General features: G+C 37.8%; 3 protein-coding genes across 4 annotated transcripts; 1 reads left to right on the plus strand and 2 right to left on the minus strand.

Annotated features, from left to right (window-relative positions):
* The first annotated feature begins 8,702 nt into the window (after positions 1–8,702).
* LOC107799592 (F-box protein At5g67140) lies at positions 8,703–11,175 on the plus strand. The gene is made up of 5 exons (XM_016622729.2): positions 8,703–8,988; positions 9,096–9,242; positions 10,179–10,314; positions 10,600–10,698; positions 10,822–11,175. Exons 1-5 carry the CDS (start codon positions 8,873–8,875, stop codon positions 11,014–11,016), a joined length of 693 nt encoding a protein of 230 aa, XP_016478215.1. The 5' UTR covers positions 8,703–8,872; the 3' UTR covers positions 11,017–11,175.
* Positions 11,176–11,614: 439 nt separating this feature from the next.
* On the minus strand, positions 11,615–16,136 carry LOC107799589 (PI-PLC X domain-containing protein At5g67130). The gene is made up of 9 exons (XM_075249743.1): positions 15,878–16,136; positions 15,566–15,688; positions 15,323–15,460; positions 15,120–15,218; positions 14,724–15,027; positions 14,415–14,638; positions 14,239–14,325; positions 12,902–13,339; positions 11,615–11,896 (listed from the first exon to the last, which is right to left on the minus strand). Exons 1-8 carry the CDS (start codon positions 15,962–15,964, stop codon positions 13,157–13,159), a joined length of 1,245 nt encoding a protein of 414 aa, XP_075105844.1. The 5' UTR covers positions 15,965–16,136; the 3' UTR covers positions 11,615–11,896; positions 12,902–13,156.
* Positions 16,137–19,418: 3,282 nt separating this feature from the next.
* Positions 19,419–30,819, minus strand: LOC107799590 (histone-lysine N-methyltransferase CLF-like). 2 transcript variants are annotated; one of them, XM_016622728.2, is made up of 17 exons: positions 30,522–30,819; positions 28,957–29,058; positions 28,513–28,838; positions 27,494–27,655; positions 26,631–26,715; positions 26,335–26,478; positions 26,139–26,186; positions 25,970–26,041; positions 25,087–25,805; positions 23,966–24,119; positions 23,382–23,602; positions 23,038–23,169; positions 21,858–21,948; positions 20,427–20,474; positions 20,214–20,342; positions 20,036–20,113; positions 19,419–19,952 (listed from the first exon to the last, which is right to left on the minus strand). In XM_016622728.2, exons 1-17 carry the CDS (start codon positions 30,582–30,584, stop codon positions 19,761–19,763), a joined length of 2,766 nt encoding a protein of 921 aa, XP_016478214.1. In that variant the 5' UTR covers positions 30,585–30,819; the 3' UTR covers positions 19,419–19,760. The 2 variants fall into 2 exon arrangements, with proteins under 2 accessions (XP_016478214.1, XP_075105845.1); XM_075249744.1 differs by having other exon boundaries at positions 26,335–26,541.
* Between the last annotated feature and the right edge of the window lie 41,270 nt (positions 30,820–72,089).

Here is a 72,089-nt window from a genome sequence, read left to right on the forward strand (position 1 = left end):
AGGCTCTTATCCTTTCTACATTGAATTGCGCTTCAAATATGTCAAGCCTACGGATTCTATAAAATTAATGGCCTTTTTATTTCTGCTTAAAACTGGCAGAACTAAACCTATTCAAACAATTGCCCCTTCAAACCAAACAAATCCCCTTTTTAAACAAACGAGCTGCCTGAACCAAACCTTAATACCTAATTCACACAATTAGTCCAAATTTATGCCTTAACTAAGTTTATCAGCAGGTTCATGATTATCTTGTTATTTCAGACTGATGCCGGCTCCAATTAGGATTACCTAAACTTGTTTAATTCCAACAACTCAATACTTAATTCGAAATGAAATAGAATTCTAACTAACATACACTGGAAAACTATTAATAGTTTACAAATTACAGTTTATAATCAAAAGAAAATAGTTATAGCCAAATATAAATTCCATCATCCATATTCTTAATTTGAATTACAAAGATAGATTATACAGCTACCTATCATTTGGCTATTAAACATGCAAATACAAATTAAATATTTGACTACTTGATTATTTCTTTTCACTACAACAGCCGCATCACAATGATTCGAAAGTGTACCTGATAGTAGAAACAGAAGAATAGAGTGAAGACCAGTAGACCAGTAGCTAACAACAGCGACAATCAGCACCAACAGAATGACAACCAACAGAAACAAACCCAACAATCAAACAGTCCAGAAATCCAATGAAGTAATGAAATGGGAACAGAAAACTAATCACAGACAGATGCAAGGAAACAATAGTTTTCTGTTTTGTCAATCACTCAAAGAAAGCAGCCTAAAACTCTTGAGCTTGAGAACTCCAACTCTTAATGCAAAGCTCTGTATTATTTCCCATTCTATGTCTCTTATTCTCTCTCTGCCTGATTTTTCCCCCAGTATTTTCCGATCTCTTTTCTTTTTTTTTTCAGTCTACTTCAGATTTTTTCTCTCTTTTTCAGTCTGCTTTCTCCTTTTTATTTTATTTTTATTTTTCAGTCTTTCCCCCTCTTTATACAATCTGCCCGGCCTTTTTCCCTTTCAAAAAATCAGAATTCCCCACTAAAAATCTGCTCTTTTTACTTTAAATCCCACAAAGGAAGCCTTTTCCCTGATTTTCAGCCCTCCATTACCTTTTGTTCCCCATTAATGTATTAATTAATACCCCCATTAACAAAGTACTAACACTAAAATATAAACCTAACTGTTTCAATCCTAAATCACCCCTGAAACCAATGTGTTTTACTGTCCTAGCCCAACCCTTTGTACTTTATCAGCTATAACTAATTTCCTTAGTCAAAACAAAACAGCAATTCAAACCTCATAGATTAGACCAAACAACAAACTATAACAGCTATAATCAATCCATCCTACCAAATTTTAATAACTAAATGACTAAGGCTGAATTCTAACTGGAAACAACAGACTCAACTTGAATCCAAACCGTATTAACACCACACAGGACTTAACAGAACCAATCATTAAAAACTGAAACTGGAAATTGAAATCAAAATCAATATCAGGTAGGATCATTGTCAGCATATTGACAAGCTTTGAAGCTAATTGTCTAAAGATCAACACATACAACACTCGACCTTAAACCATTTGACGAAACTACTAATAAAACTTGAATTAATCGATGATAACTATTTATACAATTGCCTACAACACTTACAACAATCAATCAGAAATGGACAATTAGGCAATTCAAACAGCATTTGACAAAAACAAAGGTTTGTAATAAAACTTAACTAATCGATGAAACTTATTTGAATCGATTACACACATTGTAACTCATAATAATTACAGCAAACAAAAACAATGCCGGAATTGGATCAAACAAACAGGTCTACTGGAGATGAGCAGATGAATTGAAAAGCAGTGGAAATTAATAAAACTAACTAAGCAGAATACATAGATAGAAAGATCATAAATAGAGGAAAATATAAATACCTCAGAACTTCAGAATTATACGAACCCAGGCTCGAACTCAGACCTAAGCACTTTGAGGTTGAACAGACTTTAATCGAAGTGTTCTCAACTGAGAACACCTTGATTAAGGTCTATTAGACCCCAACCCTTCAATTAATTTGGACAGATTCCATGATTTGAAATTTTAGGGTTCCGTTTTGGGGTTTGAACCTTTCTGGTCATATTCGAACCAAACTAAGTTTGGTTTGGTTACGAGTGAGGTCAGGAGAGTGACTGGTGTGATTTTAGGGTACATTAGGGTAGTTTTAGGTTTTGCTCGGATCTTCGAATGTTCGAGCAGTTCTAGGAAGATTCGACCATGCTACTACCGGATCCATGACGAGGATGGTTAGGGGGTGTTGTGGTGTCAATTAGGGACTGGTTGGTTTGGATCTGAGTTTGGCTCGAGTCTTCAAATGAAGATTCGAGAAGCTCGATGAAGATTCGAGCTAAACGATTACCATATTTGGATTGAGGGTGGTCAGGTGGTCTTAGGGTGTTGGTTTGGTGACCGGCAGCGTAGTGGCCGTCGGGTTTCAGGCGCGGGGGAGTTAGGGAGGCTAGGGTTTGGGGGAAGGGCATCGTCTTAGGGACGATGATGAACAGGAAGACGAGGGGGGGTTTAGTTAGGGGGCTGGGTTGGGAGATTGAGTTTATATAGGGGAGGGGTGTTTTGATCTTGGCCGTTGGATCCATCATGATCCACGGCCAGGATTAATTCACTTAAAGGGGACGACGCCGTTTTATTTAAGTTGGGGGATGGGTTGGCCCGGGGTGAAGTGGATCGGGTTGTGGTGAGGCCTTGAGGCCGTTGGATCAAAGAAAATGGATGGCTCAGATTGAACATTTGAAACGGTGTCGTTTCAACTATGTAGGGACTGAACTGGGTCGTTCGATCCAGTTTGATCAACGGTTCAGACTTGAGGTGCCAATACGGCGTCGTTTGAACTGGTTGCAGGTGGACTAGATTTTGGCCGGGTTTGGGCTGGTTTTGGGCAGGTTTAGGGTATATTTCGTTTGGGCCTTGAAGCTTTTGGCCCAAATCCGGATATTCTAATTTTGAACTCTTTTCCTTTTTCTTCTTTAATTCCTAATTTTACATAAGTCCTAATTAAATTGTAAAATCAAAAATACAACTAACCAAATATTAATTAACACTTGACAATAAATATCACACAAGTTAAACATTTAATTAAAAATAAAATCACACAAAGGCATACTTAAATGACAAAATTACAACAATTACATATTTTTGTGATTTTCCCTGTTTTAAAACCAACTATGGTTTATTTAATTCCTAAATATATTTTTATTTTATTTTATCCTTTTATATAAACCAATGATTAATTAATTATGAAAATGCAACATTAATTCCTAAATGCACATGTACCTATATTACTATTTTTTCTGTATTTTTCTTTAATTAGAATAAAATAAACATGCACAGATAAAATGCCACGAAAAATTCAAAATCGTATATAAAGAAAAATTATCTATGATTTCTTTTGGAGTAGTTCTTGTGAGGCAAAAATCACGTGCTCACAGTTATCAGCACGAGACTCTGCCTTGAGCACTTACTTGGAAAGATGTATTACTGTAGTTATCCTCATCTAAAGGCATCGGTTCTCACTGTAAGTAAGACCAAATTGTTGTATTTATGGATTTCTTCCCTTTTTATAGTAGGTTGAATGATTGATATTTCTTAAGCGTCACTATTTCATTTTCATATTTGCAAAGTAAGCAGGGAAATTATTCCATGTTTTGGCTTAAAGGTTTTCCTATATCACTGTCTTTATGAACGACAAATTATTTTCTGTTGTTGCTTTGCCATCTTGAAGTAGGTTTGTAGCAAAGGACTTGTGACATTAATTTTTGCACTTTCATATATTGCTTAACACTAACTATTCGTTGAGTTAAGTTAGCAAAAGTTTATCGCTATAAATCATATACAATTGCCATCATTAAGAATTCTACTCAAAAGATTAATACTTCCTTCATATCAGATATTCATGTTTTTTTTGCTCCTAATAATATAATTTTTGTTCATTGGTCCTAAGGAGCCTAATCGGTTCACTTGGCAGTTCATGCCATAAATGTGTTCCTGAAGAATAATATTACGGGAAGAGACCATGATTTATTATTTTTAACTTTATCGATGGCTACGCATGGGAGTTTGCAAGAAATATATAGCCACCAATAGTGGCAATATTTTCTAAGTCTTGTTATGGCTTAATTTTATAGTTCTTGAACTCTAGCAAAGTACGACCACCGGAAGTGAAAATATTTTGTATATCTCATTATAACAAAATTTTATTAACCACCAGAAGTGGTATATGCCTATGACCACCAGAAGTGATAATTTAGGCTTGTTATGATTACAATTGAAGATAAATTAGAAAAAAAATCTCCATATTACCTCCATGTTTCGATTTGCTCCTGAAGTAGCAAATATCTTAAAAGGAGGTTCGAAGCATCACAGTGTGATGTGGTTAATGCACGTTCAGATAATTATATTTTATTCCCCTAAGGATGAGAATTTTTGATAAATATTGATTCAGCCCCATAAGTGAATGTGACAATATTAATAAATCGTGTAAATATGAACACACTCTTGATATGAATATATTATAACTCACCTCCAAAAGAGGTAATATGATATACTCAATATTTTATATTTTTAATTTGCTCCTAAAGTAGTAAGCAATTAAAATTTCTTCCCGAAGCAGGAAAACATTATGTAGTGGTTGAAATATTAAATTTCTTAATTTTCGTCATTTAATAAATTTAGAATTGTCTTTATATTGTTAATTTGATTATGATTTTCTCTCATGATACCAGAAGTGTCTGAGCAATATTTGGTAGTACAAAATTTACTAAAAGCTCCTGAAAAGCTAACTGTTTGTTTAGAAGACACATGACACAAGTAGTGTCTGAATAATATTTGATTGTGGAAAATAAATTGAAGGCTCCCAAAGAGCTTATATGAAAATATATCATTTATATCGTATGATTGTGGTCAAGACATATATTGCAATAAACCAGAAGTCCACAATCCTAGGGGTAAAAAAATATGTATGTGAGAAGTTACCCGCCTTATTCTTCAATTTGTACCACATTATGTATCACGGTAAATCAGAAGTTTACTAATGCAAAAGCAGTCACAGTAAATCAGAAGTTTTACTAAGGCAAAAGTAGCTACAGTAAATCAGAAATTTGCTAATTCAAAAGCAGCCACAGTAAATCAGAAGTTTACTAATGCAAAAGTTTATATCATAGTAACCTAGAAGTTTGCTAAATGATAGCACATGCCGTGATAAACTTGAAGTTTTCATTTGACATTTTTAAATAAGCTATTTGAGAATTCGGATAAACATATACTGAAGAACTAGAAGATTCTTCAAGAATTCTCCTGTGTTGCTTGTTCTTATAATAAAATTGATTATACCAGCTAAAGTTGAGACTAAGACCTCTGATTCTGAAATATATATAAAAGGTGAATACGGGCTCATTCACCTATCATGTAAACCACTTATAAATGCATATATAAGATGGCTACATGTATGTTTATTGTGAACATGCAGTTTGGCATTTGAAATTATTTTTTTCACTTAAGAGCATGATTTTCAGATTATAAAATCAAGACAGTTCATCTTGATAATATTGTTTTATATCCAAAATGGTTTAGCATTGAATACCTCCTATTAATGGCTAAATCATTGCTTATGAGAACAAAACTTCATGTGTTGGTCTAAGATTTTCTAAATTGCATAGAGTAACACTTGTATGCATCAGACCAACAATATATGAAAAGTCATCCCCTCACAATTGGTTTAGGATCAGAAATCAAATATTTTTACTATCTTTTGATGTGTGGTATATGATTAATTTCTCTACCACAATACACAAATATATGTTTCCCAAAGAAAATTGAGGATATATGTTAGTTTTTCTAACATTTGGGGGATGGAAGAAACAACTGAAAAATATGCTATATGATCAAATTATCATTAATATGATCCTCACTTAGAAGATAATTCAAGTCAAATGCTAGAAATATTTGTTGATCCAAAATTAAATATCATATTTCAGCTACAAATGCTCCTATTAAAATTAAATTCCTTGAAGGATAGAGTTTATTGTACGCATGAAGCGTGGTAGACCAATCGGTTCCAAAGGTAACAATCCTTAAAAAATGATAGGAGCTAATGATCATATTGAGGAGGAAATGAGCTCTAAAAGAGCCCACGGCATAACATTTTATGAAACTGCATAAGAAGTTCAGGTACATGAAAATAAAGAAAGTGATGAGATCTCAACAAATTATGTCGCTTAGGAACCGATACAAAATGATCATCGACGATATATTTGATATAATATAGTGCACAATATTATAAAAGATTGTGAGGATCAGACATGTTGTCCAGACACCTGAAGATGTCATGCCATTTAAATGCAAATCATAACTTATACGACTTATTTGATTAATTCTATATGAAAATCCTCGAAGGATTTAAAATGCCTAAAGCATATAGTTCAAAGTCTTCGAGAAATGTATTCAATCATATTACAAAGATCTTTGTACGGCTTAAAGTAATCTGGGTGCATGTGGTATAATTGCCTTAGTAAATATTTGCTGAAAAAAGGTTACATAAATAATGTTTTTTGTCCATGTATTTTTATAAAGAAAACGACATCAGAATTTGTTATACTTGATGTTTATGTTGATGATATAAATCTTGTTGAAACTCTAGAAGAGCTTTAAAAGGAGATTGAATATCTTAAGAAATAATTTGAGATGAAAGATCTTGGAAAGACAAAACTTTGTCTTGGTCTGCAAATTGAATATTTAGCAGACGGGATCTTTATCCATCATTCTACCTATATAGAAAGGGTCTTAAAACGATTTTACATGGACAAAGCGCACCCATTGAGTATACCAATGATTGTTCGATCACTTGAAGTGAATAAGGACCCGTTCCGACCTCTAGAAGAGGATGAGGAACTCCTTGGTCCTGAAACACCATATCTTAGTGCAATTGGTGCACTTATGTATCTTGCTAATGCTACAAGGCTTGACATAGCATTTTCTGTTAATTTACTAGCAAGATATAGCTCTTCTCCTACAAGGAGACATTGGAATGGGATTAAGCATATATTGTGATATTTAAAGGAAACTTTTGATATGAGTTTGTTTTATGGTAACAAAGGTAGTGCAGATCTTGTTGGTTATGCAGATGCAGGTTATTTATCTTATCCCCATAAAGCTCGATCTCAAATCGGAGATAATAGCTATTCATGAAGCAAGTAGGGAATGCGTATGGTTGAGATTAGTGATTCATTTCATTCGAGAAAAATATGATTTGGAATATGATAAAAGATCCACAATTTTATACGAAGACAATGCTGCATGCATAGCCCAATTAAAGGGAAGATCTATAAAACGAGATAGAATGAAGCACATTTCACCAATATTATTCTTCACACATGATCTTCAGAAAAATGGTGACATTGATGTGCAACAAATCCGTTCAAGTGACAATCCGACAGATTTGTTCACTAAATCTTTGCCAACTTCAACTTTTGAGAAGATACAAGATTGGAATGCGGAGATCAATGTTTTCATCAGGGGGAGTTGTACTCTTTTTTCCTTACTAAGGTTTTTTCCCATAAGGTTTTTCTTGTAAGGTTTTTAATGAGGCAGTTAAATGCGTATTACTAAATATGTGTACTCTTTTTCCTTCACTAGGATTTTTCCAACTAGGTTTTTCCTAGTAAGGTTTTAACGAGGCACAATATCTTTTAATGAACATCCAAGGGGGAGTGTTATGAAAATAATTATATTGTGAATGTTCATTTAATACTCCGCTATAGATAATCTTCCTGAAGAAGATTATCCCTTTAGTACTTCATTGAAGTTTATCTACAAGCAATTGATGCAGGCAGGTTGCAAGCAACTTAATGAAATGATTTGCAGCAACTTTTTATTAAACAGACAGGTTGCAAGCAACTCATGCAGACAGCTTACAAGCAGCTCAAGAAAAATCTTGTAGCTGCTTTCTGAAAAGCCTCGCAGCTGCTTTCTTTCTTCTATAAATAAAAGAATTTTCAGTTGATTATATATATCAGTTTGAAAGTTGAATAATATATCAGTTTCTCCCCCTACTTGTCTTTGGTTTATTTACTTTACCATCGTTATTTTACAACACAACAGTAAATGTGACAACATCCGAAGGGAAAAGGTAGAAAATAAATAAAAGGGGAAAAGGCGAGTTCCTTGCAAAGAGGAAGAGCAACGAGAAACCCACGTGTCGTGCCCAAAATCAATGAATACACGCAAGCTAAACGTAACGTCATCAACGAACTAGTAATAATAATATATAAAATCAAATTCAAAGCTGCCCTTCTGAGTTATGATTACGCAAAGACGCAAACTCCACAACTTCTTTATATATATAAGTACATCTAAAATACGTAAAGAGTATATACAACTTTGTATCTATCTAAAAAGTCAAAATTTTTAGGTTAGTCGGGTAAAACTTTTAAATTGATTAATTTCACCATGATGGTCTATCATTAAAAATGTTCTCATATTTGGGCTAAAATGAGGAGCTAGTTTATACTAGTAAATTCAACTACCTGATTCAGTGAATGAAGATTCTAAAAGCTACTGCATCTAGAAGGAAAAGAACATGGATGTACTAACGTTAAAAGGTGAATGACATGACGAAAAGATGACCACACTTTACTTTCTCTCTCCTACTTGTCAGATTTTTATTATTTCTCTGTTCCAAAACTTGCATAACTTCGACTCCTTCTTTCTTCTTCTTCTTGAATTTTCTGTGTGTGTGTGTTGAATTTTGAAGCCCTTTGTTATTTCTGTAATTTTCTTTTAATTTGGTTTGATGAAGCGAAAGGGGGTTGGAGAAGTAGATGATCAAGAAACGCCAATTGATAGACTGCCCTTTGACCTCTTGGCTCATATTTTTGCTCTGCTTACTTGTTTCAAGGATTTGGCTCAGTTAATTTGCCTATTCTTTTTCCTCTACTTTTTCTTCTTAATTCCCTGTATTTACCCCTTTGTTTCTGTTTCGTCTTGTGTTTATTTGGCTGCTGCTTGTTTTGTAGGACGAGCGCTGTGAGCAGGAAATGGAGAGAGGGGGTGAAAGAATCCTTAGCTAGAAGAGAATTTTTGAGTTTTTCTGGCTGGAAAGTGAATGATGATTCTACTACTCGCCTCCTTCTTCATGCTTACAGTCTCAAGGAACTCGATATGTATGACTTTTTAAGTTTCTTATTTTCTACTCTAATTAAGTAAATTTATTTCCTCTCATCTCATACTCTTTTAGATAATCAAGTATAATACATTTGTCAATTTATGATAAAACACATGTTCTGTCATCTACATTAGGCTTTTTGATATCATTCTCTTTAAATGATTGATTCAAAAAGGTTTTTGATAATATCAGAAATTAGAATGCTTATATTAGTGACAAAAAGTTGTCTGAAGAAGTAGTGAATTTCTTGTACTAGTTTCACTTAGACTCATTGAATCTTCTATATCGCCACTTAGACCGATCCCTGTTTTCTTCTCAACTAGAGCAATCGTTTTCTCTTTTTATCTGTGTCAAGTAGGATAGAGCAAAACCATAAAGCCTTGCTCTTCAATATTTGGAAATCCGGCTAGGTCTCGACTATGTGGCATTAACAGATCCACCAAATCATTATACCTGCAGCTGCTCGCTCTTTGATCAGTGATACTGATACAGCAGCCACTAGACTGATAAAGCCATCTAATCATGCAGCTTGAGTTGCTGGTATTAAAGACCAAGCCATCTCGGCCCGACAGCATATATTTGGAGCTCAATATGAGATCCTATTTTCTGCAAGATTCAATTGAGTGATGGCTATTCTTATTAGTCTTTACATATCTATATATGAATCCCGTTCTTTCTTAATCAGCTTGAAGCATAATAGGGCATCTAATCAAACTTAGAGGTATTTTGCATTTTGCTATGTTTGGAATCAATTTAAGATACTAGTAACAAATGACAAGGTAAAGTGTGCCGAGTAATGGTCAGTGCACAAATGTCTGCAAACCTTTTTGGTTGTTTCAACTTTGGATAATGTCACTGATGACATGAATGTGGCTAGTGATGAAAAGGAAGACACTTCTTTATTGTACTGTTCTGAGTTGTTTGCTTTCTTCAGCTCAAGGAGCCGTTGGGGTTGTCAAATAACGGATCGCGGGCTGTACCAATTGTCCACTGCTAGATGTATTAGCAATCTGTCATCACTATCTTTATGGGGCACTACCGGGATCACAGATACAGGTGTTGTTCAGCTGGTATGTTATCCTGTGCACTTCATTTGTGGATCTTATGGGAGTCCCAGAAACATAATGGACATCTTTCTATCACATATATATATTACATAAATACAAAATGAAACTTTAGAATATTTGTAAATTATACTCAGATCTGGCTCTAGAAAGCCATCCTTTTTCAAACAATGCACTTGAAGCACAATGCATTGCAATTTGTAACAATGAGGTTTTTCCTGCCCTATACTTTTGGGTGAAATAAGCTGCTTATGAAAAGTTTGCCTCATTTAGTTTTGGTCTTTTGGTTAGATCTCCAGAGCTTCTTCTCTACAGCATCTGAATATCGGTGGTACATTTATAACAGACATATCCTTGTTTGCTATTGCTGGTAGCTGCCCACACTTGAAGGTAAATTCCACACCTTAAGGTTGCAACTTGTACAAAATGATCAATTCACTGGCAGTTTCTTACTTCTGTATTTACCTTCACTCGGTTTTGTTTTTAAAGAATACTACGTAATATCTTTTGCAGACTATTGTGTTGTGGGGCTGTCGTCATGTAACTGAGAATGGACTTCTGGCTTTGGTAAATAAATGCCGCAAACTAGAGTCTATTAATGCATGGGGCATGAGGGTTACTGTGGACTGCTTTATTGGCCTACTCACTATTAGCCCAGCTCTACAGATACAACCTAAAGGAATGCTGCCTAATATTGCTGTCTTCTGAGGAGCCTTCTAAGTTCCTATGTGATTGCAACTAGTATATATCTTGCTTGCCAATTGTTGGATGAACAATAATGCTTTGTACAGATTCTTTTTGTGATTCTCCTTTGTATTAATTTGGACAATTAATTGCCTGCAGTAAGAAGACATCCTTTACATTTAATGGCCATTTTTCTGCTTGTCAGATGATTCATTAGAGTTCCTTACAACTTCTGTAGTGTTCATTTCAAAGTCTGCTCCTGCACCGAAATATTAATTCTTGACTACTTAAACATCCATGTTCTTACAAGTGAAATAAATCAATTCTTGGCAGTCAAATGCCCCAAGAGTCGAGTGGTTGGAATTTGGGAAGGGTGAGAAGAATGGTGAGATTTAGGTTTAAGCTCAATTAATGTTTATCAGACACATTTACCAAATAATTACTTTACAATTCAGCTGATTTTATCAATAATTGCATCATCCATCCATACAACTTGAACTTTTCTTTTTTAACTCGAGGGTCGAGAGAGGCAGACACAACAAATCTGCATGTCTCTTATTAGTCCTTAGTTACTACTACCATTGAAATATCATCTTCAACATTTAGGATTTGTATAATGCTTTAAACAAACAATGATTCCACTAATGGGGCATAATAATGTCACATGAGAGAAACCTTATTGTAGTATTTATTATAGTGGTCTAATCTAACATGTGAGTACATTATATTCTAGTTCAATTCTCAAAGCTGGAAAGTGGCACTACTGCATAATTGTGATAGTGATTACACCGCAGGCAGAAACTCTGAAGAGAAAGAAAAAGATTGCATGATTGACACTATCATTCGTTGAACACAACTAATACATTCCGCTAGTTTCTACACCTGAACTGCCCTGAATAATAACCTGAAGAGAAGACAACGAAGAAATTGGGCGTCAGAGAAAAGTTCTCTAATACATAAAAAGTTTTAACTTATATCCTATGACTATAAAATCCAAGCATGTTAACACTTTAGGTAGTAAATATTAGGAACATGATATGCCTTGAGAAGAGTACAAACTAGTCCACCAAAGAAGCACCATAACAATTTGTAAGCTCCACTTGGTGTTAGATACTTAACCAGAAAGTGATTTGAATATATCATTAATCGCGAAATCATTCGTTAGTGCTTGAAGATTCTTAAACTGTGTTGAATAAGTACTTCTTAAAGAAGAAATATCTGAGAACAAATAAGGAAAACCCCTCACATCATTTAAGTATGTAAATCACTTTTTAGTAGAGTTTTTACTCACATTACTCTCACTCCTGCTCCACAGACTTTATACTAGACACTAGCCTTTATTTTCACTTTCTGCCAACCATCAGTAAATACCATTCTATATGCTCCATGTTATCCCCCTCTACTATTACATGCCAGCAATCTTTTGTCTCAAAGCATAAGGTAGATAATAATTTAGAAATGGTATCTCTTCTGAAACTTTCCATAGAGCCATAGTGTCAACCCCACAAATGACTAAACAAATTCTCCCCAAGGACAAACCACATATTGAAACCAGGCAAAAATGTTGGAACCACTCCAGGCTTGGTCTGGTAAAAAGATCACTGTCACATTGTTAAAAGCAGTAACCACCCAACTGCAAATCAAATGAAAATAGCTGAATTGCCTTAGAATTTTCAGTTACCACCTCCTCCAAATCAAGCATCTTCAATAATCAAACTAATTCAAGAAACTCAGAGCGGAAGCATAGCGTTTCACAACTCACAAAGTCACTTATTAATATGACTAGAGAAAGTCACATTTTCATACCGGAAACTAACAAAAATCCACTTGAAAAATAGACCACCATTGTAAACATATCAAAGGAAAAGAACTGGCAGCTAGAAGATGACCTGGGATGTGATAAAATTACCTGGTACATGTTGAATATTCTTCTGCAACCCAATGCCTACTTCTATGTCAAACTCCTCCATAAAATTACAAGTTCTTTTTGACTAGGAGAACAAACTTCAAGCTGAATGTTCCTTGTTCTAACATGCCGAAGTGGGACTCTAGTGTATACTGTACCTATTCCGACTCCAAAAATCTACAGAGGAAAATATAGTAGAAATCGAGCATCCGTGGATGAAACTGATGGAAACGTCTGCCTGAAACTCTTTTCTTCTTCTCAAAATAGATACAAAAGGATTACAGAAGACAATGAAAATAGGTATATGATTCTAGAAAAATGGATTGCTGAAGCATGGCCTGTTAATTGCACAGACCCAGAAAAACTTCCAGCAGCGTTGGTTGCTGTTGGAGCTGCATTCGCTGCAGTAATATTCCTACAAACTCCAAAACGTTCTCCTGCCTGCAAAAAGAAAGTCCATTTAATGCATAAGTTGAAAAGTAAACTTATGCTCTCATGTATGCCTCCAATAAACATAAACAATAAGCTTAAATCTATCTCTAATAGATCCCTCAGGATGTTTGCAATATCCATGACGGCAAAAGCTTTTTTATCAAAATAACCATTTAGAAGCAATGTAACCAGGTCAATGTTAGAGATTTTCATGGTTCATGCAAATATCCTTCCACAAATGAAATTATATTAACATAAGTATAAACTGATCACACCACTAATCAACTCATTTTAAGGTCATGAGTTGTATTCTCATAAAACCTTGCAAGTTTTTATTTTGAGAGACAGGTTAAAGGAGGAAGACAACATCCTTAAAAAGAGCTTTTTGGCCACCATATAGAAGCAAAACGGTGTTAGTTAACTATCCTACTAATTTGTAAAAAAAGAAATCCGTTGATGCAAGTGGAATGTTAAAATGTCATGGGCTAGACCAACTACTTATCCATTGAGTAACTTTTGCCCATACAGTGAATACTATGCCAAATTTGTTTAGATTCACAGGAACAGAAGTTGCAATTGATGTTTCAAGCAACTGTTATCTGATTATAATCACTTAAGTAGTAATGCTATTTCTCGTCTTGAAGCTTTCTTCAGAAGCTATTTCTTATTTTGGACTTCTCAACTTTTTATTCTAGACAGAAGTAGATTACTTTCTCTACTGTCGAATTGAAGATATGTATCACTTACAGGCCACATAATTCAAACACAGGATCTGCTAATAAAGAGAAGTTCAATCATGGTTCTTCCTCCTAAGTCTCTTCATACAGTGAGCCTATGCTGCATAGACATGTGTTTACAGTTCTAAAACAACTATCCAAATATCAATATTTGAGAAAAGATGGATAAACCTGGCATGCCGTGACCGTCGGGCAACCACATAGTGTCTGACCGTTCATTCGATCTAAAACATCAAAAACTCCTCCTCCATCACTTCTCTGCAGGAATATTCTTTTTTCATAGTCAATGTTGAAAATTTATACTAGTAATTTGAATTAGCATCATTAACCAGTAAATTTTTTAATACCATGTAAAAGTTTACTGCCACATAATTGGGCATCAGGTTGCCTGCTGCTTTGAAACAGGCACCAACCGTATCAACTAGTTGAGTTGAATGCTCTTTGCAGGCCCCGTTTTGTACGGCAACTGTGGGAAAGTAATTCATTAGAAACAGAGAGGCGCTTCTGGAATTAAGTGGCTTTGATTCCTTGCGGCTAGAGCATGCGCCAGGCACCACTCCAGGGTCTCCAGCTGAAACATTTATCATATATGATTACTAAAGAACCAACCCACAAACCAGAATCACCCCAGAAGTGCACATTAATTTAGTACTTACGCTCATTTTCGACCATGTATCTCCACTGATAAGCAATTCCTTCAGCAGCTTCCTTTGAAGAATCAGAAGTAAAAACCAACAAACGATGATTCTTTTTAACCATATCATTCACGGTGGGCCAATCGTCACCCTTTTTGGGCATTTTTGAAACAGGAAACCGATACTTGTCCAACCCAGCATCAGTAAATACCCTTGTTAAACCCTTTGGGGTATGTACATAATCCTCAATTATGATGGTGACTATTTCTGTAGGATTTGCACTCAAAAATGCTTCCACCTCTTTCAAAGTGTTGATTGCAGGTTCCTAAAGAAAGCACATTTTACGTGTTAACATCGGAAGAGCTACTCAAAAAGCAATCTCAGTGCAAAAGAAGAGAGGGAACTGTATAGCATTACAAAGGCAGTGAAGTTGTAACATTGGCCACGAAACGAGTGACAGAGCCATATATCATTCTCGAAATCGTACATATCCAGCATCAATCCCCTCACTCCATTCTAAAAAGATACATGAAATAAACATAAGAACTAGAAACAAAATACAAGGAACATGTCTATAAATGTTGAAAAATATAGTTGGACAAGAATAAGGAACCACATACTCTCAATTGGTTAGTAACAGTATCTTCTTGATTATAGAATGTAATTCTCTGAGGGCCAGTCAATAAAGGTGCATTTACAATTGAAAAGGCATTATGAGTCACCAGCCACGAGTATTTGTTGAAGGGCAATCCACTGATCTGCCCATCGCCAAGTCCAAAAGCAAATACACGTCACTCTCATTCAAAAAATAGAAATTTCAGAGCACAGTAAATAAAGAAACAAAAAAGAAGCAAATAGCTTACAACAGAAGTGGGTTCAGTAGCTTGTCCTCTAATGCAAAAGGGCTGATTCTTTCCCAATTCAGGGCAGTTACCACAGTATAAACCAGCTCCACAGTCGGTAGCCGAAGCACATGAATTCTGAAGCTGTAATATTCATCAAATTTCAGCTGAAACCCAGAAAAGAAAATTGAAAAACAAAAATGCACGGATCTGCGGATGGGGTTCACGAATTCATACAATACAAACCGCAAACATACTAAAAAAACAGCAATGTCCATTTTTATACTTTCTTGTAAAATAAGGAATAATAAAATCAAGAAAGAGAAGGAAAACCTGGGAATTGGCACAGTGGACAACTAAGTGACAGAGTAACAAAATAAGGTAACCATTGGAAGTTCTGCTGTGTCTTCTTCTCCACATACTGTGCTCCTTAGACAGCACGGGAGTTGTTGAAGAGAAAGCAGTAACTAGTCTTTGATTAAACAAAACGCAGTCGCATGTATAAAAGGGAAAAGAAGAAGATAGAGGCCAAAAAAGTCTTTAGAGAGGGTGGGATTTATTTATAATAGAGACGACAAGGAAGATGCCAATTTTTGTGCATCAACCCAACTTTAGTTATTGTTTTACTTGAGGCAAGGGCAATTAGCTAAAGCCTATTAATGGGATGCTAAAATTGACTGTTTTACTAATAATATATCTATCTACACGGAGAAAATTTCACATTAGACCAACTATGCTTTATACTTTTCAATTTTATAGCCCATATTACAATTTACAACCAACTAGCCCAAAAATAATAGGTTAAGATTTAACATCCAACTCCAATAGGTTCTCAAAATTACTATTTAATTTTTAAAAAAGATTCCTCAAGCTTTTAAATTAATTTTCGAATCAGTAACTGTGACTCAGATATTAATTCAACAAATCAAATTTATTTGGGTAGTGAAAATTAGATTTTTAACAAGCTTAAATATGTGAGTTTAAATTTCGAATTTGATTTTGTAAGAATTGGAGTGGGTGTTATTTAGACTTGTTAGAAATAGTATAAGGAGGTTGTATATAAAATTTGAAGTCATTTAATGGAGATTTGGACTGGTTTTGAACAAGAATTGCAACTGAAAATCGTGGAAGAAGTTCGTTTACAGATGCTTGTATAAAGGTGTATAAAAGTGTATAAGGTATGTTTCTACACTCATATACACTGTTATACAAGATTATACATAATTATACAAAAAACTGACTTCGTCTTCTTCCTTGCGTCTTTTCTGAAATTTAACTCAAATCTACTCCAAATTACTTCAAATTTAAACTTTGAATTCCTTTTGATATTTTCAATCAAGTAGAACAACACCCAATCCAAACAACTAATAAATTCAAAAAAACCCCATTTTCAAAAGCAAAGCTTTGAATGGTCTTCAATGGTAGACTTCTACTTTTCAATTTTCTTACATTGCAAGCAGGTGACACAAGAGGAGAAGCAGAAAATATACGGCCCCTTGAAGCATATGTAGCAAGATATGAGAAGAAGAGAGAGTGAAAGAAATGATTGTGAGAACAAAGAATTAACTCCATAGTTTTTAGAAGCAGTGGTTGTAAGAACACAAATTTTGAATTTGCAAGTGCTTTCAAAATATGTACAATGTGGGTTAGGTAGGGTAAAACTCAAAAACATGAGCCATTTTTTGTTATGGTGTGAAGTCAAGTGTATTTTCTTGTAATTCTTTCTATTAAAATCACGAAGGCCCTTAGCAAAATGTCGTTCGTCTTTTTTACCCTTTAAGAATATATTTTATATTGGACAAAGTTGTAATTTTAGTTATTTTCCTTATATGCAGGAATATTCATTAATTATTTTTCTAATATTAGGGACAAACATTTAATTAATAGCCTAATATCTAGGACTTTGATATGAAAAATCATATAATTATCTTTTTGTTGTGAAATTTATTGTTTAAGAGTCATTGACGTGCTCTATTTCTTTTTATTTTTTTATAAAAAAGTTTTAGGTTTAGTGTTGTTTGTTTTCTTTTTCTTTTTAAGAACACCTTTTCTTCGTATAAGTTATGTAATTTGATTATACAATGAGTTACAATAATTTATTCACTTTCTAATATTTTTAAAATAATTCATATAGTATTTATTATTAATTAAAAAATTAAATCAGTTGCATTTTATTTTTGAAAAAAAATTATTATTTTCTATCAATTTGTTAATCCTGTTTGAGTCTTCTAAAATGAATTAGGGAATAACTTTTCAAAAATAAATCCAAAAAATTCTTAAATTTTCAAGGATTATATGTGATTGCTGAAATTGAAAAAGAAGCATGATAACTTATGAACTTAAAATGATTGAATTAAAAAATTAAAATAAATTTTTAGTTAAATATATTGACTAATGATTGAGAACTTGTATGAAGATTCATTATTTTAGGAAAAATTAACTTTTATTTTATCACTCAAACATAATATTTTAATATATTATTTATATAGTATTTTATAGTTCTTTCTTATTGAGATAGTGTACACGCGCAAAGCGCGTATCATAAGATTAGTATAAATTAAAAGTACTCCCTCCCTCCGTTCACTTTTACTTAGCATGTATACTAAAAATAGATTTCATTTTTAATTGTCACTTTACGCATATCAAGAGAAGACAAAAAAAAAATCATGTTATATCCACAGTATTTATTACTCATTTCAAATCATTTTCTCAAATCCAATAAAATATGCATCAATTAATATGGGTATTATGGTAAATTATGCACTTCATTTATTATTTCTTAAGGGGTATAAAAAATTAAAACGTGTCACGTAAAAGTGAACGGAGAGAGTAACAAATATATAAATAACTATTCATGTATTGGAAAACTGATAAAATTTGTCAAATCCACGCGTAAGGCAAATTTCCTTCTTCCTTTTTTTCTTTTTTTTCTTTTAACGCACGTTTGCAAAATAGTTTTAGGTTTCAACTATCATCAGCTGTTATAAAATGAGCGGACCAATTTCTTATTTTGTTGCATAAAAGCTCTAATCCTTCAGTTCATAGTTTTCGTTCTCTTGTTTTTTCTTTTTTCTTTTACAGTTTGGGTGGTAATTTTTTCGGAATCAAGATGTTAAAATTTTGAAAAATCTCAATAATTCAGTTGATTGTCTTTTTAAACTTTTACCTTTTTAATGAGGGTTGGATTCCCCACCTTGTATTCCTCCATTTTCCCTTCTCTACCCCTATGTAATACTAATTTTTTAGAAAAAGTCATAATTTTAGTTAGTAAAATTGAGTCCCTAATTAAAGTCGGCACTTGAATCGTGCTAGTGCTACCCAATAATATTGGCACCTCTTTATAGGAGTAAGTTCTAGTGGGGTTTTCTTTTCACGTGGTGGTGGGACACAGCTTAGTTTTGTTGGCTTAATTAAAATTAAAATGGGCAATTATTTTTCGTCAGTGTTTTAAATGAAACGGCGCCCTCTTTCTGTACAACGAATAGTTCGGTAAACCTATATAAACAGCTAAGAAAGTCAATGCTTAAAATCACCCGATTGCATACACGAAATTGAGCCTAGTCACGCTTCAAACACAGAACAGCATTTGACAATTCACTCAGGCAAACACGTAGAAGCTGTTAGGCCACCGGTGAGACATGAGGCGAGCATCGAGTTCAACAAAGTTCACGAGTTTGACCAAAACCAAAATCAGCTATCATTAAAAAAAATGCTTATTCACCTCTGATATTTAAACCAAATTATATTAACTTATCATTAGATAATAGAATAAGGTGAGAAAGTATATTAGTCGACTATGGTTTACGCACAAAATTTTAAGTGCACACACACACTATGCATGGAGTGCGAGTAAAATGCTATGGCAGCAGAAATATCAGCAAGAAATTCATGTCACGACCTCTATTTGCTCCCAGAAATGAGTTCCACTCAGATTTGGGCATACAAATAAACATCTACAACTTTGTGTTGTTTTACATGAAAACCATGAAATTGAGATCAGTAAGCCTGTAATCATATTCCCGCTCAAAGATTACACTCGGCGCTGAAAGCAGCCTAGCCAAAGATTAAAAAAAACAGAATCTGATTAATAATCCTGGAGATGGCAATAGGTCTCCAGTCTACGCCAATGAAACGATCGCAAGTCAATCAAATAGTCAATGTAGATGATATTATGTTGCAAAAAGAATGAACCAATCAATAAGTAAATCAATACTCATTATGTATGCTTCTTAGCGCGGCCGCTTGAAGGAGCAGCATACTCTTTCTTAGAACCAGATGCCTCGGGCTTTCTTGCCCAGGCAGGTGCTCTATCATGCGCATAATGATAATCATAGAAGAGTTCCTCTCCTGCGGACATTCTTTCTTTGGCAAATATACCAACTCTGTGATCCCCAGCCACCATAATGACCTGTCAAAGAGTTATCTGAGCATTATTGCGTTTACCATAGGCAAACCTGTCCTGGAAATGCCTATGCAAATTTCAGCAATTACCTTGGCATAGCAATTTGGATCAGGAGAATGGTTAGCAAACTTCAACTTATCGCCTTTCCGATGAGCATCAAGCACAAACTGCATATGAACAAGCCAAGTGATTCACGTAAGACCCAGTTGGGGCCCTAACCCTAAGGAATAACTTAACGAGGTACAGAGGGCAAGTCATTTCTCATGCCTGATTATTCAAATTGAAGAGAAACGAAGAATTTTCACGATCATAGATCTTTCCACGCTTATCAGCTTCATGGTGTGAGATTATTTCACCAGTATACTCCCCTAGGTATTCGTGCTTTCCAACACTATTCTGTTAATGCTAAACATGAGCACAAAAACAACAAGGATCTGCAGATATACAGAGAAAAATCATAACACTGTTCTTAGATATTACCTTCAAGAAAGCTCCCCAGCCAGACACATCAGATCTTCCAAGAAGAACCTGCAGATTAATGTGAGGTTTTAGGATTAGCCAACAGCTGGAATTTGACTACCTTCATTCTTAACTAGACCAGTTCTAAAGCAAATACATACATGGAAAGGGTGAAAAAAGAAAAAGGGAGGAGCACCTTTTTTAAACCTCACAAGACCCTCAAGTGAGATTATAAACAACTAAATTATTTACAACTATATCTTTTTCAACTTTATTCATTACAATGTCTCACAATGAAATCCACAATTAAGATACTGCCAAAAGCATGAAAAATGTACTAAACTTATAAGCAAATCTTCACATTAAGTTTGATCCATAAAAGTGATCTTATCTCCATCTTTCTCTTTGCTAAAATGTCCTACATTGATTAAGGGTTTAGGTGGTCTCATTGGTGTTGGACAATCTTCACCTCATGAGCTAACTTTCGACATTGAGTTAGGTTCTAAGGTTCATTTTCTTCACATGGTAGCCGAGCCAAACTCATCCTGTCATCCATATTCTTGGTTTACCTAATGTTGGGCTATCATATTATGGTGTCTATGCTCCAAATGTCTAGTCCTGGATATGACAATAATAATCAAATTGCAATTAAAATAACTAATTCAACATCTTATATACAATAATGCCGATATCAATCCAGCTCTTCCAAGTTGAAATTCAAAGAATCAAATGCTTGTGGGATCACTTAGCATGTCATTGTTTGAAGACACACTTCTTTGAAGCGCATGGCTCCATCCATGATGCGCTAACCTCTTGCATCGCATCTCTTTATCACTTTATGCGACGAAGTAATGGCTTTTAATAACACTGGGTGAGTTCATGAACTAACTTTTGGGGTTGAATTAGTTCTAAGGTCCATTTTCTTCACTGATCTTCATAATTTTTACATGAAATTTGTGATCACACTGACAGCTTTAAAGTATCAGCAGGATAAGATCAACTATAGTAAACATGGGGGCAATTCAGCAAATTACCAAATTGCAATAGACTTGAACATTATAGAAAGGTACTACGAGAACAAGTAAAAAAATGGCATATGAACTGAGAACGAGACAGTAAGTATCCTACAAAGAAGACATGACTCAACAATCTAACCAAAACAATGATGAAAACAAAAATAGCGAGACAACTTTCTTATAATTTAAGAACACATTAGAGTTAAACATAATCTGTGACATGAAGTAAAGGTATCCACTGAAAAGATTGGTCAATACCCAAAACCTAGAACTGGTAATGCCAAATTCAAAATTTCTCCCTCTAATTAAACTTGGAGAACAGAAAAAGGAGGAACAAATAACAATCACTTGGCTTCGTGGCAACCGCCAACTTCAACGAGAACTAACAACTATCCCTCACAAAAAAGTAAATGTATAAATAAATAGAGATACTTACACTTTGTTGTTGTTTGAGAAGAAGCTTCATGTTCTTGCATTCATAATTGTCACCTCTTTGTGAAGGAATACCTAGAGACCCATCACCACAACTGCAAGAGCCAATTTGCGACAGAAGATGAAGGATATTAAAATGAATAAATTAGCTCATTATGAAAGATAAATTGATGCTGATGTTCATTCAAGCCTGGAAGGGCTGTTCGTCAGTTGTCACTTGCTCAGCAATTAATAATTATCAATAAAGTTGTTCATTTACCTTGTCAAAAAAAACATTGTCCAATTTAGGGAGAGAAAAAGCTACACAGTTGTTACATAGACGGTTTGGTTAAGTATGGTAGAATAATAAAGATGCACAGTGATTTTGTAGTAATAGCTTAAACTTTTAGGGGTCAGTTGGTTGGTCGCACGATGGAAAATAATCCTGGCATAAAATTTGGCATGATTAATACAATGTTTGATTTGCAACACAAAAGTAGGATTACTAATGTAACATCTGAAATTCAATATAAATTTTGTTTACTGGTATAAAATGCTGCATAACCAATGCAGCCTCTGGTTTTAGGTATTAAACTCTCCAAGAATCCACGTATTATTTTATATCAGGATAGACTTTAGAATAGTCTAAAACGAGCTTAAATGGAGCAGTATGGTAAGCGAGGATTCATATTGCCAAATCCAACTTGCTTGGATAGAGGACTTCTAAAGAATTTAGAATAAGACCACATATATTAACTGCAAGTTAATAAGAGTATACATTGATAAAATACCCTTAAAATAGATAATCCTTGCATAACAAGCTAACAATAATCCATATTGTTATTCACAGCATAACAGTCCCTTCATAATTATGCACCACATATCAAGCGCTTCATAATGATTCACCACATGATAATCCATATATTATAATCTCTGGATAACTAGTCTGTCAACCAAACAAACACTCTAAGTGGCTTAAGTGGACACATGCAAACTGAAAAAATAAGATTAGGCTTTGGAATTTGGATAAAGATGATTGAGAATTTGGAGGGACGATACGAGAACTTAAAAGCACTACATGTGCGGAAATTAGCAACTTCCAGTAACACGAGATACAACAATAACATGGGCAGTGGGCACTAGAAATACTTCTGTAAAACTAGAGAAAAACAGAAAATAATTCCATAGCACTACCAGGAGCTCACCTGATCCAACAATTTCGACAAACATCAGGATCGCATTCCCTGTCTGCAGCAAAGCAAGGGCATTGCCTGCTTCTACACTGACTTTTGGCACAATGACAACCACGGAATTTATTCTTGCAACTCTTTTGGCATCTAGAACATAAGATTGACAAAGTGTCAAAACAGAACTAATTAATAGGCACAAAATCTGCAATCAAAAAGATGTTCAAGAGACGGCAAAAGAAAATAGCAAACCACAGAAGGCAATAAAATTGGTAAAGCATTGTGCACTGTAAAAGGACACTAATAGTCCAGGTCCTACAGTATTCTCTCACTGAAGTTTGTAGAGAAGAATGCTGGCTTACCCACAGTATTTTTCACAGCAGGTTCCATTTACGATGCAGGGGCACTCCTTTCCACACGGTGCTTGACAATTACATGGATTATACTGCCGACAAGGCTTATCTTTCCTCTCAGAGATCCATTTCCTAGTTGCATGATATCCAGCTGACTTCCACGTGTATTTTGAGCGACGAACTTTACCTCTTCTACGCAAAAATCTGGATCTTCTCCGTGCTTGATTACCCTGAAGTTGAATTCGGAATAGGATCAACCAAAGTGGAGATAATAATATTATTACTCCCTCCGGTCCACAGTAAGTAACCATTTTACTTTTGGCACACCCATTAAGGAAATACGAACTCCTAGAGAAAAAAGATGTATTCACTAAATTAACCTTAATTAATTGCTACCTTAACACACTGAAATATGAAAATAAGGGCAAATTTTGAAAAAAATAAAATTAATTCCTTCTTGATTATGTAAATAGACACTTATTTTGAACCAAAATAAAAAAGTAAAATGGTCACTTATTGTGGACCTGAGGGAGTACTATTCATCAAGAAGAACACAAAGCAACATGCTGATGAACAATGTCAAATATACTGACCATGATTGTATGGCCATCACCCTTGGAAGAGCCTTCAAGAATTCCATTCATCCCATCACCTAATCCTGATAGCTTATTCCTGAAATTGTTCATGTACTGGAACACCTCCCAACAAGTTTTCAAACCATTCATCATATTTCGAGCAATCATACAGCTGTATGACAAATAACATGCTCAGGTCAGGTTAAGAATCACTAAAGTGAAGGGAGAAAAAGGAGAACGAACTTTCAATATGCAATATTAGACATTACAAATTAAAAGACTAAGAAGGAAGAGGGGTTCATACAGTAGGTTGCTGCATTAGATGAATAACTTAGAGTGGCTTCTCCTAGTCCCCTATGCTCTTATATTTGACTCAATTCGTGTCATGAAAACTAGACCAATCAGCTTAAACTAGGGTTAACTCTCAGCCAGTGAAGTTGCCACTTTATGGGTCGTTATGAATACAAATCCAAGATAAAAAGCAAAATACTAGTTGTAAGTGAGGCGAGGTTAAAGCAAGAATAATGACACATTCAATAGTATCCTAGCAGAGATGTCTTCTTTCCTGCACAGATCCAACTCTAGAATGTGTACTTATTTCTTCATTTAAGGCATGAAAAATACTATAGGAAGGCAATAACTTTATCTGCAGTGATTCGATATCCTAATAAACAACTAAACTTAGGCACCCACAAAATGGTCAAGATAGTGAATTGACAAGAAATCAAGTAGACCGGGTGAACTTGCATGCTCAGTGAACGCAGAGTGCAAATGGTTTTTGTATTAACTATCGAAGAACCAATCTATCGCATTAAGCAAACAAAAGTCTAGCATATTCACTCGTCTGGGAGGAGTATTGACAAGTGAAGCAAGAATTGAAAGCACACGACCAGATCAAATGAGAAAAGTACACTTGATATTTTCATTATGCAGGTTCTAGTTTGCTTAGCATGAAGGCATTTGATTAAAAAGCTAGCACAAGAGTTTCTTCATAGACAAACGTTAGGCAGCATTCAAGAGAATAATTTAAGAAGATATTACACAACAGACAATGTTGAGAAACGAAGTATTTGCAAGCCAAAGAACTGACAAGAACATGAGTAGCCATGATTGAGAAGAGTAACTTGAAGTTAACTGACCTGCTCCTGCCAAACATTTCCAGACCTTTCTCAAAGAGAGCCTTTTCAAGTGGTCTCCAAGATATATCACCATCTATTTCTTGTTTGCAGTTATTCTCATCCACAAACTCACTTTTCCTCAATGTGTCGTCACAATTCATCCCACGATCTTCGCTGGTAGCGTCTTTATATTGGCAACTGAAACCCTCACCTTGCAAAGAATTTTTACTACCCAATACTGGAGAGTCTTTACTTCTAGACCTTCTACCACTATGAGATGGTACTTTTTGTGAAGATAAACTAACATCTTCGACATCCTTACCGGAATTAGAGCTGGGATTCATGTCTTTAGACGCTAGACTTCCAGAAGCTACAGAGCCAGACTCCACAGCTATCATTTTCTTCTGTCGCTTCTTAATGGCAACTACAGCATGTTTAGCTATTCTCTTGTTGTTCCTTTTGTTGCTCCCCACTTTACTATCAGATTTTTTGTTAGATGGAGAAGCAGAATGCTGAACAGAAGAGATGTTACTTGACGGCTTAATCTCTGAATCACTGCTTTCAGAGATGTTCTTTGCATTTGATGAAGCACTTTCGCTTTGGCAAGACTTTGATCTCCTTGACAGATGCTTTCTACCTGGCACATGAATATTAGCAACTTCAGATGATCGGACAGGGTTTTCTCCATGATTAGCAAGCTGAGAGGAGGTAAATCCAGCTTTTCTTTCCTTCTTCATGGCCTGAGATGAATAAAAGAGCTCACAAGGTTAGTAGGTACTGTTGCCACATCAGGATCAGAAACAAGCACAGACCACATTAAGAAATGATACTTGTTCATCAACAAAAAAATTCACGTCAGGCCAAAAATTGATATCAGAAATTATATAAAAGAAGATCCAGATACCAGGTGACAGCAATTTGGGCCACAGGGCTCCATATCCATGTCGAGAGAGTACCATGGTAATTGTTTTTCAGCCTAATGAATTAAGGAGTAAAAGACACTATAAGCATCCGTGTCTACTGCGCAAAGTTCTAAGCTATGAAAATAATTGGTTAAATGACCATTCACGTACTGCAAAAATCAGATCCTGTGAACATCCATGTAATCTACAATCAAAAACCTGCAAGTGAGGGCAAAACAAGACAAAAGTAAGTGAACTGTATTCAGAAGGAATTAGTATGAAGCAGAAAATCAGGCAGACAAACAAACAATATGAAATACTAAATGGAAGACAAGAAGTCAAGGAGGAACCACCGATAGATACATACAAGGCACCGACGACAAAACAGATTGTCAAAAGAATCCAGAGCAACATCAAGAGCTTTGTCAAGAAATAAATGTAGAGTGCCTTCGATGTTCTCATTCCTTGAAGTGCAAGCATTTTCTTCCTTCACAAGATCTTCATATCTTGCCTGTGTAAGATGTTTTATGGTGGATAATCTCAGCAAAGCGAGCAAAAACCAAATGGGAAACAGCTGGACAAGAGTTCGCACTATCACCAGCTTTTATTAGATAATGAATGCTTAAAAACAAAGTCTAATAATTCTCTAAACCAAGGGCGTACTTTGACTTCACTGAGTTTTCTAGATAAGCACTGTCCTAGCAAATCTAACACTCTGTCAGACAAGCCGACTTTTTTGATAGCCATACTGCAAATAAGCAAACAAAGATACATCATGTTAGCCACATAATTGGAGTAGATAGCACAAATATAAAGTGCCAGAAAAAGTTCTACATTAGCAAATAGTCTAGCCACAAATAGCAGACCATAGTGAAAATCTTATAAGCCATGCTCCAACCTCAATACCTTGGAAGCCAGGTTTCCGTATTACTTTCTACACCCTTGATATTTAAAATTTAAACATCTTTCATATGTCTGCAAGTAGAGACCTCCTGGAATGAGTTTCAAAGGGGATCTTTGTGAAAGAAATTCAGTTTTTAAGAAACTGCTTCATCATATTAAGTGATCAAGAAGATGAATGGCAAAGTAGTTAAGAAAAAGGATTAACAGAAGAGATCCGTATTCAACATCAACAGAACAATAATCTATACTACGGTTAGATAGTGTAAGATCTGAAAAGTGGCAGTGAACTCATAGTTGTATGCAAATAATAAGGCAGGACTACTATTAAAGAAAGACAAGAATAACATATATACAACATATTACGACATTTCAGGGCATATTCTCTATCCAAATACCGAACTAGACCCCAAGAAAATATTGATCTGGTAATGTCATGTGGTAATGTGCTTATGATCCAGCAATGGACCAAAAGTTTTGCTGCTCTACGAAACATGACCCCATAGCTTCGGTGTGGAAAGAACATTCTCTGAGATGACTTTCCTAAATTCTACTACAACAGAAAATGAAATATTACAGGAGGAGACAATTGAATCCAGTATTTCTTGTAGGTTAATTATACCAACCGCAGCATAAAATCTTCAGATTCCACAAACTCCCTTTTTTCTTCTTCATCGTCAAGTAGTTCTTCCTCGCTGTCACTGCAAATTAGAGCTTCTCCACCATTTTGGTCATAATAAATTCTTCTACGACCAACCACTGATTGATCCTCAGTCATCCTCTGATTTCTGCACCACTCAAAGTATGATCAGAACAGTTTTAAAATAGCAAGACCACCAGCTTATAGTCTAAGTGATATCAGTGGGCATATTCCACGAAATAGGTGTGGGTTTGATTCTCACTACCTTCTTTCCTTTCCCTATCTCCCTATGTAATGGAAAAAAATTAAAGTAATAATAGAAGAAAAAAATAATCATGAAGAAGAATGAATAAATCTCGGACTGTTACAAGTATTAGAATCATGCTGTTACACGTTGTTGGAAACTTAAAGTCAAAAGAAAATAACATGATCAAAGTCATTCCCACCCAGGAGGAAAACCATTTGATACGAAAACCACTTAAATGTCATTGTCTTACTGATCAAGTAGATCAATCCCATCTCCTTATGAGAACAGGCATCAAATGAAATGGCATAATGCGGAAAAAAATACTAATAATAATAATAATAAAAATAAAATAAAAATCGAGAGCCTATAGGATCATTAACTGTACAGAAGAAAGTCTAGAAGCAGATGGCAGTAAAGTTCAATGGTAATAAATACAAGACGTTAAGAACTAAGCCTTTATAAAGGGTGAGGATAGGTGGTTCAATGTTGCTGTCAATGCATCCATTGTATCATTGGATGCAACTGTTAACACCTAATACTGTTGTTTGAAAAAGGAAACAAGTGACCAATTGCAATTTGAAGATGATCAAGGAAACAAGTGGTTAGACATTTATGAGGTCCCACGGCATGCCATACACAAAGTGATGGAAGAACCTTATGTATATGAAGCAAGCTAAAAATGGGTAGATAAGGAAAAGAAGAGGCACAATTCAAACATGAATACCATACGATTTATCTACTAAGGCAATTTAACACACCTATCCAAAAATATCCATGTAGTAAATGGAGGTAGTCTTTTCACTTCAGGAAGTTGTATGGGATGCATGGCATCTTTGACAGCAATACTAGATCCTAGAAGAATTGCAGAAGAGGCATATCCATCATCTTCAGAACCATTGCTATCACTATCCCCCGTGTTGGTTTGAATCCCATTTTGCATATATATTGCATCCTGCTTCCTCTTAGATAAAAGATCAACACTTATATCCGCACCATGAACTATAAGATTTCTTCTCTCTGTTGACAACTTAAAAAGATTTTTTGTCACATCATCCAACTTTTGTGCATTTTCTTCTGCCCTTTTCTGAAAGGAGAACGGTACAGCTCCATTGGTTGTTAAAACATTGTATAAGTACTTTGATCGAGATACACAACCAAGCAATGGGGAAAGTGGGAGCAAAAGTACAATAGAGAAAACACACCTTAACATAATCAGCACGTCTAGAAGCAGCTCTTTTTTTCAAAGATTCAATAACTGATAATACTTCATCAGTTTCTACAGGTGTTCCTTCTGGTGCATCATTCTGTCCAGAGCAGTATAGCATTTAATGATACAATGAGTCACAAATGGAAATATGACTATATAACTAAGCGTGGCTAGAAAATGACAAACATGGAAGAAAAAGATTAAGATAAATAGTTTTCCTGTCCAGAAGTCAAAACTGCACGCCACCGGCATAATTGATAAGCAAAAGGATTTGAGAACAAGAAAATAATTTTAAGAAGACCTTGTGGAATCAGAAGAAATAACCTTATGAAATTTAAAAATAGTATGAACATCTAACTATGGTTTTACACATAAATTGTCAACGGATGTGGTCTTAAATCATAATATGTGAAACCCCAAAGACCAAGAGACCAAGAATCTACACCACACCCAACTTCCAACACTGTCACCTCTTTTATAGCGGTGGTGTCTTGTGGACACCTCAACTGTTCCAACACCATCATTAAGACAACTCAAACGACAATTTTTAAACACCATCTCGTAATTTGGAGCAAAGGGTCATTCCAATAAAAATGGGTCCAATTAAGAGATGGGATAGATCATCATACTCAATGGAATCAAAAAAATGAAAGACCAACTAGAAAGAGAAGAAGAAGAAGATCTTCTTTCAAAAGGAGAACAAGAAGATAGTCGCACTTAGACAAAAGAGTACCATGCTTCCCTTGATGACCATTCAGCACATTGAAAATCCTGAGTTAACTACCACAATCCTACTATCTGTTCCAATGTAATTTAACATATTATCCTACAAGTCAATTGGAAACAACTCAAATTAGTCAGGTTAATAAGGGAATATCAGTCCACAGTTAGTTTTCCAATGTTAGTCACTCCTTCCATAGTGGTTAGTTGATTAGGAGGTTAGGGATTCCCTTCTCCATTTTAATCTGGTGCCGTGACTGGATTCTCATTCAAGGAAGTAATGGTGCCTGCTCAATGATTATTCTTCATTTGATCCCTTAAGTTCTGCAAAATTTCCCATTTTTACTTTAAATTTGTTACTGTTTGCTGCACTGAGGTCAATCATCAACTGGCTGGTTTAATCATAAAGCCCCAAGGCTGTTGCAGTCCCTGTCTGGGAAGATGCAAACCATCCCTTACACTTGAGTCAATGTGCCATCAACCAAACGACAAAAACACAAATTAGACGTGAAATCCATAATGTATCACCATATACTGTAGTATACCCAAAACTGATGCGAATGATAAAGGGCACAGCTGGAAAATCTTTACAAAGAAACCTACAGCATAGTTTTATACCGTAATCTCACAAAATGCGTTAACCCTCGGCCTTGAATAAGCTCCAAGAAAAACAATGAAGCTGATCACTCGCTCCATAAAAGCAATAAAATCAATACTCAAAGCTCCAACCTCATCCCCAATATAATTTTGAATAAAACAAAGAATCATCAATCCAATTCCCAATTCAATTAAAACGCAATTGAGTAAACAGTAGAGCAATAATGGGAATAAGAACTTTACCGGAAGATCACTGGAAATTTGAGATTGGGGAGTTGAAGGAGAGCCATTGGACAATGCTGACATTACAATTGGCGAAGATCCGAAGCTTAAGATGCAGATAAGCTCAATTCGCCGATGCAGCTCCAAATAAAGATGGGAATCATACAAAACCAGAGAGACTGAGAGGAATCAATGTGGGGAGAAATTGATTGGATGGGCCGTAATTGAAACCCTAGGATTTGGGATTTTTGAAGCCGCTCTGAGGAGAATTTATTTTGAGATTACACTCTCTATTCTGGTTTGGCGTGAAATGAGTTGCGGCCTGCGGAGAAGGAACATGGTGTATTTATATTAAAATTTGGTGGGAACTTACTCCATAGGCTTGTCGTTTTGAATTTTAGCAACGTGTCAACTATTTGGGAAACTAGTATTGTTCTTCTTCTTTCTTTAAAAATAAAAAATAAAAAATTACTATTGACTATTGTCCTTGCTGATTCTTTGTACGTTGAACACGAGCAAATGACTGAAGGAGTGTACTCGTTATACTTACGCTGTATTAAAAGGAAAATTTTCTTTCACCGATTATATGCATCAAACCAAATATATACATCGGATATCTACATCTGAATATTTACTGTATATTCTTTCTTTAATACTGTACTAGATCATATGTGTACATTGTACATTGTATATTTATATTTTAATACCATAAATCAAATAATTTGGTATTTAATGTTGGCATTTAGGTCTATCAAACTCTATTTGAACAAAATAGATGGATTCAAAAGAGGAATGATCGAGGATTAAACATCGAATGATCAAGTCGAGCATTACAACTCAAATTGATATAGCACCAAACTTCACTTTGTACCTAACTACTTAATTTGAAGAAGTAGCTCTCGCTCTTAATTTATCATTTCCTTTCGTGTATTTAGAAATATGCTAAAGTATTGACCACGATCAAAAAGTTGTTAAAGATCAAAAGACGCCAAAGTATAAGATTGAGAGTTTCATCATGAGCAACCCACCTCTTAGAAGATAGTTGTTTACTCCTAAAATTGGATAACGATTAAACTTATAATGTGATTTTAAGGACACGTAATTTCACCTAATACCAATTGATAAATATGAACATTGCTGATAGAAATTGACAACAAAGTAAAGCAAACCAGTATTGAAACGGAGTTCAACCCTCGAGTTAGAATACCCTCGAACTGATTGATACCGGAACAAGCAAAAATAAGACAAGCTGATGAACAAGAGGGTATAAGCTAAAAAGAGTATTATATTGCCTTGATATGTGAGAATCCAAGTCCCTTACAAATGATTGGAACTCCCCTTTATATAGTAGAGGAATTCTAATTATGGTATAACTCTAATTACAAAAGAAAATCCCATGACTAGCTAATTAACCGTTCTTGATTTGATCAGTTCCAAGATTCCCGCCATGATCTTCGATCAGTCACGGATATCTCGCTTTTCTGTTATTATGCTATCTTTGATCTTGCTCGATGTCTGTCTCATTTAGTCTCGATCATTACTGGCCTCGATCTCGACAGGTACCTCGAATTCCGAACTCGATACCTGGTCTTCGTTCCTCAGTCCGATCTATTACGGGATCGGTCTTTGATCTCGACAGGTACCTCGAATTCCGAACTCGATACCTGGTCCTTGTTCCTCGGTCTGATATACTACGCGATCGGTCTTCGATCCTTCACCCTGGTCCCGGCAAATTAGTAAAATCGAGTTGGTCCGATTTTAACCGTATACAGATAGTCCCCTTATTTTTTGGAGTGTAATGACAAGAAACGAATTGAGGCTTCAAACTGGCTTTCGATTTATCACGACGTAAGCATCGTGACATAAGCGGCATAAGTGACTGAAACGTCCCGTCGGTTCGTATACTGAGGCATTAAATGCCTGTCAGTTACTGTCGGCTATTGTGAGCACGTGATTTTTGTTTACACAACAATTACTCCAAAAGAAATCGAAAATAAAACAAATGGTCTTGTTGTACAATTTTTGGAATTTGCGGGATCTTCGTGGTAGTTATTTGTAGTGTTGTTTGTGTTTGTTTAGTATCATCGAACAAAATAAAAAATATATATATGTACGTCACATGTTGAGTTTAGGATGTCATTCTACTATTAGGAATTAATCAAACCATAATTTGGTTATTAAAAGGAAAATCACAAAATATGCATCTTTTATTCTACTTGTTGTCATTGAGTGATTTTATTTTAATTAAATGTTTAATGTGAGTGATAACTGTTTGTTTGAGTATTAATTAATATATGTACGGTTTTATTTTGATTTTTACAATTTAGTTAGTAATTTTGTGTGAATTGGAAATCAAAAGAAGAAAAGAATTGGTTTTTATAGGATAAATCGGAATTGGGCCAGTTTCAGACCCAAAAATCAGGCCCAAAACTCACTAACCCAGTCCGGCCCCAGACGCAAAAGGAAACGACACCGTTTTTGGCACCCTCCATCTGAACTGTTGGTCAAACAGATCCAACGGTCCAGGTCAGGCCTGTCATTAGTCCAAACGACGTCGTTTCTTTAAGTTAAAAGATCAAAGCCGTTGATCACCAATGATCCAACGGCCAAAAATCCAACCCCAGTCCTGTAGATAAACCTCCCCCCTTCACCCCGCGCCCTAAGCCAACCCCTCCCCCCTTGCCCTTAGGTCGTCTTCCTCACCAGACCCAAACCCCACGAAACCCTAGCGCCGCCCCCCTTTCCCCTCACCGTAAACCCGGCGGCAACGCCGGTGACCCCCAGACTAACACTCCTAGGGCACCTCGACCCCCTGAACACAGATCCACCAGCCGTGGGTCTCGAATCTTCCCCCACCGTCTCGAATCTTCATTTGAAGATTCGAGCCGGACCCCAACCTATGCCCAACCCATTCCAAACCCCCCCAAATCCATACCAGGTGTCCCCCTGACCTCCCTCGTGACCAAACCAGGCTTGGTTTGGTCCGAATCTAACCAGAAAAACCTGAATCCCAAATCTGCCCTAAGAACCCTAGAAATCCAAAATTCGAGTTTTGTCCGTTCAAACAAGGAGTTTGAGGTCTAATAGATTTTAATCGAAGTAATCTCAGTTGAGAACACTTCTATTAAAGTCCGTTCAACCCCAAAAGAGGTTCGAGTCAAAATCCGGGGCCTGGTCTTGATTTTCAATTCTTTAAGGTATTTTCTTCTTCTTTTCCCTGCCAGTTCATGTTGTTTGTTTTGCTTAATGTTTGTTCATGTGTTTAAGGGTCATTTCGATTTGTTTTCATTCTTGTGTCGACTTTTCTGTCCACCTTGCCCAGATCTTTGTTTGGTCGAATTTGTTTCTATGAGTTTATTATGCATAATTACAGTTTGTGTAATCGAGTCGAATAAGTTCCGTCAATCAGTTATGTTTTCCACAAATCCCTGTGCCTGTCAACATAATATCATAATCTGTGTTTGTTCAAATTTGGTTAGCTGCTATTGATTTGTGTGTATTGTAATTCACACAGTCGATTCGATATGTGTTGTCAATCAGTTTCAGTTTGGAATGGTATTTATCTGACTCATATGTTTGATTTGCTTACTGAGGCTTCTGAGAACTGATTGCACTATGTTTAGCCTGTGTATTTGAATCAGAAATCGTTTAAGGATTGTTTATAGCTGCAGTTTAACATAGATTTCAAAGTTCAAATTGACATAGAATTTTGTCCCTGTGTGGACAGCATGTGCATTGTCAGTTGTTTATAAGTTAGGATTAATTGGACAGCATGTGCTGTCAGGGCATTTTCCTGCTGCCCATGCTTGGCTAATTGAATAAAAGATAGGCCACTTTAACAACAAAAAAGGGTTGTCAGGGGAATCTCATGGGAAAGGGCTTTTTATTTTAAACTTTTGAGTGGAAAAAACAGGAGGGGAACATGGGAGGGGGTTCAGTTGTTTTAACAGGCTGTTGAATGGGCTGATGCTAGGCTATAAATAGAGGAGGTTTCCATTAGTTAGGGGCAGACAGTGAAGGGTTCTAAAAAAGAATTGAGAGGAAAACAGATCAGAAAATAGGGAGAGTGGATATAGTTCTGAAAATCAGAAAAGAGAGGGTTCAGAAATTAGAGAGAGAGAAGAGAGAAAAACTGGAAAGGAAAAGAGGTTTGGGACCAAAAGAGATTTGAGAACAAAAGAAGAAGCTGAAAATTCTACTTTTATTCATTTTTTTCTGTTTGAAATCAGCATCAACTGCTTTGTTCTATTCGAAACTTGGGTTTCTTTCCTTTGAGTGTCTGATAATCAGAAACTGTTGTTCCATTATTGTGTCGGATTCACCTATTACCTATTAATTAACATTGGAGTTTCCTGGGTCTCAACTAGGCCTTGTTGAGTCTTTTACTTGAACATTGGGTACTGTTTCATTGAGTTACTGCTGGTTTATTCTGCCTGGGGGTGCTACTGCTGTTGTATTTGTTGTTGTTGCTGCTATTCTTTGCTACTGCTGCTGACCTCTCTACCTTCTTCTTCTTCTTCTTTGCATTTCAACATCCAGGTACACACTAGAATTTCACATTGTTGTAACAGTGAAAGCATGAAATGAAAGATGTGAAGAAGTTTAATCATTTGCTGCAGTAATTACAGTTTTTTTAGATGTTGTTAGATTTGTGTAACTTGCTAGGTTATAACTCAATAGGAAAATACAGCAGGTAGTTTCGTATTTAATTGAAAACTTAGTTTGTTTAAGTATTATGATTTACAATGGTTTAGCTTGTTTAATTATACGTATGATGTAATTATGTAATTCTTGGAGTGCACGAGTAGTTAGTATATCGATAACTAGACTTCATTTTTAGTTATATTCTGTATGTATAAGGTAGATTGCTACTAACCTTGCCAAAACGCAATATAGCTTTTAATCATTTAATTCAACTCTGTCAAAATTGGATTCCATTAGGCAGTTTGTAGGATAATGTTCGAATCTCATTAGTAGCGTCCTCTAATAGTTAATTCCATTAACATAGCTTAAATAAGTTAGTCTCAACTCAACTTGAAGAATGTTTAGCGTGAGTTTAGCATTTTATTAATCTTGTATGCAATTTTTTATGTCGAATTAAAAGCATGTTCGCTCATGGAATAAGGCTTGAAACAATTCCCCGCCTCGTAAATAATTAATCCGATAATTAATAGGAGGCCAGAATTGGCCAAGCATGTAATTTAATTAGCGTGTATTTTCTTTCATTTATTTTTAGAGATAAACGTAATAGAAAAAATGTAGTCATGCTAAGATTATCCTTTTAAAATTAATGAGACGAGCCTCGCCAAATAAAAATGCAAATTGTGGGGCCCTCAATAATTGATCATAATAAATACTTAGAATTTGGGATGGATTGTTTAGTGAATCTCACTGCCTTCCCCAAAGATGATAACGCGTTAGACTCTTTAGGCGCGACTTAATTAAATTACATTCTTAAATTCGGGTGCGCATTTATGTGACCCAAATTCAAATCTCAACGGAGTCGAAATGTGTTAACAACTACGGGTGCATTGATTGTGACGTGGTTCGAGATGCATTTTCACGACGTTGCAATTCTATAAAAAATAAATGATAATAATAAAAGCGGTTTAAACTTAATAAAAGCACATAAGTCATAACATGTATTTAAATCAGATATTTAGCCATTATAACAATTTAAGCGACCGTGCTAGAACCACGGGATTCGAGGGTTCCTAACACCTTCCCTCGGGTCAACAGAATTCCTTACTTAGAATTTCTGGTTCGCAGACTTCATTTGGAAAGTCGAAAATTTCCTCGATTTGGGATTCAAGATAAACCGGTGACTTGGGACACCAAAAGCCAAACCTTTCCCAAGTGGCGACTCTGAATTAAATAAATAATCGCATTTCGAATATTGTCACTTAAATTGGAAAAACTCCCTCACGCACCTAACCCTTCGGGGCTGGGCACGCAAAAAGGAGGTGTGACAGCTATTATCGGTTCTGAATCGTCATCTTCATCCTATAAATGCACTTTTCTTCTCTTGCCCAAACTTTACTTTCAATCTCTGCTTTGATCTTCAAAGCTCTCTACATTCTTCAAGCTTCCCACCTTAAATCTTCAAGCTTCATTGCTAACCTCATTTTAAAACTCCAGATACCTTAATCCCTGTTCTTTCTTATTCATAAAAATGGACAAAACATCTAAGATTGTTTCGCAGAAAGAGAAAGCTTCCTCGTTTCAGCGGCCGGCGAACAACCGACGGTGGAGCCACGCCCTGAAGAGCTCGTTCCTGAGGGGTGCGTTATTTACTCTAATTTCAAGGTCAAAAAGACTTCCTCGCTTTCGGGCCGATGCGAGCTCATGTTTAGCTATATATGCACGATCACTGGAGGTCTTCTCAAACAAGTCAAAAAGGACTGCAACTGGGTCGACAAACACATGGTGGTGCCCTCGCCTAAGGAGTCAATCACTACTTATGTTGAAGGGTTTCCAAGTGTTTACACTTACCCTTTCATATTGGGTCCTTTGGACCAGGTCATCGTGGACTTCTACAAGAAATATGAAGTCACCATCAGCCAAATACACCCCTTCTTCAGGAGGATAGTGATATTGCTATGTTATTTCGTGAGCCAAGTCCACGAGCTTTCTTTCACCCTCGACCATCTCATAAGATTATATAGCCCTCGACTTTATCGAGGGGTCTAATAAAACTTCAGTGTCGGGCCGCCAAGGCTGCTTTCTCGAGCATAGACTAGGACAAGGACAGGGGCTGGATGGGCTGATTTGTCCGAGTGAAGACCTCAGACCTGATCCCCACCAAAAGCATGACATTTCCAGAGAAATAGAATATGAAACGTAAGTGTAACTCCCCTTTCTAACTTTTGCTTGATCACCTTCATTTATCTTTTCTTATTAGCATTTCGTCCGGTGCAGTCATTGCCTGGATGTCAGGTGCTATTCCCCATCTTAAGAACTGGGTCAGGAGATTGGTGTCGAAATCGACACATGCCGAGCGTGCATGGCGTGAACTGGCAAAAGGTCGATGGGAGGCCCAAAGCCACAGTAGGTTTTCATACAACTCGATAACTCTAACCATTGCTCGAATCTTTTTTTTTTCATTTACCCTCTTTTTGTAGGTCTTGGGAAGGATGCGCCGTTGAGGCCCCCATATGGTGATGAAGAAGACTCTCTCCCTGCCCCGAAGCCTGTAAGGGAAGTAAGAGGAGAAGGGCTTCAACCTCTAAGGGGCCAGAACCTAAGAATAAAGTGGCTCGAAATTCCAAGAAGGATGTGACTACCCTGTCTACGAAGTCAGTTCAACTCCTAAAAGAGGAGAAAGAGGAGGAGGAAGAAAAGGAGGATGATTCTGGTCTGGTGGCTCGAACACGAGCCAACATCGAGGGTCAAAAGGCCACCAGACCAGTCAAAACTGAAAATATTCTGCCTCAATCTGACGAGGCCCAAGAGGGAAATTCAATTGGAGTCCCTAAGTCAACTGGAGCCCAAGGTACCTCTATCGGGGTGAGATGGAGTCGGAAATGGCTGTAGGGTCCAGTCCTGAGGCTCCTCAAAATAAGGAGAGCATCTCGAGATATCCACCTGAGGAAATAGAATTGGAGACTCCCCATCGCTTCCTTCATTCTCCAAAGAGGAAGTTCGGGAGGCCCGGGCCATGAAGACTCCTCAAGTAGAAGGCGCCCTCGGAGAGGATGACCTTTTCCACGGTTGTTTCGCTGGAGTTGACGATGTCGCTAGATCGAGTGATTTGGAGGTATCGAGGATCCTCTTGGGCGAATCTTCTTCGAGTTTCAGATAGACCAACTAATTTCAGGTCCCAGTGTTAATCCCGAGTGCAAGCGAACAATCATTATTTCAGTCCCGGAGGATGCACGAGTTTTTGCTGCCCTCGTAGGGGTGGCTAGTTACCTTCGAAGTGGACGAGGTGGAAGCACCGTGTCTCTTCAACGAGGCCCAACAGGCTTTGAACCGGGTAAGCCCTAACTTTCTTTGTTAATACCAGTCTCCATACTTGCATTTTTCTATCCTTGACTAATTCTTTTCCTTCTATTTGTGTAGGCCTCGGTGCTTCATCATGAATATTTCTTTAGGTCATGAAAAGCTTAGATGATATGAGGCCGAAATTCAAGGGCTTACCAAGGAGAAAAATGCTCTCAAGCCTCTTGGTGAGCAAAAATAAGAAGAAATCAAGGGCCTCCGTGCTGAGCTGGCCGCGGCTCAGAAAGAACAGAGCAAACTGACCGAGCAGGCAAATAAAGTCTTAGACGCCCATGGCCTCGGTTTGGGAGTGATGGCTAATAATTCGATCTCACAGGTCCAGCGGCTACACGAGATGATCGTATAACTCCATGGAGAGGTAGATGAGGTGAAGGCGGAGTTCATAGTGTGGAAGTAAAATATGGATCGCCTTGCCTCAGAGAAAGAGGCTGCTCGAGCTCAGTTATCCTCAACTAAAAACCAACTCCAAAGCATGAAAGAGAAGAACTTGGCACAAGCCAAGAAAATTAAAGAGCTTTAGGCTCGGTTGGATACGGAACTGGTAGTGGTGAAATCTAAGGCTGAGACGGCTAAAGCCGATGCTGAGGCGATCGTGGCCGTCTACCGATCTGATGCCGAAGTCGCTCAAGCTCAAGTAAAGGAAGTTGTTGATGCTGCTCAGACTCGAGCATACTGGGTCGCCGAGCATGTCAAGTACCAGTCTCGAAGAGAGACTCTCGAGGAGATTCACGCTCGCGGCTTTTATCTTGCTGTCGAGATCAAAAATGCGAAAGAGCTTGAAGCTGAAGCTAAAGTGTTGCTCTCTTCTGATGATGATAATTCTGGAGTGGAGAAGACACCGAGGACGAAGATGTTGCTCCTGGAGAATATTAAGTGCTTAGGATCCTTTTGTAAATTCCGATCGGGCCATGTTGCCCTTGTAAATGATTTTTAATATGCAAAGGTCTTTTTTCCCTTTTTGCCTTGTCTTTACCTTTTGTTTTATTTATGCCTTATGAAATTGCAACCATAGGTTCGAGGTTTAGGCAATTTGGTCCGAAACCGAACTAGTGTCGAATGAGTGCTTGCTCGGACTCGAAGTAGGATAACCTTTAGGTTTTAATTAAGTGAGGATGATCCCTAGAACTCAAAAATAACATGGCCCTTAGGCTTTTGAATTAGGCCAGTATGGGCTTAAAAAGAATAGATTTTTCCCTTTTTCGGCTTAAAAAGTTAATCATATAAAAATTTGTTATGCCTTAGCATGAGATAAATTTGTATTCATATTCCATTGTTTCGAGGGCTGATGATATCGAAACCCTTTGTTTTGTAATGCTTTAGTATGAAACAGAGAAAATGGTTCGAGAGTTCGAACAATTCGGTACCCTTAGGTTTTCGAGGGTTGATTTGATCGAAACCCTTTGTAATTTTGCCAAGGGTAGCCTTTTTTAAACTGGTTTTATGAAAATATTCTAAGGCCTGTTTTATTACGAAATTCGGACGTCTAAGAACAGTATCAATTTGGTCATAGCCTTTAGCTTGGGATTTGCCTCTTGGGCTTGTTTCCCTATTACACTCCGAACTTGTTCGAAGTGTTAATCCCCGAGTGGGGTGGACGTGGCCTATAAAATCAAGGGTTGCCTTTTTAAGGTCTTATGATCTCAAGGTTTTAGTAATTCAACCGTGTCGATTTTTTGGATGGCAGTCCCCGAGTGCGGGGTTAGTTGTTCGAATTTTAGTTGTGATCGGGCCTTGAGCCAGTTTCAATAATAGATCGCAAGTACAAAATTGTAAAGTAAAATTTTCTAAGGCATGAAATATCTGGAAAAAAAAATACTTCTCTTAATAGATGATTATACATGCATACATGTTTGAAGTTAGGGCTCGAGTAATCTACACGGGCACGGTTCGTTCGATCGTTTGGCCCTTACACAATTTTCCTGTCGAGACCTTGTTGACACGAAGTACTTTCCTTGTAATATTCGAGGATAATGCCCCCCAGTATTCAAGGTTGATTGTAAGGAAGCCTCAGATACTTTTGAATTGCTCTAAGTTAGCATGAACAATGGTTGCCTTGTTAAAAATCTCGCCGGAAAACCCTTTTGGGACAAAATCGGTCAAAGGGAAAAAGAGTGCAATGCGTGCCTTCAGACCTAAGTCTTCGAGTCGAGGAGTCCATTTTTGTTTCTAGTCGATCACCTACAGGAGTTAGTTTAAAATATAAATGAAAATAGAGAAGGTTGTACCTTAGCAGTAGTATCTTTTCAAGTGCAATACATTCCAGTTGCTCGGTAGTTGTTCGTCATTCATTGTACCGAGCTTGTAGGACCTTTTTCGGTAATTTCAAGAACCTGGTATGATCCTTCCCAGTTTGGACCCAACTTCCCTTCATTTTGATTTCGAGTGTTGAGGGTGCCTTTCTTAGTATCAAGTCCCGGATGTTGAAATGTCGAAGATTGGCTCTCCGATTGTAGTATCTTTCGACCCGCTATTTTTGAGAGGCCAATCGGACGAGGGCAGCTTTGCGTCTCTCGTCCAACAATTCTAAACTTATGTTCATGGGTTCGTTATTTAACTCTTCTGTTGCGTATCGAAACCTGATGTTGGGTTCTCCGACCTCGACCATGATCAGAGCTTTGGCACCATAGACTAAAGAGAATGGTGTTGCCCCCGTACTAGATTTCGACATTTTACGGTATGACCAAAGGACCTCGATCAGTATTTCTCTCCATTTTCCTTTAGCGTCGTCAACTCTTTAGATTTTGAATGATGGTCTTGTTTGTCAACTCGGCTTGTCCATTCCCAATAGGATGATATGATGTTGATAGGATCCTTTTAATCTTGTGGTCTTCGAGAAATTTTGTCACTTTGTTGCCGATGAATTGCTTCCCATTGTCGCATATGATCTCGGCAGGTATCCTGAATCGACATGTAATGTGGTCCCAAATGAAGTCTATGACTTCTTTTTCTCTGACTTTTTCGAAGGTATATACTTCAACCCACTTAGAAAAATAGTCAGTCATAAATAAAATAAATTAAGCTTTACCTAGGGCCGATGGGAGAGGGCTGACGATGTCCATTCCCTATTTCATGAATGGATATGGGGATAAGACTAAATAAAGTTGCTCTCCGGGTTGGTGAATCATTGGCGCATGCCTTTGGCATTTGTCGCACTTTTGAACAAACTCTTTTGTATATTTTTCCATATCGGCCCAATAATATCCTGCTCTGATCACTTAGTGAACCAATGACTCAGAACTAGAATGATTTCCGCAAGTGCCCTCGTGAATTTCCCGTAGAACATAATCGGTGTCTCCTGGTCCCAAACATATCGCCAACGGTCCATCGAACATTCTCCTATATAGTGTTCCATCCTCGGCCAATGTGAAGTGTGTGACTTTCGTATGTAGAGTCCTCGATTCCTTAGGATCCTATGGAAGCTTCCCATTTTTTAGGTATTCGATATACTTATTCCTCCAATCCCAGGTTAGACTTGTTGAGTTTATTTCGGCGTGACCTTCTTTGATTACTAACCTCAAAAGTTATACCATATTCCTCGAGCTAAGTTCATCGTCTTCGATTGATGACCCCAGATTTGCAAGGGCATCGGCCTCGCTGTTTTGTTCTCGAGGTACGTGATATAGGGTCCATTCTTTAAATCGATGTAAAGCCACTTGTAGTACCTCTGCATTTGATCCTCTCAAACCTCGAAAGTTCTGTTAACCTGGTTTACCACAAGCAAGGAGTCACACTTTGCCTCGATAACCTCTACTCCCAAGCTCTTAGCTAGCTCGAGACCTACAATCATGGCCTCATACTCGGCCTCATTGTTAGTTAATTTTGAAGTTTTGATAGATTGTCTAATTGTACTACCTATGCGCGGCTTCAAAACTATGCCTAGCCCGGACACCTTCATGTTCGAAGCACCATTTGTGAAGAGGGTCCACGCCCTCGATGATGTACCCAATTTTAGTAATAGTTCCTTTTTGACCTCGGGTACGAGGGATGGCGTGAAGTCGTCCATGAAGTCTTCCAAGATTTGAGACCTGATAGTCGTTCGGGGTTGATACTCGATATCGCACCCACTGATCTCGATGGCCCATTTGACCAATCAACCCGAGAGTTCAGGCTTGTGCAAGATGTTGCGAAGGGGATAGGTGGTTACCATACAAATTGGGTGACACTGAAAGTATGGTTTTAATTTCCTAGAGGCGCTTATCAAAGCGAGCGTTAATTTTTCTAAGTGTGGGTATCGGGTTTCGGCCTCTCCTAGGGTTCGACTAACATAATAAATAGGGAATTGCATACCTTGCTCTTCTCGAACTAAGACCCTACTTACTACTATCTCCGAGACTGCTAAGTATAAGTAGAGTTGCTCGTCTGCTTTCGGGGTATGAAGTAATGGCGGACTCGATAGGTATCGTTTCAGTTACTCCAAGGATTGTTGACATTCCGGGGTCCATACGAAATTGCTCTTCTTTTTAAGCAGTGAGAAAAACTGGTGGCTCCAATCTGAGGACCTCGAAATAAATCGACTTAGGGCGGTTATGCGCCCTGTTAACCTTTATACAACCCTGACATTATCAACGAGTGTGATATCTTCGATTGCCTTGATTTTATTGGGGTTGATCTCTATCCCTCGATTGGATACCATAAAGTCGAGGAAGATGCCCAAACCGACCCCGAATGCATATTTCTCTGGGTTGAGCTTCATGTTGTACTTTCTTAGTATATCGAATGTCTCTTGCAAATGTTTTAAATGGTCCTCTGCTCGCAGGGACTTAAATAGCATACCATCAATATAAACCTCCATTGATTTACCTATTTGTTCTTTGAACATTCAATTTTCTAGGCATTGATAAGTAGCACCAACATTTTTTAGTCCAAACGGCATTACATTATAACAATAGGTGCCGTATTTAGTGATGAATGAAGTCTTTCCTAATCCTCCGGGTTCATTTGTATTTGATTGAACCCCGAGTAGGCATCGAGAAAACTAAGGATCTCGTGGTAGGCCATGGCATCGATCATGCGATCGATATTCGGCAAAGGAAAAGAATCTTTAGGGCATGCTTTATTTAAATCCTTATAGTCTATGCACATTCTAAGTTTATTTTCCTTTTTAAGGACTACAACTACGTTTGCTAACCATTCAGGATATTTTACTTCCCGAATGTATCCTATGTTGAGAAATTTGGTTACCTCGTCCTTAATGAATGCATGTTTTACCTCGGATTGGGGCCTTCTCTTTTGTTTTATCGGGCAGAACTTTGGGTACAAGCTCTGTCAATGCGTAGTGATATCTGGTGAGATCACTGTCATATTTTGGTGGGACCAAGAAAAACAATCCATGTTATCTAAAATGAATTGAATAAACTTTTTCCTAAGCTCGGGGGTTAACCCCTTGCCTAAGTATACCTTTCGATCGAGCAGATGCTCGATCAGTATGATTTGTTCTAACTCTTCGACCTTTGACTTTGTTGCATCAGAATCATTGGGAATTATGAAGGTTCGAGGTATCATATACTTGTCATCATCAAAAGTTTCCTGCTCCCCCGATCAGGTCGAGGCCAGTGACTGTGGTTTCTATTTGACTTCCTACTTTCCCTTTGACTCTGATCCCTTCGTTAATGAAAGCGTCGATACCGGTATTACTTCATTGATCGTAAATATTTCTTTGGCAGTGGGTTGTTCACCGTACACTATTTTGATTCCTTCTGATGTTGGGAATTTCAGGACTTGATGAAGCGTCGAGGGCACTGCCCTCATGTTATGATACCAAGGCCTTCCAAGTAGCGCGTTGTACCTCATGTCACCTTCGATCACATGGAATTTTATTTCTTGGACGGTTCCGGCCACATTCACTAGCAAAATGATTTCCACTTTGGTGGTTTCACTTGCCATGTTGAAGCCGTAAAGTACTCGAGTTGCGGGCACGATTTGATTTTGGAGGTCGAGTTGCTCTACGACCCTTGATCGAATAATGTTTGCCGAGCTACCTGGATCAATCAACACACGTTTAACTTGAATTTTATTCATAAGGATAGATATTACCAGTGCGTCCTTATGAGGTTGTTCGATCCTTTCTGTATCCTCATCGTTGAAAGACAAGGTTTCTTCTAGTAAGTAATCCCGAGTTCGCTTTTCCCTTGTGATTGTTACCTTGGTACGTTTAAATACTGGTCCTTAAGGAATATCGACCCCTTCAACGATCATGTGAATCACATGATGTGGCTCTTTCTGCTTGTTCTATCTGTTTGAATCCCTATTTTTGAAGTGGTCCTTGGCCTGATCACTTAAGAATTCTTGAAGGTGACCCTCGTTGAACAATCGGACTACTTCCTCCCTTAGCTGCCTGCAATCTTCTATTTTATGGCCATGGGTACCATGGTACTTGCATATTTGGTTTGGGTTTCTCTGGGCTGGATCGGTCTGTAAGGGTCTGGGCCATCTAGTATCCTTGATCCATCCAATGACTGATACAATACCCAACACATCGATGCTAAGTTGTATTCTGATAGTTGTGGTGCTTCTGCGAGCTCGACATGTTTATCGAATCCACTTTTACTCATGAGACCTCGGGTGTTCTGTCCTCGATCATTCCTTTGATAATTTTGAACGGGATTACGTCCTGGGCGAGGTTCTCTGTCGATGTCCATTTGAATCCTGCCGACGGGCTTATTTGGGTAAACAAATTGGAAGGCGTTCCCAATTGATCATCTTCGACCCTGATCTTTGATGGGTACCGATTATGAACATCGGCCCAAGTCATAGCTAGATATTCAATTAAATTTTGCTTTAGTTGTCGTAATGCTATCGAACTTCGTTTGTTCAAACCTTAAGTAAAAGCTTGGACAACCCAATCATCTGTAACCGGGAGTAGGTCCATGCGTTCCATATGGAACTGAGATACGAACTCCCTTAACATTTCGTTGTCCTTTTGTTTCCTTTGAAGAGGTCTGACTTCCTAGTCGCAACCTTTATTTCTCCGGCATGTGCCTTTACAAAGTAATCTGCAAGCATGGCGAAGGAATCGATGGAATTGGGCGGCAAAATTGTGGTACCATATCATCGTCCCTTTCGATAAAGTTTCTCCAAACTTTTTCAATAGAACAGATTCAATCTCATCATCTTCTAAGTCATTCCCCTTTATTGTGCATGTATAAGAAGTGACATGCTCATTAGGGTCGGTGGTTCCATTGTATTTGGGAATTTCTGGCATGCAAAATTTTTTCGGGATGGGCTTCAAAGCTGTATTTGGAGGGAAAGGCTTCTGCACGAACTTCTTCGAATCCAAACCCTTCAGAATCGGTGGTGCCCCTGGTATTTGGTCAACCCGGGAGTTGTATGTTTCTACCTTTTTTGTCATTTGCATCAATTTTCTTTTCTCCTGATTCAATCCGTTTAGTAAGCTCATCGAGCATTTTCATAATGGCGGGGTCAGTCCCCGACTCTCCCTCGTTCGATCTTTTTGGCACCGATTCTGCTCTATGAACAACTTCTTATAATGGTTCGAGCTCAATTCTGCTTGGTGCTGGATTCTGGTTTTGGAGTTGTGCTATCGCAACCTGTTGAGTCTGCAACATCTCAAATATCATTCGAAGGCTAATTCTGCCTTCTTCACTACTCTGTGCATTCTGATCGGTTGCTCGAGCATCTCTGCGGATGCTATTTTCAGGGTCGACACCCAAATTCCCATTAATGGCCATATGGGAGCTGGCGTCAATTGGATCCATGGCCGGGGGCCCATCGGGGTTGACTGGAGGCACTCCGTTCCCCGGGGCGGATATGTTGTTGTTTTCGTCGTGGAGGCCAAGACCGTTGTCCGTATGTAAGGGTGCTACTTGAGAGTTTGACATGTTGATCCTGAAATCAAAGTCACTTACAAGAACAAGCGTAAAACAGTGTGTGTTATGAGAATTAATACCAGACAATCACTATTATCCTTAGCCCCACGGTAGGTGTCAAACTATTTACCGTTAAAATTAGATAACAATTAAATTTATAATGTGGTTTTAAGGACACGTGATTTTACCTAATACTAATTGATAAATATAAACATTAGTGATAGAAATTGACAACAAAGTAAAGCAAACCAGTGTTAAAACGGAGTTCAACCCTTGAGTTAGAATGCCCTCGAACTGATTGATACCAGAACAAGCAAAAATAAGACAAGCTGATGAACAAGAAAGTATAAGCTAAAAAGAGTATTATATTGCCTTGATATGTGAGAATCCAAGTCCCTTACAAATGATTGGAACTCCTCTTTATATAGTAGATGAATTCTAATTATGGTATAGCTCTAATTACAGAAGGAAATCCCACGACTAGCTAATTGACCGTTCTTGATTTCATCTATTCCGAGATTCCCGCTATGATCTTCGACTAGTCACGGATATCTTGCTTTTATGTTATTATGCTATCTTCGATCTTGCTTGATGTCTGTCTCATTTGGTTTCGATCACTACTGGTCTCGATCTCGATCTCGACAGGTACCTCAAATTCTGAACTCGATACTTGGTCTTCGTTCCTCGGTCCGATCTATTACGGGATCGGTCTTCGATCCTTCATCCTGATCCCGGCAAATCAGTAAAATTGGGTGGGCCGATTTTAACCATATACAATAGTAATACAAGGAGTACACTACCTACAAACAAGGACATAATTCTTATCCGAATAGATAAGGGGGAAATGTGATAGCGTAAGTATTGATGTTGAAGTAGAGGTAAAGCCATGCACGTTATTGTATTCTCCCCTATTTTCGAAAGAGACCAAAGTACAAAACACCAACTCTTTAGCTAAAGATAACGCAAGCTCACAATCGAATCATTTGCTTGATTCTGAAATATGGGAGTCGATTATACATATTCCAAGTAATCAATTATTTCCTTTATATTAGATTTATTTAAACATTTGAGAGTTAAGAGTAAAATTTGACCTGCAGCTAATAAAGGAGAAAAATACTCTCATCATCTAAAATAAATAAATTGATTACTGCCTGCAAAATTTAATTTTTTATTTGGCATATTTTTTACAATATTTTAAATAATATCGTTAACTACTTCTATAACTTATAAGTTGTTTAACATTATTTTTCAAATGTGTCAATTTTACTTTATAAACTTCAGAAAATCTGTTTAGATTTACTTAGAAACTTCACTGCGTTGACTTATGTACAACTGTGGACTCTACCATTATTTTCTAACTGTAACAGTATAATATACATAGTTTTCGTGATTTTTAAATGTATCGCGTTGATTATTATAATATAGTCATCCAACTAATGAAAATTGTGTAAGAAAATCATCATTCTTTTTTGTCACATAAAAAACGCATTACTATTGGTATTTCACACAAAAGTTATATTAAACAAAAGTAATATTTCCAACAATATTTAATGACGTTGCAAAAAATTTAAAACATATAAAATCAGGGAAAAATAAGAAATAGCAATAATTACAATTGGTAATTAAAAAATATTCACAGTTTTAAAAGCAATAGAAATTTAGCCACTTTTCATGTAAAGATAAAATTTGGAAAAAAAAGTCTTAAAAATCCAGGAATATTCCAGCATATAAGATGCTGGAGTTCGAATTTTTGCATATGGGCATGCTGGAATTTTATAATGTGCTGGAAGTTTATATGCAGGAGCTCCATAATCCCACATATTATGCTGTAACTTTTCGTGTGCTGGAGTTCCAACATAATATACTGGAAAATAATATACATAATCTTGCATATTATGCTGAAACTTTCCGTATTTCAATAAAATAGTGACTATTTTTTAATGATTTCACAGACGCTAATTATTTTTCGATTACTAGTCCGAAAAATGGCTAGCACATGTTACATAAAATCACCCAGGTGGAATTGATGAATCCAAAAAATAAAAATTCGACCCATTGGCTTTACGGCTTTACCAGCGGGACGAGTTTTTAATTTTTGGTTCATTAAGTCACGCCTAGTTGGTTTTATATGTTTTTATGTCATTAAATATTGCTTTCGGCTAAGGTAACTTTTTGTATGGAGTAGCAATAATAAACTGATTTTTTTAATAAAATAAAAAAATGACTTTCTTATACACCCGTATATAACTCAAGTGGTCGTTTGGTTAGTGGACTAAGGGATAATAATTTTGGGATTAGATGTAAAATTATTTTATCTTGCGTTTGGTTGAATTGTTGAGTTCGGGATTAACAATATCACAATTAATTTATACCGCAATTGTGATATTAATTATCTCGAGATTATTTATCCCAAGTAAAACACTACAATTGTAAATATGTCCTTTTTCAAGATTCTTCCCCTTTAAAAAATTCAACTTTAAAATTAAAAATAAAAATGTATCTCAAATTATCTAGTATTCACCAAACATATGTTATATATCTGATTTTTTTTTAGTCCAATAGACCAAAAATCTCTCAGTATAATATATATACACTAAATAATCTTGTTACTATTTTCCCATATTATAATCTGAGAATAATTTGTTCTCCAACCAAACTGACCCCTTAATGCATTTAATACCATCAGGCACCATCGGCGCGTTTCGATGTGTACGAAAATGACTTTGGACGTGGCAGGAGGACTAGTTGTGGGAATAAGTAATTTTCTTGAGATTTTAACACATTTGTCTGGTTGGCCAAAAATAATCGCAGCTTATAGCCAAATATACAAATAATATATACCGATTATTGACTATGACTATTGCCCAATGGGAATAGTGAGTTCTTCTTTTCTATGAGAGAATCTCTCCCTTCTCTCTAGCTCCTATAACCAGACACTACTATCTCCCTAATAACTTTACACCACTAAAACAACTACCTTGTATATTGTAATGGACGGTCACACTATTCAAGTGGAGCCACCCCCAAAACCCCCTGACATTCCCTCCAACCAATCAACTGACTTTTCCTCGTTCAAGGAAAAGCTACTGGCCAATGATCAAGAGAAAAGCTTGTCCTTATCCTCAACTCTCCCTCATTTACTACCTATGGCTATCGATTCCAACGAGGAGGATCTGGAAAAAATAATTACAGAACAAGAAAACAATCATCTAGTCCAAATAAGTGGAGAAGACAAGCAACGTATTTACTACCCTTGGAGATACTCAGTAATAATCAAATTCCAAGAGAAAAAAAATTCTCCATCAAGTACTAAAACGGAAAATCACAGAACTTTGGAAGCCATCAGAGGACCCCTCTTTTATAGACCTGGGAAAATGTTACTACACAGTTAAGTTTAATAAGGAAGAAAACATGGCAACAGCCCTGCAAAAAGGCCCCTGGTTCATATTTGGCACCTTCATATCAGTACAACGTTGGGAGCCAAATTTTGTGTCATCAAGAGCAAACAAACACTCACTGCAATCTGGGTAAGATTGCTAGAGTTACCGACAGAATTCTACGATGCAATGATCCTAACTAAAGTTGGTAATACAATAGGTCGACTCCTCAAAGTGGATGCATGCACCTCCGCAGCCCTTCGTGGACGCTATGCCGGAATTTGTGTGGAACTACCCCTAAACAAACGAGTCAAACCATATGTGTGGATTGGATCTCATAGACAGCAGATCCTATATGAATGCGAAAAGCTTCTTTGCACAACCTGTAGATTCTTAGGTCACCCCACTAGCCAGTGCAAAAAAATAAACCACATCAGTAATCCAAGCAACAAAAGGAAAAGAATATCAGAAGCAAAACCTACCACAAAACGACATGCAAGAAGTACAACACAAAATCCATCAAATTGATCAAGCAACTTCAACAAAGGAAGAGCAAACCTCATCGGAGGAATGACAAACAGTATCATTCAAGGTATCAAAAAACAAACTATGTTCAAAGAGACTTCATCAAGGAAAATGTGAATATCTATGATGCTTCAACAGGTAAATTCCTTACATCTCAAATCTATAATTACAAGGTAAGATCTAACCAAAGTAGTATGGGTGCCAAAGTTTTAGATACAAAATCCTACAAAGACTACCAGCCCGCTCATACGCCTTTGTTAAAAGCAAAAAATTCTCAAAATCACTTTGCCTCACTCTCACCTCAGAACATGGTTTTGGACAATCCCAAAAACCACTCAGATTACTCCTCTATGCATATCATCGGTAATATGATGATTAATATAGATTTCTCGAATAAAAATCTTATTAATAATATCATTATACCTAATAACCCTACTAATACTAAAAAGGACCTATCTGAAATTTCTAATAATAATCCTAAAAGAGTGCTGGACACTAGGGCACCCCCTCCTAACCCCCTCCCCTGGGGAACTAATGAGGGCATTAACCCACCCAACCCTCTACCAGATACCCCTAATAACAAGGGCAACACACTCAATGCTACCCACCTGTCAATACATGGAACTCCTTTGTTCCAAATGGCCAACGCCAAAGAACATGTAGGCCAAAACCAAACAATCACGCCTACTAATAAAACTCCTACGCTATCCCATTATCTTAACATGCAAAAAGATTTATCAATCATTGATACAAATACTGTAGCTTCCCAAAAAACAAAAAACTTCTCTAAAAACAACTCGTTCCACCAACAAAATCCCCAGAATTCCAATTACCAACAGGAGGAGATATAGATTAATCCAACTCATACGCATCTATAAAAAATGGCAACTCCAAACAACAACAATCAACCACCATCTCAACCACCAACAATTCTAATTCAACCACCGATGCCGGAGAACCATCAGCCTCAGTCTTGGGTGGAACTAGGCTTGATGGACCATGCTCTCTCCTTCACAATCATGCTAAATAGGAGGGAAACAGTAATTGTCCTTCACAATTCACACTACCTAGCACAATTTATTTCGGAAGAAATTCGCCTATCAATGAACAACTATCTAAACCACATTTGGTTGAACAACATTCTCCAACCAATTGCTCCAAACCTTTCGCCTCATGCAAACCAAATGAGGATGGGGGAATGGCTCATGCCACCTCACTTTATTCCTCTTCAATCAGCTCAACCAGTGACAAATCTCCCATTCTTCACTCCGGAGATAGCTACCTCTCTAAACCCTATCTTCACTCCCTGGGACACCCATGCACCTCAAGATCCAACTGTCAGTGTCCAAAATGCAACTACTTCCCTTCATCAAAACACTCCACAGTCCCATGCACAACCAAACACTCATCCCCAAGAGGCCACAATGGAAGAAGCAGTGGAGACTCTCAACTCAGTCCGAAAACTAATAATAGACAATTCAAATCTCGAAGACATAAAGGTGTTCATATTCATGGAGAGGCAGGAGCAGCGGCAAATTCTCAAGTGTCCACTAGCCCTCTATAAATGCACGATAGATATACGACCACTTGTCGACCCATCTGTAAGCCAACATGCAATGATACTCGTGCTTTTTCAGAGGAGAAACCTAGTTCATGCCCTACGGATTCTGGAGAATGGGGATCTCCACAAGTAGAACCTAAACATGAATAGGCCCATCTCTTTTATTATCTAGAACATTCGAGGGGGAAACAACTACACCTTCAGGCTCCATTTTAGGGAAATGATCGACACTCACCATCCTAGCATGGTTACTCTGTTGGAAACCCGTATGGACAACCATATGGATCTTCTCAACCCTTTTGGCTTCACGGATATGATCGAAATTCCGGCCAATGGTCAATCAGGGGGAATGGTAATCCTTTGGAACCATACTATAGTTAATGTCCATAGTTTTGTTAGAAGAAATCAGGAAATCAGTGCAACCATTGAGGTAATTTCGACTAATCTTACTTGGTTAATCACTTCTGTATATGCCAGTACTAAGGTTAAGGAAAGAAATTTGCTTTGGAATAACCTAATCAGCATGCATGATCAATTTAGGGGTCATTGGCTAGTAGGGGGAGACTTTAATGATGTCTTAGACTCTAATGAAAAATTAGGAGGGAACTTGGTTAGTAGTAGACATACAAAATACCTATGGGATTGTATTAATAAATGTGGTCTCTCTGATTTGGGTTATAAAGGTTGCAAATACACTTGGTCCAATCGAAGAAGGAAAAATAGAGGCCTTATCATGGAAAGGCTAGATAAAATCCTAGCAAATAGTGATTGGATCAGTGTGTTCCCTAATGCCTCTGTCACACATCTACCCAAAATCCACTCTGATCATAATCCCCTATTACTCCAACTTACGTCAAAACAAAACAATAGACTTCATAAACCTTTTAGATTAGAATCATACTGGTGTAGATACCCCATTTCTTTAACTTGGTTAAAGAAAACTGGAAGGGAGTAGATTACCTAGACTCCTCCAACACTTTTATTCCTAAGGTCAAGGAATGGAGTAATAATAATTTTGGTAATATCCACAAAGAAAAAAAGAGAATTCTTGCTAGATTAAAAGGCATCCAGGAATCCCACAACTACCACAACAATACTTTCCTACAAGACTTAGAACGGTCCCTTCAATTGGATTTCAACAACTGTCTAAAATTGAAGACGACTACTGGAAACTTAGGGCAAGAATTACCTGGGTACAGGAAGGAGATGCCAATACTAAGTTTTTTCACATAATGGCTACCAATAATAGAAGGAAAAATAAAATCATGTTCTACAAAGATGACCATGGCAATTGGATTAACAACCCAATAGACCTTATAAATCACACCAAGCAATTCTTCCATGAAGCTTTCACTACCTCCCATGAATCTACTAATTGGTTAGACATTCACCTTGACACTCCAAATTACCACAAACAAGATCACACCTGTCTGGACAATCCCTAACACTTGTTGAGATCACCAATGCAGTCTTCTCTTTCAAACCCTTCAAGGCTCCAGGCCCGGATGACATGCATCCATTTTTCTACCAAAATACCGGAACATTGCCGGGCCATCCATTATAAATTTTTGTTCTCAAGTTTTTAATAATAAAACACTCCCTCCACGTATCAATGACACTTATATTTGCCTGATCCCTAAGATTGCCAATGCCAACAATTTAAAAAAGTTTCAGGCCCATTGGCCTTTGCAACACTCTTTACAAAATCTCTATAAAAATTATTGCTAATAGAATTAAGTCCTTTCTAGATAAACTAATCAGCCCTGCCCTAACAAGCTTTATAAAAGGTAGAATAACTAGTGACAATGCCATCCTAGTTCAAGAAATCATTAATAATTTTAAAAAAATGAAAGGGAAGAATTCTTGTATGATTCTCAAACTAGACCTTGAGAAAGCATTCGATCGTCTTGAATGGTCCTTCATCTACAAAATGCTTAACTACTTCAAATTCCGTCCAGCAATATCTGCTTTAACTTTAAACTGCATAACCTCTAGTAGAATTTCTATTCTAGTGAATGATTCCATGACTGAATACTTTAGCCCAAGTAGGGGAATAAGACAAGGCTGTCCTCTATCACCATGCATCTTCATTCTGTGTATGGAAATGTTCTCTCGTCTGATCTCTCACCAAGTTGACATATGTCAATGGGACCCAATTCACCTCAGTCCAAGGGACACAAGTATTTCTCATCTCTTCTTTGCAGACGACCTTACACTAATGGCTAGCCTTAATGAAAAATCATGCAAAATAATAAAGAATTGCCTTTCATTCTTTTGCAAATTATCAGGGCAGAACATCAATCTTCAAAAATCAAGGATATTAGTGTCCAAAAATTGCCATCCAAACACCCCACAAGAGGTAGCTTCCTTTTTCAACATCAAAATAGACAATTCCTTTGGAAAATACCTTGTCTACCCTATCCTAACCGATACCATCCACAAAGGATTATCAGTATATGCCAAGAAAATTATCTTCCTGGAAAGGAAAATTTTTAAACATTGCAGGGAGAACTACTCTTGCTATTTCAACCCTCAATGCAATCCCTAGTCATGCAATGCACTACACACTCCTTCCAAATAAAACTCTGAAACAAATTGATCGCATTCAAAGAAACTTTATCTAGGGCACAAACAATGATTCCAAAAAAATTCACTATATAAATTGGAACAATATTACTAAGTCAAAAGAAGTAGGTGGATTAGGACTAACTGCAGCCAAAAATAAAAATCTAACCACCCTAGCCAACCTTGCTTGGAGACTCTTGGCCAACACTACTGCTCCATGGTCAAGGACTCTCATTCACAAATATGCAAATAGCACTCCTAAAAAAATAGCTCCTTTGTTTGGAAAAGCATTCTAAAAGGTTGGTCCATTTGCTCCAGAGGAATTACCTGGATTCCGAGCAATAACTCCAACCTTAACATCTGGACATCAAAATGGATTCCTAATTGTAATACTCTTCGTGAGACAATCCATGGTCCTCTCCAAAGAGAGGAGTTAAATATGACTATAAAGGATATTCTCCTTCACAAGCGATGGAATCTTTCTAATATTTCCTTCAAACTACGAAAGGAGATAACTACTAATATCAACAAAATCCTCTTGCCTTTAAATAGGAACCAAGACACTCCTATCTGTTCCCTCTCAACTAATGGAAGCTTCACCTCAAAGTCATGTGCCAAGATCATATATGATAAAACAAATCATCAACATAACTTTATGTGGATCTGGAAGCTCAACTGCCCAAACAAAATTAGATATTTCATGTGGCAATGCCTTCACAACGGAATTCCCTGTCGCAAATATCTCCAACACATTGGCATCAACATTGATATTAATTGTTCCATATGCCACAATGAAGAGGAATCTCCAAAGCACATATTCCTCACATGCATTATAGTGCAAAAACTATGGGAACATCTAGGGGTAATGGTAAACACTAGATCAGATGATCACTGGTTACTTCTTATCAAAAACCTAAACCCCAACTTCAGCAGTAACTACATCACGTGGCAATACTTTTTCCCCTTCCTAATATGGGGAATCTGGTTAAATAGAAATACTAACAATATTAACAATACCACTCAGCGTCCTTCAATCAAAAACCTTGTTAATCATGCCATTGAATTCCACTTCATGACCTCAAACAACAACACTATTCTCCATTTGAGAACCATTAATATTAAATGGCACGCTCCAGAAAAAAAATGGTTTAAGCTGAATATTGATGGAGCCCATGAGGATCACAAAAGTGATATAGGAGGAGTTTTCAGAAATAACAAGGGGAATTGGATAATTGGTTTTCAAAAAAAAAATCTATGCTCTTTTCCCTCTACACTCTGAATTACAGACACTCCATGAAGGTCTTGAAATAGCTCACAGGTTATTCCCTCTGGAAATAGAAACAGACTCATCCAAAGTTATCAAGGTTATCAATAATGGCCATGCAACACTTAATAATGTAATTTGCTCTTACAGGTCATTAATGTGCCAGGAGAAGGGCCTATTACTGAGGCATAATTTCAGACAAGGGAATAGTGTTGCTGATGCTCTAGCAAAGGATGCAAAAAATCAGGAAAAAATGATATATGCATGAAGAAGTTAGGCTGCTTGCATTCCCGCCAGTTTTTGTTGAAAAAATGCTTAATATAGATATGAGCGGGCGGGGAATATATTTTGTCTAAGAAACTACAACCAATGTTTGTAATATGCTACTATGTCTAAGTAATCAGAACATTGTATCAGGCAATGTATCTGTAAAAGAAGGGTCATTGTACCCAAACCCCAACCCCCAACCCCCACTTCATCTCAGGTAAAGCCCCTTGTAATAAGGAAAACTCTTTCTAAGTAAGTTTATATATATTCCTATTAATGTTCAAAAAAATATACCGATTATTGTCACACCTCTTTTTTCACCTCTCTAATTCATTTTAAAATAAATAAAAGTAATTTTAAAATTCAAAAAGGTTTTCAATTTGAAAGTGACAAAAATAATGTGTCTTAAGAGAAATTTTTCAGAGTCACTACCTGACATTTGGTTTCAGTGTGCCAAACCACCGTTTAAAAATAATTTTCTTTCAAAATACTTTTGACTCTAAAACTGACTGCACCATAAATTCTAGGTAAGGGGGTTCATTTGACTCGGGGAGAAGGTGTTAGGCATTCCCCCAGTCTTGTAACTAGTACGGTTGCATACATGATCTAAGCAACTTTTAAGAATACTCTAATTAAGGCAAAAACACACAAAGAATAATAGCATGCAAGAGGCTCGAGGTTAATCCCACCTAAATAAAAAAAATAAGAAAAAAATACTAAAAGTTTATACTTTGTTCATCCACGATGCCCGTCACGGCCTCCCTTTACATTCATTTCGGGGCATTCCCCTGATAAAACTATTTACAAAGTCTATGGGGCATTCCCCTTAGTATAAACTAAAGGGAACGACCTCTCGCCTCGAATAAGATGAAAGAGAAAGACCTAAAGTTTGCCTACCCTAGTATGGTCGGCCTAAATATGCTACTAGCGAGTAAGTAATAAGATTAAGGTAATAAAATACTAGAGATATAATTTCTTTTAAAATTGTACTTCTTTCTTATTTTTCAACTCACACCCCTCCGCTAAACTCATCTAATAAACATGCTTAAATAAAAGTGATATCTACAACATATAAGCTACCTAACACACAAAACTAACAAACAAATAATTACGGGACTAGCCAATAAAATAACAAAATAAGATAGGATGACGAAAGGTGGATTGCAAGCATGGTGAGAGCTATATCTAAACCTCAACTATAACTCACGAGTTCCTAATGCCATTTTTAATTCTGAAAATTCAAATGAAGCTCGTAACCCATTACAAGAATATTGGCCTTCTTGATTCACCTTTTTAGTGCAATACACATTAATTCACCACTCAATAGCATATACCTCCCTTACAATTTCATACAAACTAAGCTCACATGACCCATGTTAGCATAGATTTGCAAAGCATAACGTGAATTCAATTACTTTCTTATAATAAAAGTTTTAAAACAAAGAACCAACTCAAACAAATTTGAAATTAACACTGCAAGTCATCACATAATAGCAACTAAAATGCGACAACAAACCCACACAGAACATTCACATAAGAAAAGAAATAAAAGAAGTAGAGTTTAGGATTGGACCTCAAAATAAACCCGAGCTTTACAAGTACTCGAGCAAAACTGTGGAACTAGGCTGGACCGGAAAATCGAACGAATACCTCAAATGCGTGACAGACTAAACGGACCTTACTCAAGAACTCAAACCTTGTTGGAATCCCAACGGAATCTGGAAACCCAATAGATGGCAGCCTTGAACCAAACCTAAAAACGGACAACTTTCCTAGCTTTTCGAGAAAGCTATTTTAAAATGTTCTGAACAAATTTAACAAGTAGATCTAAATTTCGATCCTCCTCTTCTTCGTCTTCATCATCTTCATCTTCATACCTGTAGTCTCCAGTCACTACACTGCCTTGATCACCCCTCCAATTTCGTGAATTGATAAGTGGGGATTTTAACCTATTATTTGCTCTTTCTGACTTGCATTTTAGGCTTAAAATGCATAAAGGTATTCCCAAAAACTAACATAATATGCTTATTTGCAGGGATTATTAACAATGAGCCAAAGTGGCCATGATCAATTTATAAAGGAGTCAATACATGAATAAAGACAAAAACTGGGCCAAGACTAAAAAACGCGGACCGCGACAGAAAAGTGCGTTCGCGAAAGTATCACTGTGGAAGCGGTCATAAATTTACGGACCGCGAATGGAAGAATCAGAGAGGTGGTATTTTGAGCACTTCATGGGCGCGGACAGCGACAAAAATACGTGGCCGCTAAATGACTGGCGTGGCCGTGATTGGAATTCTGCTGTCATCTGGTGCTAAGAATTCAGAGACTTTGCAAGTTGTACAAGAACGAAGAACACGGTACGCGGTAAGAATACGGGGCCGCGAGAATCAGCAACGCGGACGCGATGAGAAAAATGCGGTCTGCGAAACAAGCTCCAGCCCAGACTCAGATGTAAAGGAACGCGGATCGCGCTTAGTATTACGCGACCGCGAAAGAAAGAGTGCAGCCATGGTCAGAAATACACAGTCGCGTAACCTCCATAGGAGCATTTTTGTCCGAAAATTTCAGCCTAGTATAAATAGATCTTTTCCACGTTTTTAGGTCAAGTTATGTTTTGCTGAGCATGTGAGACGGCTAGTTTTACCTATTTTGGCGATTTTGTACAAGATTTACCTTATAACATTAGGTTTTCATCTTTCAATTTAGTATTATGATTTTTATCTTCTCTTTATTTTTGATTTCTGCTATTTCCATGAGTAGCTAAACCCATAGCTAGGGTTGTGACCCAACCCTAGTGTGGGTATTTAATGGGTCTTGAATTTTAGGGCTTGAATGTGTATGGTTTAGAGATTTTTAGCCTAGTTCTTGCTTGAACTATTGAATTAGTGGTTGCAAACACTGATTTATGCCTTTATGACTTAGTCTCTACTTGAAAAGAGGGACTAAGTCTAGAAAAACTAGGCTAACAAGGAATTGGGGTGTACTCAAAAAATTGATAGCCCCAATTAAAGGGTTAAAACTAGATATAGTAATACCCGACTTGAGCTAAAATGACTTGAATTGCATGAATACCCAGTTGGACTTGAGAAAGTCAAATTGGGCAATATCACTCAAACTACCGAGAGGTATAGAGTGAGTACCCGAGTGAGATAGCTATATCACGACCCCAATTAATCATATGATTGCCCTAGATTCTTGCTGTCCGTTAGATATCCACCTAGGAGGAAGTCACTACCCTAGTCCCTTTAAATCTTTGAAAACAACCAACAAAAATATTGTACTTAGTTTCAATTACTGCATTCTATAGACTAGAAGTAGAAGTAGAAAACAAACCAACCATTTGTGGAAGTACAATTAAGAGCAAAACCTGCATCTCTACTTAGATATAAACCTAACTCCAAACTAATTAACTCCATGTGGATTCAATCCCGACCTTTATTGGGTAAAACTGCATTGACCATCCTTGCTACTCAATAGTAGTGCAGGTTTGGATCCGATCAATTTTTGGCATCGTTACCGGGGAGTTAAACGGTTTTAGATATATATATCCGAGTATTTGTGTGTTTTGTTTTTCTTTATTTTCATTTTCTAAATAGGTACCAAATGGATCTTAACAATGATGCCCTCAGAAATTTGCCATTGGGGGAGGAGGTAGATGATGATAACATGGATGAGATTCAACCCGAACCTCAAGCTCAAAGGAGAGGCCGACCGCCTCATGATAATATTCCAAACCCTCCCCCACCTTTAGCAAGGACAACACACTGGGTGTTGCCCAATGAAGGATATGCAAGTGCAATAGTCCCACCCTAGATTAGGGCGGACAACTTCCAAATAACCAATGTCATGCTTACACTCTTGGAACATAGGGGTTTCTTCACCGGAGCTCCACACCAAAATGCCTACAACCATCTCAAGGATTTTATTGATACATGCTGAAGGAGCAAGCAAACCAACATTTTTGAGGACACACTGAGGTTAAGGCTATTCTCATTTTCTCTAAAGGGGAAGGCTTTGGATTGGCTTGAAAGGTTGCCCAAACATTCCATCACTACTTGGGATGAGTTGGCCAAGAAATTCATAGCAAAGTTCTTCTCACCGGGACATATGGCAACGCTAAGAGATGAGATCCTTGACTTTAAAAAAGAGCCAAATAAACTGCTTTACGAGATTTGGGAAAGGTATCGGACGATGGTTAAAGAATGTTCGAACAATGACATGACCGAAGCCATGATCAAACAAACATTCTACCATGGCATCAACACTACCAACCAATGTGTAGTTAACCAACTCGTCGGGGGAAACTTCATGAACACGCTGTATGCTAAGGCATGTGATATACTTGATGAGATGTCGGATACTTCCTCGACGTGGCAAAGTAGAGCCAATGTGCCACAAGGTGACCCTAATGTCATTCACCTACACAAGGAGCTCCATGACCACGGCCAAGCTATAGCCGAGTTGACTACTACCATGAACCAATTAGCTAAAGCTCAGTTGCAACAAGTTTAAGGCCCCAAAACAAGTGAATGTCATGGAAGGAGTGAATATGATGATCAACAAGAGAAGGCAACAAGGTCAACAAGTGCAAAACAATCCGGACCAATTTGAGCAAAGTGATAGTGGTTACAATCAAGATGATATGTGTGATGAGCAAAGTGAAGAGGTTTAATATGTGAACAATTACCAAGGTCAATGGGGTAATGCTCTGAATCAACAACAGTGGAGATCCCAAGGAAATTGGGGAAATCAAAATCCACAAGGAAATTAGAATAGTGTCAACAACAACAACCAAAGCAACTGGGGGAACAACAATCAAATTTGGGGCAACCAAGGTAACCAAGGCAACTGGGGTGGCAATAACAATAGCAATTGGGGAGGAAATAACAACCAAGGGGGTTGGAATATCAATAATCAAGGGAATCAGGTCTGGGCTTTCAAAGGTCTCCGATGTTTCAACAACCTAACAACATGCCTCCATATCCATCACAAGGTTCTAGCTCGTCCAAAAATGAGATGGGACGGATTGAGTCAATGTTTGAGCAAATAATGAAGAAAAATGCCAACTCCGATGCCCAATTGGCATCCCACAATACTTCTATATGCAAGTTGGAGGTCCAACTTGGCCAAATTTTTTCAAGCCTTGAATACTCATCCTAAGGGGGCACTACTTAGTGATACGGTAGTAAACCCAAAGGGTGGGAACAATACGGGCCATAGATGGCAGTGACTACAAAAAGTGGTAGGGGTGGAGTTGCTAGTTCCTCTAATTCAATAAAGGTTGTAAGTAATGATGTGTTGGTGCAAGATGATGATGAGCCAAGAAATGATTTTCAAGTGAATGATGAGAATGTGAATGATGAAGTGAGTATAGACATTGATAACAACGTGGAGGAGACCCAAAATAATGTGAACCCGTCTAGGGAACACGTGATAGACATACCAGAAATGGTAGTACCCAAAGCCAAGGCTCATTTTCCAAGGCCTCCTCTATCATACCCTCAAAGGCTTACAAAACAAAACAATGAGAACCAGTTCAAGAAATTTATTGATATAATGAAAAGTTTGTCCATAAATGTACCTTTGGTGGAAGCTCTAGACAAATGTCAGGATTTGCCAAGTTTATGAAAGACTTGGTAACCAAGAAGAGATCCATGAATTGTGAAATGATCAAGATGAAGCATCAAGTGAGTGCCATTGTACATTCCATGGCCCCAAAACTAGAAGACCCCGATGCTTTTACAATCCCGTGCACTATTGGTAGTGCCGATTTTGCCAAAGCTTTGTGTGCCTTGGGGGCAAGCATTAACTTGATGCCATATTCTGTGTTCAAGACATTGGGGATTGGGCAATCAAGGTCCACTTCCATGAGGTTACAAATGGCGGACAGAACAATGAATAGACTACAACAACAACAACAACCCAGTATAATCCCACAAGTGGGGTCTGGGGAGGGTAATATGTACGCAAACCTTGATGATGTGCTAGTTTGGGTCGACAAGTTCATACTTCCCGCGGATTTTGTGATACTTGACTGTGTGGTTAACTATGAGGTGTCGATCATATTGGGAAGACCTTTCTAGCTACAAGGAAGGTTTTAGTTAATGTGGAAGCAGGGGAGCTCACCTTCTGGGTGGGTGATGAAAAAGTTGTGTTCCATGTCTGCAAGTCAATGAGGCAGCCCAATAGCAATAAAGTATGTTCATTTGTGGATCTTGTGACCGAGGTGATTGTTGAAGATTCTAGTGCTGTGATTAATATTGAGGACCCTTTGGAAGCTGTGTTGTTGAACCATGATGATACTGAGGATGAAGGCCTAGATGAATAGGTCAATTCTTTATGAGGAATGGGTTCATATACATATGAGCCCCGAAAACTTTCCTTGGACCTTGAGAATCGGAAGAATCCACTAACAAAGCCCTCAATCGAGGAGCCTCCCATATTGGAGTTGAAGCCTTTGCCTTCACACCTCAGGTATGAGTTCTTAGTCCCGTGTTCCACTTTACCTGTTATTCTTTTCTCGTGCTTAACTAACATGCAGGTTGATGCCACCCTTGCGGTGCTCCAAAGAAGGAAGAAGGTAATTGGACGGACTTTGGCAGATATTCGGGGTATAAGCCCTGCCTTTTGCATCCACAAAATCATATTGGAGGAAGATGCCAAACCCTCGGTGGAACATCAAAGAAGATTGAATAAAGACATGCAAGAGGTTGTCAAGAAAGAGGTTATCAAGTGGCTTGATGCAGGGATTGTGTACCCCATTTCGGATAGTTCATGGACTTCGCTGGTACAATGTGTGCTGAAGAAGGGGGTATGACTGTGGTTACAAACGAGAAAAATGAGTTGATCCCCAATAGGACTGTCACCGTATGGAGGGTATGCATGGATTACTGGAAGCTGAACAAAGTGACCCGCAAAGACCATTTTCTACTGCCCTTTCTTAATCAAATGTTGGATAGACTTTCCAGGCATGCCTATTATTGCTTTTTGGATTGGTACTCAGGATATAATCAGATTCTCATTGCACCGGAAGACCAAGAGAAAACCACCTTCACATGTTCGTATGGCACATTTGCATTCTCACAAATGCCGTTTGGTTTGTGTAATGCACCGGCTACCTTTCAGTGGTGTATGATGGCAATATTTACGGATATGGTGGAGGACTTCCTCGAAGTGTTCATGGATGATTTTTCTATCGTGGGGGATTCTTTTGATGAGTGTTTGGGCAATCTTGATAAAGTCTTGGCACGTTGTGAAGAGATCAACTTAGTACTTAATTGGGAGAAGTGCCACTTTATGGTTGAGGAGGGAATTGTCCTCGGCCATAAGATTCCAAAGAACGATATCGAAGTGGAAAAGACGAAGATTGAAGTGATTTCAAAACACCCTCCTCCCACTTCTGTCAAGGACGTCAGGAGCTTTCTTGGGCACTCGGGGTTCTACCGTCGGTTCATCAAGGATTTCTCAAAGGTGGTGAATCCCTTGTGCAAGTTGTTGGAAAAAGATGCAAAGTTTGTGTTCAATGATGATTGCATGAAAGATTTTGAGCTTCTCAAGTATATATTGAATACCACTCCCATCATTCCGCACCCAATTGGAGCTTACCATTTGAGCTCATGTGTGATGCTAGTGACGTTGCGGTACGAGCTATTTTGGGGCAAAGGATCAACAAGATAGTTCATCCGGTCTATTATGCAAGCAAAATAATGAAATGACGCCCAAGTCAATTATTTGGTGACCGAGAAAGAGTTATTAGCCATTGTCTTCGCCATGGAAAAGTTCAGGCCATATCTCATGGGTACCAAAGTGATTGTGCATACTTATCACGCGACACTCTGTTACTTGATGACAAAAAAAGATTCTAAGGATAGGTTGATGAGATGGGTTCTTCTGCTTCAAAAGTTTGACCCTGAAATTATTGATTGAAAAGGGAGTGAAAATCAAGTGGCGGACTACTTGTCCCGCTCGAAAGAGGAGGGAAGGCCCTATGATGGCCTTGAAATTAATGATTCGTTCCCGGATGAACAACTCCTCTCCGTGTCTTTGAATAGTATGTCTTGGTTCGCCGATGTGGCTAACTTTCTTTTGACCAACATTGTCCTGAGTGAGCTCTCTTCTAACCAAAGGAAGAAGCTTAAACGGGACAGCTTGGATTATTATTGGGACAAGCCATATCTTTTCAGAATTTGTAATGATGGTGTGATCCAGAGATGTGTTCCGGGAGAGGAGCAAATGAGTATTCTTGATGCTTGTCATTCCTTGCCTTACAGTGGTTATCATGGTAGGGCGAGAACTGCTTCAAAGGTTCTCAGCTGTAGATTTTATTGGCCTACCCTGTATAAATATGCTGGTGAGCTTGTTAAGAGATGTGATGAGTGTCAGAGAGCTGGTGAAATTTCCAAGAAGGATGGAATGACTCTCACCACTATTCTTGAGATTGACATTTTTGACGTGTGAGGCATCGACTTCTTGGGGCCATTTGTGAGTTCATGTAGTAACACTTACATTCTGGTTGTTGTGGATTATGTTTCCAAGTGGGTTAAAGTTGTGGCTTTTCCAAACAATGAGGCACTAAGTGTGGTGGCATTCTCAGAAAAAAAATATTTTCACAAGATTTGGCACTCCAAGGGCGATCATCAGTGATGGGGGTCTCATTTTTGCAACAAGGCCTTCGATACTTTACTTTCCAAGTATATTTTCAATCATAAGGTGTCAACCCATTATCATCCCCAGGCTAGTGGACAAGTTGAGGTCTCCAACAGGAAGATAAAAAGCATATTATCAAAAACAGTCAATGCAAACCGAACTAATTGGTCAAGAAAATTTAATGATACTTTATGGGCCTATAGAACATCTTACAAGACTCCAATTGGTATGTCTCCATATCGGTTGGTATTTGGGAAAGCATGCCATCTTCCGGTTGAATTAGAGCATAAGGCCATGTGGGCGCTGAAGAAGTTAAACCTTGAATGGGATGTAGCTGCAAATCTACGGGTAGAGCAACTAAATGAACTTGATGAGTTTCGGTTTCATGCTTATTCCAATTCGTCCTTGTATAAGGATAATATGAAGTACTTATATGACAAATATGCCCGGAACAAGGAATTCAAGGAGGGTGACTTGGTTTTTCTATTCAACTCTCAGTTACGACTGTTTCCAAGAAAGCTCAAGTCAAAATGGAGTGGCCCTTTTGAAGTGGTGCATATAACTCTGATGTCATTTTTCAACAGTCTTCTGCTTACGCCGCTAAAGAAGCCTTCAAACCAATCAAGAGTTGGTGCTCTTGATATGAAAAACAAAAATGGTGAAATCTTCAGAGTCAATGGGCACTAAGTGAAGCACTATCTTGGCAAGTTTGATGATAGCCACGTGGTGGCATTGATCCATTTCAAGTGAATGATGGTAATATGCGCTGTGCCGCAACGTTAAATCAGGCGTTGCTTGGGAGGCAACCTATTTGTTTTTCTTTGTTTTTGATTTTCTTATTAGTTTAGGCTTTGTTTTGGACTAACTGGTTGTGAAGTTTGTGTAGGAATTGTTGTGCAGTGCAGGACTTTAGCTGGAAAAAATTGCCTAAGTGTGGGAAATTTCGCGGACCGTGCCCAAAATCTCACGGTCCGTGTTAGCAATACGCGGGGGCACTTTTTATACACGGACACATACTTGAAGAGCTCAAAATATCAGCTCTCTAAAGTTGAGTTCGCGTCTGCATTCATGATTTAGCGGATCGCAGTGACTTTTGCAGTCGCGCTCAATATTCCGCGGACCGCGGTCAGTTGCTTGAGGTTGTTCTTCATCAGGTAAAAGAATGCGGACCGCGGTAGAATTTTGTGGCCGCGTTCAGGTAAGTTGTGGGGTCCACATTTTCTAGTATAGATTGGGGCCCTAAACCTTTTGCACTCTTCAAAGGCTCTGTTAACAGCTTTCGCAGCCGCGTCCACTTTTTCGCTGTCCGCGCTTGGTCTTCTGCGGCCGCATTCATTATTTTGCGGTCTGCGCTCAACCGAGATCAGAGAGTTGGTAGTCTGAACCCAATCTCTTTGTGGCCGTGAACATTTTTACGCGGTCCGTGATGGCCCTTCCGTGGCTGTGCTCACTTTTTAGCGATCCGGGTGCCTGGTTCTGAGAAGCAGCATCTGTACTGTTTTAACTATATGATTGATACATTGTTCTGACTTTGTTTCATAGCTTATTTTTTGCAGACAATGGTCCGATCTAGAGGTGCTGGTGATACACAAAAAGGGATGGCTGAATCCTCCCGAGGCAGGGGAAGAGGAGGATAAGGAAGGACCAAATTATCACTAGCGGTCCGAAAATGTATAGGGAAGCTGCGGAAAACCATCAAATACTAGTGAGTATGTCCCTTCCTAGGAAGCTTCGGAAGGAGACTCTGTGCCCACTCATATCCCCGAACAGTTCAAGGGGAAATACCAGTTACGAGATGAACCTACCTCCTCTTCTGAATCGTCTGATGGCTCAGAGAAAGGTAGTGAGGCTTCAAGATCATCTTCCCCACCTACTACAACTTTGGCCTCACCAGCTGCCCCTATTGATATTGATGATGATGAGGTCCCGGATGAGGGGAGGATACTATTATTGGGGGTTTGGAAAGGTCAAGAAAATCGGAGGTGTGGTAGCACATATTTGTGAGTGAATTAGACTATCAAAAGTTCCGATAATGGTAGCCCCAAATATCACTCACCCTTGAGAGACAATTCATATAAAGAGACCTCCTTCCCCAAAATCTAAATGTAAAAAGGCAGTTTGAGGAGAGAGTAGGGTAGAATTGGTTCACTAGCAAGGTTCCGGATGCCAATGAATATCTTGTCAAGGAATTCTATGCAAACATTGCCCACATCAAAAAGGCCACCACTGTGACAAAGGTTCGGAATTTGAGAATCCGGTTTGATGGCCATACGTTGAATGATTATGCTGGTTTCGAGAATGTGGAAGTTGTGCAATATTTGGAAAAGTTGGCACTTGGTGAAGCAGCCCGTCCATGGTTAGTAGAGATATTAGCCCCAGGGAAAACACCGGCATGGCTCACAGCTGTAGTCCCAATAGCCAGAAACACCCTCAGCTTTGAAGCCAAAGGGTGGTCGACCTTTGTGTGTAGCCGGCTGGATCTGTATCAACGTGATAGTGTCCTCCCACTCACCCGGTGTGTCTTGATAGCCTCCATCATGGTGGGGCATCCCATCAATGCGGGGAACCTCATGCACTATAACATCACAAAGGCAATTGGAAAGGACGAAAGATCCTACACCCACCCCAACTTCCTCACCATGTATTTTGAGGACCAAGGAGTTGTGAAGAAGAATTATGATACTAATACAAAGCCAAAGCAGCCCTTCTCCTGGTATAGCGCCAAAAGACTAGACAACCCTAAAGCAAAGGGTAAAGTTGCTATCTCCACTGGCCAGTCTGAAGAGCCAGGGGTAGTGACCGCCGGGTCAGAGCCTTCCACAGCAAGGAGATCCTCAGCTGCCGTACCTAATCCTTCATCTGGCCCATCCATCAACACGCCATTGTCTGTGCCATCTTCTTCCACCTAACCCCAGACTGCACTGCGCCTTTTTCAGACTTTATCCAACATCAACAACTGGATGCAGACAGCTATATCAAAGCTGTATATCTTATCTAGCGCAGTAGCAACATAGTCAGCTCCGGCACAACCTCAGGTACCTGCATCAGTGGAGGAGTCATTAAAGGAGATTCTGGACAACTAGAAGAAGCTCCTGGAAAACTAGAAGAAGATCATGGACACCCTGGATATTCATGGAAAGGCAATAAAGGATCTGGGCAAGCAAGTTAAGAAGATGAAGAAGACCAACGCCTCAAAGGAGACAGTGTCGCAGATGAAGAAGGATGTAGAGAGGTTCACTTCCGCTGGAGACATCCCACTAGACTTGCTCTTGGAATAGCAAGTCATAGCAGAATAGGCAGTAGAGCATGAGGCACCAACAACTGGCTAGTCTGAGGAGCCGGCTGCCACTATACAGGCTGCTACAGAGATGATACAGATGCTCCGTAACCCCGTGGTCCCCCAATCAGATTTGGAGATCCAGTTAGAGGACCCGATGGGAGCTGCTGACCCGATACAGCTCGAGGACCCCACTGATGTGCAGGACCCGACGCATACCACATAAGGAGTACTAACTTTATTTTGATATTATCATTAAGGACAATGCTATCTTTTATTTGGGGGGGTGGTCTATTTTGATTTGGTGATAATTAGATAACATTGGTTTGTAATAACGTTGAGAATATTTTTTTCTTTTATCTTTACTTCTCGTTATTTTAATTTTGGTATGTATATATTCGTTACTTTCACATTTGGTATATATATATATTTTTACCATTTGATGTATATATTTGTTTTCATTTATGTAAATATTTGCTTTACTTCAATTTTATATATATTCGTTTTAATTCCCGCAGTTTACTTCATAACTCCTTTCGTAACTTTACTTCATAGCTTCTTATTTCCTTTAGTAGTTTCTTGTTAAGTTGTTAGCTTCTTTTTACATTTTATGTGGACAATAAGCCTTTGGTTTTCTTAATTGTCACGGTTCTTTACAAAGGTGGATGTTGTGTGAACTGAGTGGCTCTTCCCGATGATGGATGGCGTGACAACCTTCTTAAGGGTTTGAGTCCGTTTTCTCTATGTTTTTGTGTAAATAGTAGTAATGAATAAAAGTGTCTCAAGTAAGCTTCACTTGGGACTAACATATTTACCTTTGACCTTATGGTTGGAAACAAGTTGATTTGCAAAGAATAGTTCTTGTTGTGATCTTTAGGCTCTTATGTTGACTAAACAATCATCGAGTAGCTTCTTGGAGTAATTTGTGATGCTCAATCTTAGCTAGGGTTGTTGTGGATCCTCGACTCTGTTCTCTTTAGCAATCCAGCAGCTTGTGAGGTGAGGTATTGATTTGCAAGTCCAAGTCCTGTGCCAATAAGTCTAGAACCTGCTCTGAATATTTGTCTAGGCAAAATTCTTAGTGTAGCTTGACTTGAGAAATGATTATAGGCTCTTTTTGATACAGCTTGAAACTTTAAATCATCCATAGCCCAACCAAATATGATATCCCTAGTCAACCCCGTTGAGCCGAAGCCCTTGTTCTTTCAATAACCATGATACAAGCCTTTATCCATTCTATAATGGCCCTCTTTTAGCACCCGATCTTTCCTTAGCATTTACAATTGGCAAAAGCAAAAGTTTTGGGAAGAGACGAGGAATGTGAAAGTGATAAAAGGTACAAAATGAAGAAAGGGAAGACAAAAGAAAAGAAAGAAAAGCCAAAAAGTCAAAAAGAAAGTGAATAAGATATAAAAGTGAAGGGACTCAATGAAAGCAATGATGAAAGGCATGGAATGATTAGAAAAGGAGAAAAATGATCGTCATGAACAAGAAAGAGTAACAGTGTGTCTCTCTAGTTCCCCTAAGGAAGAAGAAAATGACTCAAAGAGTCAAGAAAGTGTGAGCCGAAATGAGAAAATGAAGTGCTTAAGGAAAGATGAAACCTTTATAGACCAATAAATCCTACCTTGATCCAAAAGCTTTCATTACATTTCCGCAAAAGCCCTATAGAATTTCGAGTTGAGTGAGCTTACATTAGTGGTGATTCACATAAGGGGCAAGCTTATGTTACTTAAAGTCGGACTTGTGACATTCCCTTGTGAGAGATGAGTGTACTTCTTCATGGTCCTTGTTTTGAGTGCTATAATTCTTTAGTGAGATTTGCTTAGAGTAGAGGAGAAAGAGTTTGGGTTCCACAACGACCTACGTAATAGAGCGAGATTCCTTGGTGAATTTAATCAACTCTTGATGCTCTAGTGTTGCATTAGAACTATGATACTAAAAAGGTTGTGTATTGTTGATAATTCATTTGTGTTAAGGGTAATTGTTAGTCCCAATTGATGCATGTTGATTCACATTAGGGAAGCTGAAATTTCATTCTGTTTTGTTTAAGTGGAGGTGGGAATTTGGAAAGAGGCAATAAAAGTTGAAATTGATTCTATTATGAAAAATAATACATGAATTTTAACTGACTTACCCCCTGATGCAAAACCTATTGGTTGTAAATAGATTTTCAAAATGAAATTTAATCCTGATGGATCTTTAGATAAATATAAAGCTCGGTTAGTAGCAAAAGAATTTTCTCAAAAACAAAATATAGATTATTTTGATACATTTGCACCAAAGACTAGAATTTCTTCTATTCGAGTTTTAATTGTCTTAGCTTCAATTCATAAGCTTTTTATCCACCAAATGGATGTCAAAATTGCTTGAGGACAAGCAAACATTTAAGTTTGAAGGAGTTGATAAGTGGAGATTTTAACCTATTATTTGCTCTTTCTCACTTGCATTTTGGGCTTAAAATGCGTAAAGTTATTCTCGAAAACTAACATAATATACTTGTTTGCAGGGATTGTTCACAATGAGCCAAAATGGCCATGATCAACTCATAAAGGAGTCAACACATGAATAAAGACAAAAATTGGGCCAAGACTGAAAAATACGGACCGCGACAGAAAAGTGCGGCCGCGAAAGTATCACCGCGAAAGCGGTCATAAATTCGCGGACCGCGAATGGGAGAATTAGAGTGGTGGTATTTTGAGCCCTTCATGGGCGCAGACAACGACAAAAAGATGCAGCCGCTAAATGACTGGTGCAGTCGCGATTAGAATTCTCCTGACAGCGGGTGCTAAGGATTCAGAGACTTTGCAAGCTGAAGAACGCGGTCCGCGGTAAGAATACGTGGCCGCGAGAATCACCAACACGGACGCGATAAGAAAAATGCGGTCCGCGAAACAACCTCCAACCCAGCCTTAGATGTAAAGGAACATGGACCGCACTCAGTATTACGCTACCGCGAAAGTAAGAGTGCGGCTGCGGTCAGAAATACGCGGTCCCGAAACCTCCGTTGGAGCATTTTTGTCCGGAAATTTTAGCCTAGTATAAATAGATCTTTTTTACATTTTTAGGTCAAGTTATGTTTTGCTAAGCACATGAGACGGCTAGTTTTACCTATTTGAGTAATTTTGTACAAGATTTACCTTATAACATTAGATTTTCGTCTTTCAATTTAGTATTATGGATTTTATCTTCTCTTTATATTTGATTTCTGCTATTTTTATGAGTAGCTAAACCCATAGGGTTGTGACCCAATCGTTGTGCAGGTATTTAATGGGTCTTGAATTTTAGGGCTTGAATGTGTATGGGTTAGAGATTTTTAGCCTAGTTCTTGCTTGAATTATTGAATTAGTGGTGCAAACACTAATTTATGCCTTTATGACTTAGTCTCTACTTGAGAAAGAGGTACTAAGTCTAGAAAAACTAGGCTAACAAGGAATTGGGGCGAACTTAAGAAATTAATAGCCCCAATTAAAGTGTTAAACCTAGAGATAGTAATACCTGACTTGAGCTAAAATCGCTTGAATTGCATGAATACCCAGTTGGACTTGAGAAAGCCAAATTAGGCAAAATCACTCAAACTACCGAGAGGTATAGTGTGAGTATCCGAGTGTGATAGTTATATCACGACCCCAATTAATCACATGATTTTCCTAGATTCTTGCTACCCATTAGATATCCACCTAGGCGAAAGTCACTACCCTAGTCCCTTTAAATCTTTGAAAACAACCAACAAAAATATTGTAATTAGTTTCAATTACTGCATGCTATAGTCTAGAAGTAGAAGTAGAAAACAAACCAACCATTTGTGGAAGTACAATTAAGAGTAAAACTCGTATCTCTACTTGGATATAAACCTAACTCCAAACTAATTAACTCCTTGTGGATTCGATCCCGACCTTTGTTAAGTAAAACTGCATTGACCATCCTTGCTACTCAATAGTAGTGCAGGTTTGGATCCGATCATGAATCCCTAACCAAATCATCTCCTCTATGAGGAAAACAGGAAATGAGTCATCTTGAGGCTTGAAGATGAAAACTAGATATGGAACGATGATTAAAAATGAAGATGGATAAATTGGGTATGAGGGTTTAGGGAGTTGGAATGGTAATTTTTGTAAAGAGGAAAGTGAAAATGATGAAGGGATTTTACTGTACTAAGCTACAACTCCCTTTTTTCCACAAAAATATACCCTTGAGCATTAACATGGAGAAGAAACCGATTGGGGTTGTGAGCTTTTCGAATAAGATGATCTTCTTACTTTAATGTGAAGCTTTCA

The sequence above is a fragment of the Nicotiana tabacum genome, chromosome 3 (assembly GCF_000715075.1).
Source record: "Nicotiana tabacum cultivar K326 chromosome 3, ASM71507v2, whole genome shotgun sequence".
NCBI lineage: Eukaryota > Viridiplantae > Streptophyta > Magnoliopsida > Solanales > Solanaceae > Nicotiana > Nicotiana tabacum.

Coding starts and splice junctions, on each gene's coding strand:
- LOC107799592 (XM_016622729.2), top strand. CDS start 8,873: ATGAAGCGAAAGGGGGTTGGAGAAGTAGATGATCAAGAAACGCCAATT. Junction 9,243..10,178: donor AGTCTCAAGGAACTCGATAT/GTATGACTTTTT, acceptor TGCTTTCTTCAG/CTCAAGGAGCCGTTGGGGTT. Junction 10,315..10,599: donor ATACAGGTGTTGTTCAGCTG/GTATGTTATCCT, acceptor TCTTTTGGTTAG/ATCTCCAGAGCTTCTTCTCT.
- LOC107799589 (XM_075249743.1), bottom strand. CDS start 15,964: ATGTGGAGAAGAAGACACAGCAGAACTTCCAATGGTTACCTTATTTTG. Junction 15,028..15,119: donor GTTACAACTTCACTGCCTTT/GTAATGCTATAC, acceptor TGCTTTCTTTAG/GAACCTGCAATCAACACTTT. Junction 14,639..14,723: donor ATACATGGTCGAAAATGAGC/GTAAGTACTAAA, acceptor TAAATGTTTCAG/CTGGAGACCCTGGAGTGGTG.
- LOC107799590 (XM_075249744.1), bottom strand. CDS start 30,584: ATGTCAGCATTGTCCAATGGCTCTCCTTCAACTCCCCAATCTCAAATT. Junction 28,839..28,956: donor GACGTGCTGATTATGTTAAG/GTGTGTTTTCTC, acceptor TTCTCCTTTCAG/AAAAGGGCAGAAGAAAATGC. Junction 20,114..20,213: donor TCTTCAATTTGAATAATCAG/GCATGAGAAATG, acceptor GTTCATATGCAG/TTTGTGCTTGATGCTCATCG.